Source organism: Atractosteus spatula, chromosome 6 (genome assembly GCF_055471065.1).
Source record: "Atractosteus spatula isolate fAtrSpa1 chromosome 6, fAtrSpa1.hap1, whole genome shotgun sequence".
Classification (NCBI taxonomy): domain Eukaryota; kingdom Metazoa; phylum Chordata; class Actinopteri; order Semionotiformes; family Lepisosteidae; genus Atractosteus; species Atractosteus spatula.
Genome location: NC_142711.1, coordinates 59,221,695 through 59,285,158, shown reverse-complemented (window position 1 = coordinate 59,285,158; position 63,464 = coordinate 59,221,695). Strand labels below are relative to the sequence as shown.

The following is a 63,464-nucleotide window of genomic DNA, read 5'->3' as shown; positions in this document are numbered from 1 at the left end:
GCTGAATTATCTTCTGAGTTTAATTAAAGCATTGATCTTTCTTTCTGACAAGTTTTTTTACTGTCTACCTTTCAATATTCAATAAGCTGCTGAACAGAATATTTCAGTGGAATGGCTGACAAACTGTTGAAATTTGCATGCCTCTGACATTCTTAAGTGTAGTGCATCTAGAGCTGGTTATCAATCAGAGAAACAATGCACAGTGAGTTTTTGATTAATCTTTTGTCAGGGTGGCCAGCTGTTAATTTGGAAAAACTGTTAAATGAGACACAGCTGCTCTGTATGAGCAATTTGTAAGTGAGTGAAATTCAGAAGAAGTAAAAATTCCACATAAAGGAAAGGAGCTGGTGTTATAGGCTCTGTGTGTAATTTGTCACTCCTCGGGACTAATTAAGGGGCTCCTAAGATCAGCTAGGAGGAAAAAGGCTTCAGCCTGAAGGTGGGAGAAGGAAGACAAAGAGCTCCAGAGATGTGTTCCCATTAGTAACAGAATGAGCTGGCTAACAAGGTCGTGGGACTCAGTGAGATAGGAATACTTGAGAAAATACAGTTGAGACTGAAGGGGTCATGTACAGGTGGACTTTTGGTAGATCATTTGCCAGGCTCAATAGGGATAAAGAGGGGTATTGAGGAACAGGGTGGGCCAGCTGAATCAGGGCTGATGGGAGGTGTTAATATCTGAAGGAGTTGGGAATTACTTGTCTCTTTAGAAGTGTATTGTCCTCTCATAGGCTGCTGCTGGGTCAGGGATGCACTTTTTGATTAAAGAGCAGTGTCCCTGGCCAAACAGGATCAGCCAGGAATGTTAGGTATGGCAACCGTGGCTGTTAGTGAAGATCAGTGTCTCAGAGTCACAAATATTTTGTAATTGAATGCTGGCTCTGTTTCAGTTCTTGTGTAGCGGTCTGTCTGCAATTAATCAATAACAAACAATGAAGATTATGTTTTGAGTCATTTCCCCATGACTGGTATGTTGCCAAAAAATGAGTGCCATAGAATTAAAATTTCCTAGATAAACTGTATTTTCAACAATACTGGGAGATGGTAGGCTTTCTTTATCTAAGCTTTCACTATAGTGAAAATACTCCTTTGCATCAAACTAGAAATCCATCTGTGGTGCCTATGCTTGAAAAGGTAAAAGGTGGTTTAGCTTTTTGTAAACAAGATGATGTATGATGTCTGTTTTTAATTACAGTGGTGGTGTTGAACTGTTTTCTGATAGTGTAGGTGTTTGTCCAAAATAATGAGGACATGACTGATTAATGGATACACACCTGTAGATGGGGAGATGGGGACACTGATGCAATACCAGCTTAGTGTGGTTAGCTAGCCTGGAACGCTATGTGTTCAGTGAAGCTAAAGTCAAAGGCTGAGACTTCTTCTGTGGAATATTAAAAAGACTACTGTGATTCCTACCACAAGGACTATAATAGGGCAGATGGACCTGACACACTGCAATTGTGGCTTTAAATAGTTATTAGTGCCTACAGTAAATTACATTACAGATGAAACTATAATAAAAACATTTTCAGAATCATATGTCTTTGTCATTTAGTAGACTTGTTTAGTCTTGTAGTGTGATAGCATGATGTACTACATTTTTTACAGCAGCTCATAAAAGATTGTCTTTTAGGGCATGCAAATGCATTTGGCTCTTGCAACTTGATATAACACATGAAAGCTTTTTGCTATCTCAAAAATTATCACATTGTTTAGTTTTGAATATTAACTCAGTTTTTGAAACTAAAGCAAAATTCATCATGGCATTATACCATCAAATTAAGCATTATATTATATTTCTGTTACCACTCAAAAACATAATAACTAAAGACACTTAATAACTAAAGGAATTGGTTGTGGAAATTAGCTCGAAACAAAATGTTTTTAAAGCATACTTTTTATTATATACAAACTTATTAAAAGAGAAACTCTAGCATCTGCTGCTTATTCAAAAACAAAATGTAAGATCATGAATACATTGAAGGTACAATTTGTTAATATTGGGAAATCTATGCCAGACTTCAGATAAATTGCAACAATTTTTAAATGGTGATATTTCACTTTTCAATGTATACTAATGCCATTTTTAGCTAGAAGGAATAATATTTGAATAGAATTCAGAGAAACCCTGAAACACTCAAGTATACATGACACAACCAATCTTTTGATTTAGTGTCAAAGAATTATGATAAAAAAATCTTAAATGGAACCGTAGATGAATTATAATCTTAACCACCTTGTTTGCAAAAAACGTGTTGGCAGCTGTGTTCTCTGAGAATTGAGAATTTGTTAGATGAACAACAGTGATAAACAAATTACAAAACTTAAATCTGCAAACAAAAACCTAAACAAACTGCAAACAAAAACTTAAGATTACTCAAAGTTAAGCTACAAATTAATCTCCCTGCCTCCTAATACAGGGACTACTGTATGTTACTGTATAATAATTTTGTTTATAAATTGTGGCATCAAATTGTATAATCATTTATAAAATGAAGATCATAGTAAACCTTAAATCGATCTATGAAACACTGTATAAATGAATGAACAGAAAAAATGAGTGATCTGCTTTTTGCGACTTTTTAAAAATATCAGATGTGATGTATTAATTTTTATGGTTTTAGACTTTTAGCATATATATAAACCTGTTACATTTATAGTTGCAGACACATGTACTATTCTGCGAACCCACCACCCCTGACCTACAGTATTCTATATTTGTGTCTTAAACAAACTTAAAGTTTGTTAAGGTCAGTGGAAAACAGAAAGCATCATAATTTATATTTTTTTGAAAAAATATTTTATGTCCTTTTTCCTAGCATGTGTCCATGGGGTTTGGTTGTGGATCTCTGCTTCCATTTTTTCTGTGTGTGATAACCTCCTAATCCTAATAAAAAGCAATTTTCGTTCAGTTTAAAGGGGTGCCTTTGGCAGTAGCCATGTCTAAGAAGTCTGAGCAGATGTGATTTTACACACATAGTGATAAAAGCATGCTTTGGGCCAAACAGATCCTGACCTATCTGTTTACGTCAAAAAAACTGCTTCTTGAGAACCGACATTCATATCATCTCTCACTCATTTGTCACTTTGTTTGTTAAGGTTAATCCTGAATGTCATATTTGTTATTCTAGCCAATTTTATTTTGTCATTCCCCTCAAACTATAAGACCACGTCTGTAAACTTTGACTCTGTCTGTAAACTTAACATTGAAATCCTCAGAAAGTGGTTTTGGCAGAGTTAGCCTCATACATTATAAAATCTTTCAACCCTTCAATTTTATGTTCCTGGACAGCTAAGGAGTGAAAATGCAAGTGAATAATAACACAAATTATGGAAAGATAATTGCTGTTTATATTTTTTATAAAACCCAAAGACAAAAATTATACAGTATTTGCAGCCTTGCAATAGTTGTGTACTTATGTGTTTTTATGATCATGGATGGAGGCTAAAAGATGCCGAAGCAGCAACATAAGGTCTCACTGTAGAAAATAAAAACGAGTATTTTACCCATTTCTCATAGGCTATATTTAGATTTTATCTCAGTAGAATCAGGACAGAGGATGTCATGTATATAGTTATCCGAATGCTTAATAGTGATACAATCAATTCTACATTAGTCTTCGTCCTCAAAAAATAATTGCTTTTAGGTTGAACTTCTTTCAAAATTTTGCTTAATTGTTTCATTAGACAGGCTAAATGTTTTGCAAAATATCCTGCTGAGAATATGTACTCTCAGCATTCCTGTATAATGCTGTGGACAATTTGGAATAATATTTTGCATATTAAGATAAACATTTTAAAAAAGGCAGAAAAGACCAGCAGACGCTTTGAATTAATTTCAGTGACTTTAAAATAATCTTTAGAAGACACTTGCCATTTTGGAATGGTTGATTTCTTTCTTCTGGCTTGCTACTGTATTTTCCTCTTTCTGGGGAAAAGGATCCAGACGGGAATTCCGAAATCCTGCTGCAAACGTGACTCGAGCTCTTTTCTGCACAACGTACGGCCTTTGCAGTCGGTTTTGCTGCGCAAATCGGGACACAAATGTGCTGCCGAAGAAGGCCAGGTGCACAAACATCACCTCACAGCTTTCAGCAATGTGTGTAGAGGTGAGGGCCTCTCTGGGGTGGAGATTACTGTCACGGAATGGCCTTAGGAGGTCTGGATCATCAGTGACTCTGCCGTGTGTAATCAGTAATTGCCAGAATGCTGCTGATGGAACAGCTTTTGTTCGAGTGCTATGGAAAGTGAATTGGTTAAAGGGGACTGTGATGTCTTCACAAAGGGCCCCTGATTTCAGTTCTTTACTGAAAACGACACTGAAATCACTCTTCACATACTGTATATCGATGAAAAGGGATTTTTCTTTTTGGCTGCTGTTCATTCTCCCCCCCCCCCCCTTTTTTGATTCTGAATCATTATTTCAAAAGTGAGATGCTGATGGAAGAAGAGATGGCTTTACACAATAGTACCAATAATAGTGCCTTTTGCTGATGTTTATTGAAAAATAATTTGATGACAAGTTGGCTAAATGTTATGCTTTTGTTCAGTTCTGCTTGGGCCAGGTAGAGCACAGAGAGAGGTTTGTGGATTTGGATATGTAAGGATTTCATTTTAAGAGTTATTTCAGAATAAAGGTTTTGTTGCTTATCTAGGATTAAGAGACAATCTCTCACATTTACTATGTTAATTGCTTTTCATGCTGAAACATTGCTACTTTAATGTAATTATCATATTGTTATACTTTGGTCAAAGGTTTTCAGAGATCAGTAAAGCTTTTGCTCTTAAAATTGCACAAGCTTAAAAGTGTATGTATTGTGGGGACATTTGTTTCAGATTTTGTCTGTTGGTGCACTAAAAACCAAGAACAAGATGCACTTACTCAAAAGGTTTTGTGAGTCTCCTTCCCAGCCATTTGGTTGAAGCTGATACACTGACTTATTCCAAGAAAAAGACGAATGAACTGATCGCTGGATCAATTAACTATTAATTACCAAATTGCCTAGATGGGCTGAACGTCCTGCTTTTGTTTATAACCCTTCACATCTTCTTATATTGAAGCATGCTCACAGACACGACACACATCAAGGAAAAGGTGTTTCAGTAAGACTTCAAGCACTGAACATTTTAACCAAGCCCCACTGTGTAGTGTAGTGTGTGCCTGTATGCTTGACCAGAACTACATCTCCCAGAATTCACAGCAAGCCCTAGGTCCGATTAATTGGAGTGCTCGCTCGCACGCTGGGCGGTGATTCAGACTAGCAGATGATCCCGTAGTGGCTGAAAACTGGATGGGTAGGAGGAACTTCACACAGTTCGTTGAAGAAAAAGGGAGAACTACTTGGACACTGTAGAGAAGCAGTATATGCTAGGTTGTTGAAAATTGTTATAACGAATTAAATGCAAGCATCTTCAGAAACAGACACCCATCGAATGTGGATACAAGCATCTGTGTTAATGAAAATATTTAAAAGGTGAGCTCTTACCTGATTCTGAGCACGACCTCAACGCTTTAATGTTACTTGTATAAGTTATAATCGCAACACAAATCTTAGTTTTCATTTAACGTGAGAAGGCAGTTTTGGGGTGAAAAGACAGCCGTCTTCTACATTTGCATTTTGAGTGGTTTTTCCATCCTGAAATAAATAGTACGATGTATTATCATTCCATGAAATGGATGAAAATATTGCACCCTGCAGTACAGTATTCATATTATCATGAAACCAAAAGAGCGAGCCGTTTTCATCAACATGTATTTACGAAAAATTGTAGCTATGCAGTGTCATGTGCAATATGCGTGTGAAGGTTATAAAATGATTGACAGTTCATATCATAGTCATCATTCGGGTTTTTTTTAAGAATAAAAGAGATATGCAGATTCCGCTGATAAGATCACCTGAATTTTGTTACCAAGTTATTGTTATTATCAGTCTTGCATTTGTAAGTGTACATATGTGGACGAAGAAGCCGGTGTATGATCTTAGGGTAAACATTTAAGGTTCTTGAGCAAATCTAGGAGGGAGGCTTCTTTGTGCTGTATCTTGACAGGCTCCTATAACGTTGCTGTACTGTATGTGATTATATGCAGGCAGAACAAAGCTTGCTCTCACCGCCGCTAGACTCTTCCTGTCTGCAGATACAGATTGAATATTTTCTGTCTCGCAGGCTGCGAAGAAAGGGAACAAACGATGACATAACCTGGTACTGAATGAATACTGTCTGCATTCACTGATCTCGCAGTTTAGTAGTAATTGGTATTTTGTGGAATACTGCAGTGCTGCTAGTGCATGCGTTCGGCTATGTGTAATGCTATGTTCGTCTCTTGGTTTAAATGTATCCCACTGATGGCTGCACAGAATAATTTTAAAAATAAACAGCAGTCCCTAATGTCTTACGCTATTTTATCGTACCGTACAGTAAAAAGTATCATACTGTACGTGCATGTTAAAACTAGTTGCTTTTCTGTCAAATGTGGGTATTGGCTGTTTCAGCACTAACGTTGCTCTAGGGTGATAGATTTTGTGGATGTTGTAATATTGCTTCTTTTTATTCGATAAAAGACGATATTTAATACAATCTTCAGTTTTGCTTGACTTTTTTTTAATTCACCCTCGGTTTTGTAAAAGAATTAATCACCACCGTAATATGTGTGATGTGTGGTCTCTCATTCTCGTTGCATAATCACAAATTATCACAAGCCATCGCAATTGACTAGTTCCCCATTGAATGCTATCTTCATTTGGTAACAGACGGGCTATATTGAAACAAAGGATGTAGTCTGTCCTAATGCAAACCGAGAGATTACAAAGCAAGCCTGAGCTGCGCAATAACTATGGGTTGCTCTGACATATAAAATGACACTTTTCTGGTGAATATGAACAAAGGCAGCTAGTTGATTTGACAGGGTTCTTTCAGTACTTACCAGAACAAGCACAATATTAATAGACCCCTTTCTTTTTGCTCAACCTCGAGGGAGAGACAGCTGGTGGTAAGATTTTGTTAGGTGTTAATCATAAAAGAATTTCAAGGTTAGTTTATTGTGTCAAGCCCTCTACAGCACTACAACTTATGTGTTAGAAAAGGAAATACTGTATCTGTTCTGATTCATGACTGAAATACAGTGTCCCTTCCTGATGAATGTAGCAGTGCCATGTTACATGTTGTGTAAAATAGGAACTATATTATTTTTTCCTTGAATTGAGGTTCTGAGAGAGCTTACAATAATCACTAGTGCTCTTACCACTTTTGGATTTCATTAATTATTGATGATTACTGTATTATATTTAACATTCCCATAAACTGTATACACGTTTAGTCTTGTAATACATTCCCATGAAAAAGTTTCCACATACTGTACATTAGGTATATGATTTACTTACATTTTGTATTTTGATATTCAGAATCCAAGGTCTGTGAAGGTCTTTTTTATGGTTCTCAGTCTAAGGTAAAATATTTCAAGCTGTAGCAAAATGTCCCCCTAGGTTTAAACACAACTAGAAAACTCTACTGAAATAATGCTCTGCACTCCCATAGTGACTGGGAAGGTGAATAATTTATTGGCAGCGCTGTCCTGAGTATGGAGATTCATGTGATAAAGGAGTATAGTCTTCCCATCACTTTCATAGACCACTATTCTCCTATGAAAAATATTTTCCTTTTCTTTCCAGATGAATTGTGTATAAGGTCTGCTTTGGTATATCGGTACAATCTAAACAATGTACTAGCAATCACAGTACTAGTGATCATGGCTGTAGGCCAAATGAAAATTGCCACTCATCCCAGCAGAGATAAAGAAAACAATCATACCTGAGATATATTTACCTGATTGACCCCTGTACAGCAGGTTCCCAATGAAGCTCAATTACAGTATAGAGATGTCTTAGGTGCACAACATCTCCAGCAGTTAGTTTTGAACTAGTTAGAACCTAAGATTAGGTTCATCAAGTGAATTATCTTCATTCTCTTTTTTTCAGTATCAATATTGCGGGCTAAGAAGAAATTCAGAAGTTTTGTAATGCCATGAAGTGCAGAGAACTATCATTGAAGATGCACTGTTTGGTGAAACACGGTGATAAGTCCAGTTAACAGGGTATTACAATTTTGTGTGGTCTTATTTCAAAACAACATATGCAATGAAACACCTCTTCATCGTGAAAATTCACCCATCTGTTTTTAAAGATATTCCAAAAATGCAAGACTGAAACATTTTACATAAGTTGCAGTGGTATAATCTTTTTTCATTTTAGCAAAGTAGAGCTTAAAGTAAATGAAACCCCATTAAAGACATTTTTCAAAAGGGTTTGACTGGTTTAAAAGTCATGTCCTGATAATTTATACTCAAAGCATTATTAGGACGGAGAGACATGATCCAGACAGAAAGTGACAGTGTTACAGCGGACTGCTGTCTTTAGTTTTGTTTTTAACAGGAGAGTGAAATCAAGTGCATTAAGTGGTGCCCAGTGTGACCCTGACAGAATTCCTTTGCGTAATTAGGACAATAGTAAATTAGTAAATTACAATAGTAATAGATCAGGGGTCTAAACAGTTCTATGGTCCTGGAAGGCATTGTGGTTGCAAGACAGGTGAAGTCTCAGGGTATTAAAGGATTTGGGTTCCTTAAAAAGTCTCCTCTTGCACCCAGATTTTGTTAGGACTACTGTATGTTAGACTCATTTATGGAAACATATCATATTTTGGGGATTTTGGATTAAGAGACTGTGGAATCTAACAGCAGTCTACAGACCTTGAAGTGCAATATCTTATATCTTAGTATATATCTTATTATACCTTAGAAAGCAGCAAAGTTTCTTAAACACTGTTTTTTTTTTTCTTAAAGGAGAGTAACAAAGCAATGATATGTGGAAACAGCGTTTTAAATCCTACTTCAGCATTCTTTAAGTCACAGATTGGGATTCCTCCCACCTTCTAAAACATCTTGGTGTGGTTAAATGGCATTATTTATAATTTCAGTTATTCAATGCGTAGCAAAATTATTCAACCCCTATAAGATTCAACTCCATATAGGTCTTTATAATGGTCAACTTTTATGTTACTTGATTAGCTGTAAATCCGTTATTTTGGTTGGTCTTCCTTGTAGTGCATGAAACGACCTGCAAAATAATCCCTACTGATCTCGGATGCAATTCTCTGGGGATGTGGAAGTATTTTATTTGTTTACTCTATTTAACGTTTCTGTCAGTTAAAATCCCATTTTGGGTGGAGAAGAGGTGTGATTCAGATAAGCTTTTGTTATGGTAACCTAGCACAGAGAACAGCAACTGGTCTATAGGGATGGGGTTGTCAAATTCCTCCTCCACCTTTAATGAGGAATAAGCTAGGGAGCTGCTGCAAGGATGAAGATGGGGGTGGAAGCAGGAACAAAGTTCATGGAATGCACAAGCGAGTCAGATAGATGTGTGGCATACATGCACTGTAGGTAGAGGGGAGTAGATATGAGTTGTTGTAGATACTGTAGCCCCAATGCACTAACAACCTTTCTCTGTATAATTGTTTTTCTGTGGCTTAACCAAAAGTTGTATCTTATTACTTGGCTTGAATTTTGCTCAACCATAAACAGATCCTAATGCCTTTTAGCTAGCTTTGCAGTTTCATTAATGAAAGATAGTCTTTTTTTTAAAGTGTTGATGATCAGTATAGGTTACTACTTACATCAGCAGCAATGTCTGAACTGTCATTCTTGTTCTTCATTGGAAAAATGGCTGAATGAACAGAAAACTGCAGAAAATTGCATTCTATCCCAAAGAAAGTCTTCTGTCATGATATTTGCTAGTGTTGATCATAGTGTTTAATGGGACCCCTGTCAAAGCACCCACCTTTTCAGAAATTCATTGTGGTTCCTGCACCCCCTCCCCCTTACCAAAAAAGAACATCACAGATGTCTTCTCATTACTTTTCTTGTCTTTTCCTTCTGCATGTCTGCTTCTTCGTCTCCTTTTACTTCATTTGCATACCGGTTTCTTGTGGGTGCCCAAGTGTTCCTCGAGTCAGATGGCTAATTAGTTCCCATCTGGTCAGAGCAATGTCTGCTTTGCTATTTGGACTGTTTATTTCACAAGCATCATCATCTTCTTAATTCAGACTGACTTTTTACAAGTGGAGTTTTGTATCTTTGGTTAAGCATTTATCATGTTCTGATGCTGTTGCCAAACACCACCTTTTGGAAAATTAATGGAACACCAGCAGCTCAGGAAAAGGCCCATGTTCTTTGTAGTGGTCTGTCTGCAGTGATACTGGGAGAATAGATTTTGTATGAAAATGAATGAATCATTAGAGGCTGTTTTGCTGTGGGGTCTGCTTTTGCTCCTCAGAACTCGTACAAGAAACTCGTTTCACTTAAAATGTAAAATTTTAATTTTAATGTAAAAAACCATTACTTGAACTCTGAGTGTTGTAAGTGGTATGCTTCTTCTGTTAATTAACATTCCAGTTCAAATATCATGAGTATTTAAGTATTGAATGTGAAGAACTGTTATGACTTTTTTTAAATAGACTTGCCTACTACTGTATTTCATATGCAAATTAAAACTGTTTTAAACTTCTTAACTTTAATTTTAAACTTGCTTAGATTCCCTAATCAAATTTTTCTTTTATTTCTTGAGCTACACAATATCTCCTAACATTGGAAATGCTATTTTAGTTTTGTGATACTTCTTTAAATTAAATTAACTTAAGCAGTGATTTTGGTTATTTTTTTCTTTATAAAGACTATGTTTTAGAATTTATCGAGTCATGTTACACATCAAAACAAGGATAGATTTGGATGGATCAGCGCATCATCTCCCTGTTACACAGTTTTCTGTGTTTTCCTTCACTTAGCCTAAGGTCATCTAGACCTGAATCAATTTTTGTGAGTCATGGTCAAGACAAACACATAGTTTCTACTGGTATCTCATTCATCTAACAGAAATATACCATAGGTCTTTAGAGTAATGTTTGCATTTGTTTCACATTTTTTTTACTTAGAATGGAATCTGTTACACTTCCTCTTTTCCATACAAATTCATAATTATCAACCATTTTCTTTCTGTGCACTCAGAGAGGCAAATTTGTGACCCGTCAATTAAAATTGTTTATAAAAAACTTTCTCCCGTAATGCTGTTTTTTTATCTTTACCTGTTTAAATAGCTGGATTTAAACACAGTCCATTCCAAACACATTTGAAAGAAGTTTTAAGAACTTCATCAATATAACATAACTATAACTCCACCAATCTAATATAACAATTTGACAATTTGAATATTTCAGCAGCATATACTTCCAGTGAATAAAAAAGCATGACTTTAAGCACATAATGTCAACTAAGCTAGAATCAAATACTTTATATTTATTTATATATGCATGTTAAGTGGTCAGGACACAAAGAATATCATTCATATATTAAATAACCTGTTGATATTACACACTGAAAGATGGTTGAATTAGTAAAGTTGAAAGGAGTAGCTTCACTTGGGAAAGCTGAGCTGCCAAGATTTCTGGTTTACCCTCATTTTGGATTTTATAACATCTCAAATGGATGTAGATTATATGACATCAATACTCACGTTTCAGTGCGTTTGCTGCACTTGAGCATTTTAAACCCTTTATTGTTTAGCAAATGTTGTATCCTGTTACATGCTGGCAGAGACTTCATCTTATATTGTTTATTGCTGTTGAATTGTTTTGAAAATTTCCCTTTCTCTTCCTCTATATCAGACCAACTTCCTTTTTTCACATGTGAACCAGAAGAATAAGCAGGAGAGAGACAGAGCACATGCTGTGAGTGTACATTCTGACAGGCAACGCAGTCACTGGTTACCTAGGGAATCCAGAATCCCTTTAGTGATTCTGCCCTAACTGGTCCCAGCAGTAGCTGAGCCAGTTCATTGCCTCAACATGGTCTTCCCTACCGAAGGCGAAGAAGGTCACTTATAAACCATGGAAAATGCAGGAGTAATTAAGTTGCTTTGTTTCTGTTTCATATTTTTAAACTCCTTCTGACCGAGGAAGTTCACATTGTGTGTGAAGCTTCATTGTGAGAATTTCCCTGAGTCTTTCTCTCATGAGAACTTAGCAACTAAGCAATGTAGCTGTAGTTTAAAAGGGCAAAAGTAATCTCTTTTATTGAGGTTATGAGGCTGTATCTCAAATGTAGAACATCTGATATTCATTTTGTGGAATACTAGGTTTGTAACGTAGGGAAATAATAATATTAGAACTTTCGCTATAAAATCTTATTCAGTCCACAGTACAATATTGAGAGCAGAGTGCAGAGATCTTTCACGTAATTGCAGAGTAATTAGTGTTGTCCCTTGCAATTTTGATATGCCAGTGTTTTTTTGTCAGAATCTACAGGAATTATACAAAACATTATGACTAATGTTACTGTTGTTTTGTCACTAAATCCATTTTCCAGGGTCGAAAAAGTTTGTGCATTTAATAAAATGTTACCTAAATATACTACATGCATGTTGTTAAGTTGTCCTTTTTGTAAAAACAAAAGGTCTTTCTGCAAACACAAGACTGAAGGTGCCTTATAGAATTTCACAATATTGATTTCAGCAATCTTTTAGCATATTTTAAATTACATTTACTTTGAAGCCGCTTGAATGGTTTAATCTGTTCAAAGAGAGCTTTTATGAAACTGAATTTGGTTTAAAAAAATAATCAAAGCCACTGAAAATGAATCAGTTCTAAAATAAATAATTTAAGATCTGTCATTTCCTTAAAAAGTTACCAGGGATGTTTTTTTTAAAAAAAAAACAGACAACAACTAATGAGAGCTGCCATACAAAACACATTTTGGAGTATACTCGTAGAAAGTAAAGTTGTAATTTGTGGACACTTTTTCAAATAAGGTATTGCAGTGTATCCAGTCAGAATTGGCAACACCCTTGATTTTTATATCACAGTTTTTAATCATTAATGGTTATTTACAAACATGGCCTCACATAAAAGAACTGTGGATGGACAAGAGACATCTGGGACAGTGGCGTCAGTTCAATTTGCTCCTTCTTACTTCTGTGGTTTCAGGACAGTTGTACATGCCAAACATAACCCAATTTTATAGGGCAGATTTGAAGCAGTAATTGACATTCACACCAGAGGCAACACAAACACAATGTGAAAAAAAAGTGCCAGATTCTTAAGAAAGTCTGCATTATAAACAGTGAAAAAATAGTTTAGTCTGCAGGGTATAAAAGTTATTAATTTGTCTGCTTCACATAAAATATCCTTGTAATATTCAGTGCCTATTGTTATTATTATTCTTACCGATGGTAAAACGTTTTGACTTTCTCCTTTTACATTTTTATGTAATAAAAGTAAGGTCTTGCTAGAGTATGAGGCATGGCCAGTTCCTTTGAAACTCCCAAGCTAAGATGATTAATTCTTTCTTTTAACCTATCTGGCTGCTCAGAAAAACCCTGCAGAGCCTAAAGCTGCAGTACACTCAGACCAAACCCTCTCCTAGGGGTCATGGATTCATGTTGTCTCTAGACTAGAGGATTCAGCAAGAAGAGAAATGAACCAATAGATACCACCAAATCTTTAATAATTTCTTCAGATTTCTTCAAAAAGTTGGTTTCTTTATAAGATCAGATCGGGATGATCTTTAATGTCCGGGAGTTCTGTGTGACAGTATATTTGGTTTACTTGTAGTCTCATACATGCATGATAATTCTAAAAATGCAGTGATTAAAAAAAAAACAACAACAGAATGAGGGCAGCACAAAAAAAGAAAAGATACATCAGATTTACTCAGTGATGCTTTTGTGGCCCCAGTGAGGATTCATCATCCAGTGTGAGATTCTAAAAAAATAGATTAGGATATATTTCTGGATGTCTCAAAATAGACCTGGATTATACCCCTTTCAGAGCAAGACCTATATCTGTGTCCATGTGGGTCCCACTACTTGAAAAACTAGTCTGTAAATAGGTTAGTTTCTTAACTCCTTGCCACTGAATGGTGATGTTTGAGGTGCATCCATGTCTCCATGAGTACCACCAGGAAAGTATGCTTTTAATCTGGTGTCTTAATATTGCTCTCAACCCATGTCAAGACCTAAGGTACAATGAGTTAAATGTACTGTTCAGTCCCTCATGCTATCTGCTGGGAACGTACAGTATGTGTCTGCATTGCAGGTGCTCTTCGAGGCATGGCTATCACTGGAGCAATTATCATTGGTGAAGTGACAAGCTACTGAATAGCCATTCCCCTGAACTCTCCCTTAAGCTGTTCGCACTGCTTGCTTTACACATTTAACGATTTTAAATGAGCGGTGGTTAAATAGGTGTTGTGTGTACCTTCTCTGGCAGCATGTATATTTCGGTTATTTGACACCATATTCTTAGAGGCTGCCATGTATTTCCACACGCAGGCAAAAAAAAAAAACAACAATAAGAGCAATGTGCTGATTATTTTCAGATTTGGCAATTAATCTGACCAGTATTACAAAATGCATGTTATGATCACAATAAGTAAAAAACTATCTTGGGCTTCTCTATCTGATCAATGTATTCAGTATTCCTCCTTTGTTCCTAAACTAATAAGAGTGTTACATTTTTTTTCAGGTTTTAATTTTTTATTTTTAATGCTTCATTTAGAGCCATTTTCTTATCTTACCCCTTAAATAAAAAGATTAAGAAAGCCTTGTGAATTTTACGGTTGAAATAGCCTTGCTTTATTCCTAAACAAGCACATGTAGGTTCCCATCACTTTTTTTTACCTTGACAGACATCTGGCCCATTTGTAATTAAAATGCCAGCTTCAGTAATTTATCCTGAGTTATGTTAATTAATTGAATTCTAATCTGCACTTATACGTTTCTAGGTCTGAAACAAATTCTGTTTTTTTACCTTTCTAGAATATTAGTCCAGGGTTGCTGGAGAAACCTTCTTTGTTTTCAGAATTGTAAAATATTTAATCTTTTGCAAAACCAGGTGCTTTAAGGTTAATTCTCCGCATTAGAATTCACTTGTTATTTTTGGTAAACTGGATGGTAGACTTGTTTTTTAAATATTCATAAATGAATCAAAGAAAAATTTGTCCACTTGGTAGGTTTTTCAAAGATTTTTTTTTTGCTTTTTAAGTGATGTACAAAAACTCTCCCTTTCTTTGGGAGAGCCAGCCACCTTGTGTTGTTTAGGAACATTTATGCCTTCTGTTTTTTAGTAAAATGTTGAATTATGTGCAGTGTTATCACTTTATAGCCAAATCTTGTGATATCTCAGAAGCTAAACAAGGTTGGACTGGTCAGTAGTGGACCTCCAAGGACAACCAGAGTGCTGCTGTAATGGGTTAACATTTGGGGACCGTCTCTCCTATGATTAGACATTTCCAAAAACCAGTGCCTCAGAAGGACTGGGGTCTGCGGTAGCTGATGTCATCCTTCAACTGAGATGTTAAGGCCCTGCCTACTTGGTCATTAGAGATTCGAAAGCAGTGCTCATAAAAGCAGGAATGTTAGCCTCAGTATACAAGCTAAATTCTGCTGTGGGACTTACAAATTCTCATCTTTGTGAAGTTCCCTCTTTAATTCAATTGGTGAAGCAAAGTCTCACTTCTTTGCCTGATGTGCTCTGTGGTGGGGCTGTCAGTGCAGATGTTGCCTGAGTGGGTTCTGTACTTCATGTAGTATGTATGTTGTATGTAGAGTTCCTTTTTCCAAAGCACTTGATGCAGGAAGCAGTTTTATTTCTGTCTTTATTGTGGTAACTGTGGTTAATGTGGTAATTGTGGTGTTGATGTCTTATCATTAACGTGAAGTGGGAAGAAAAGTTTTTTTGTGGGGCAAAAGGAATTTATCATTTGGGATTAAAGTCTGGATTGACAGTTAAAAATCTCATTTTCAGAGAGGAAAAATCAAAATATAATCTTCACATGGTGCTTTTAAGACTTTCTTGAATAAAGTTACATTTTATGTTTTACTATAAATCCCAACAAAGATAATGGGACATTCATCTTCACAGTGACATGTCTGTAGGATGGAGGGTCCATGGTTGGTTTGTTTTCCAGTCAGGTAAAGATTTCCTCTGCTTTTTGACACAATGCCTGACTCTGGAAATCTTATTTCCCTTTTAAATGTAAGTAAGGGACTGAATTTAAAAGCCATTTCACTATTTAAGAATTACTTTTCTTAGGTTATTTGGTTGGGCTGAAGTCAAGCGGGGTAATTTGAGGGGAAGAGTTGCTAATGAGGCAATTTTCTTCAAAGAAAGATTTTCCAGGGTGACCCCCCTTGGCTTCTTCCCAGTTCAATGCGTAATTCACTGTAATTTAGTCCTGCTGCCTCCACAGTGCGGGGTGAAGTCAAAGCTTATATATTCAGAGAGTCGTGGTAATTTGGCAGAAGAATGTGTATCTTTAAAACAGATCGGGCAACATGCATTGTAAGACTATTCTGTACAGGAACTCTGAAGGCCAACAAGATATGCGACTTCTGCATTTGTTTTGGAAAATCAGGCAGGCACAATATTTGGTGTCCTGTCCGACAGGCCAGTTCGCTCCCCTGCGAAATTGAATGTCAGTACTGACTCGTACCAATTGATTTTATACTCTGGTTTAACACCGAAGTCATTGAAAATATTTAGCAGATGAGGCTGGGTTGGAGAGGTATTATCTACATATTGCAACGTATATACAGTATTGATGCATAGTGTGATGTATGTATAGTGTTGAGTTTTATTAACAGTAATAATACTGTGATGAAAGTAATGAAAGTGAGGCTAGGAGTTCAAAAGGCAAACAAGACTTGAAAGTGGGCAAAAGATATAGCAGATAAGGAAGAAAGCTTGTTGCCTGTCAACACCACTGCTGAAGGGATACCGTGTCAAATTGTAATCATATTACTAACATCTAATCCAATAAAAAGGTAGTCCAGAACGGACTTTAGAAATTTCCACTCAAACTGATCAAAAGCCTTCACAGCCTGTAATGACAAAACGTTATCGGGGGAGACGGGAGCGTGTATAAAGATGGAGAACATTATAACAGGGCAGATGACCTTTAATATTGCCCATCTGATCTTAATGAGCAAATGTGTGTTCATATAAACTTGACCAGTGTGAAACCATCTTAGCATATAGCTTTGGTGTCTGAGTAAATTAGTGAGATGTGATGATAGCTTTTGGGGTCTTTATCTTATTTCAGTAATGGAAATACAGTGTTAACAGTACTGTTCACATGCTTCTGGAAAAAAAGCCTTTCTCATTAGCTGTATGTATGTCAGAAAAAGTAGACCTAACTGGGGCTAAAAAGTCAGTTAAAATGCAGAAGGGATGTCATCGTTACTGGGAGATTTGCCCTTTGTTATATTTTGAACACAATGCTCAAACAAGGGAAATGCAGTAGGAGCCTCCAATACTGCTACCCTTACAGGAGAAAGTGAGGCAAGTGAACAGACTACAGTGAAGTTGACTACTTCTACACTAATCACATAGGACATCTGCACTGTCTATTTTTGAGCAAAAATATGAAATGTGCAAGGGGCACAGAATGACTTAGTAGTTAAAAAGGAGCTGCAGACACTGGCATGGTGATGTGGTTATGACTTGTAGTACAGTATATCTGTATCGTTTACCACAATAAAAAGAACTTGGTAGGTAAACAAGTAATCGATTTAGGAAAATGACTTATGTTGAGCTGAGCGATAAAGTAGGATAGGGATTAAGCTAAGGGACCTAATATGCCATGTATTTACCACACCCAGATAAGACCTACAGTTCCTCAGGGCTGTAAATACCTGCAACTAGACATTCATCCTCTGTCAGCTTTGATCTGTCATGTATGATTCATGATCAAAATAATATCAAAGTCTGCCAGTTCTAAAAAATTGATTTAGTTTGAGGAGGATAAACTGAAATTAGCATATTTTTGCCTGAAACATCTTCAAACATCTCCATGCTTCATATGAGACTCCTGTATCTAGGGAAAATGTATATTCCGTTTTAGCAAATGTAAACAGATAGAACATTTTTGGGAGAATTTAGAATCTGTACATTCCAGGGCAGAATGTGGGTCAAAATCTAAGAAAATGAATAGCAGAGGAAACAAAGAATCAAAAAAGGTTTTTTTTCACAGGATCTTAGATCCTTTGGCTACAAGATTGGCACACTGGTCACGTGATCTCCATTTTTATTTTTCTTTCTTGTCAGACATTCTCCCAATTATGTAGAAAGCTCGTTAGCGTCAGCATAGAAAATACAATAGGATCCTTTACTATTGCTTTGGCTCCAGATACACAGCAGATTAGCTTATCTTCACACAATTTATGTGCCTGGGTGTTCCTGAACAGATCGTTGCCAGGCCATCAAATCACTCTCAGAGTTACTGGAGAAATAAAAATCTTTAGTGTAACCATTTGTCTTTTATGTTAAAAGAACACTGTAGCAAATTGTCTCTGAAATGGGAGTTTTTTATATAATTGAAAGTAAATGGTCATTATCATTATTCATGTATTCTTTTTGCAGCTTTAACATTTCAAACTATATTGGTGAGCACATCTTACTTTCAATGTTAAAATCCTTTGGGCAAAATATTATCTTAATTTTTATGATAGCCTTTAATGACAGATGCAATATTAAAGGGTTCATATATATACAGGTACCTGTCAATGGTAATATAAAATACCCATACGGTACTTACTTGTAAGGATCACCACATGATGTACAGTAAGTCAGCTTTCCAAATTTTTCAGTTGTAACAATTGTTAACAGTACACGTGCACCTGTCTTTTCCTAGGCTATAGTCATTCTCCCCGTGCATCATGTGATGTGACCTTGATCTGACAGTCCAGCCAGCAGTTGACTGAACATTAAAGAAAGAAAGCACAAAATCTGGATTACAGTCTTATGTAGTTGCTTGTGCAGAGCAGTACTCTGTTAAAATCCCTTGTTTTCTTCTTTGGACATGGACTTTTGTCTAAACAGCGGTATAATTGGCTTGGGTATAGAAAAGTAGTTAAGGGGAAAGGAGTTAATTTAGCTCAGTGAAGTCTAACTGGACCAGTGTAACCTCATGATGATTTTGGAAGACCAACAAAACCTGCTGCACAGTCACCCACCAGGTGAACTTGGGGAGGCCTGATTCTTAGTGATACTGAACAACATCAGTATTGGTGATAATGAAAATGCAACTTCCTACATTCTGCCCAGACTAATAAGTGCAGACTTGACAGTCAATATGTGTGGTTACTATACTTTTATTTTAGATTTACTTTGTATTATCCTTTAATTTAATGACCTCAGTATTATTTTATGCTCCAGAGTCAAAGAGAGCTGTAATGCAATAGACCATAAGACACAGTGGCCTTCCAGGATCAGTACTGGATATCAATGCAGTAGACATTAGCAGAAGAGTTTAAATATTTAATTTATAGTTGCACATACCAGCAAATGGACATACTGTACGTATAGCTCTTCAGATATGTGAAAGCTTTTCTTCACTGTGGCTCTTAGAGAGATACTTATTATTACTTATTTGATTAGTTACTTTGATTTTACAGACGTACAGTATTTTGATTAAAACGTACTAGTAAGCAACACTGTAACCTTGTATGGGTAGAGCACACTATCTGTGCATGGCTGAACTTTAGTTGTACTGTAATTAAATTGGAGTCTTCTCCCTGCCATAACTGCTTTGGAAATATGAGCCACTTGTGCCCAATCAGGTACCTACTACCATGCTTTGTGTTTGGTCCTATCTGCACTAGTATTGTGTGTGTACTTATTGTGGTTGTGCACTGCTTTTAGTGAGTATCTCATTAGATGATGTTTCACGGTTATGTGGTTTTCTACAATAATTTCTGAAATTATAATGTAAGTAACAAAATCTAAATATTTTCAAGGGATTGCTTCATTTATGAAGGGGATCTTCAACAAGTGTCTTGGTGAATTGTAATTTTGTTAGTTACTCCAGAAGATTTTCCCATTTCTGCAGCATTTTAACCTGAATCTGAAATGTTATTAAAAGTCTCCCATGTTTTGAAGGCCAGGACAGTATGTGCAGGAGAATGAGGGAGCACCTTGAAGGCCATTTAATTCATTGTACAATATGTATAATTGAGTAATTAATTACTTTAGTACCTGGACGGGCACTTAATAGTAACAGTTGAATGCTTTCATTTGGTGTACTTGCCTAGTATTCTCTTTAATTTGAACCCCTGAGAAGGGACTGGAGAGGTTTGACATTATTCTGCACAAAGAGGAGGAGGAAAATATACTACTTTATAAAACCATAGATCTTGCTCAAAAGTTTAGTACAATGAAAGATTAGTTAATTTAATCTTATGAACAACGTACAGTAAGAATTGATGGTTATCTCGGCTGGGCTGTTTTGTGGGGGTTAACCGGAGCTTGGATTCAACAGACGTTTCAAAATATTACCAGAGAAATCCACTTATTTTACCTGATCTGAAAAGTAAGCGGTGTTTCGCTGCGTTATTCTTCTGTATCATTACATTTCACTCTTATGTGCTATCTTTTCAGTTTGCATGAAAGCCCAATGGTGAAGCATCTGTAAAATTGAAGGTGCATGCTGCATTTTACTAGGAGATGATTCACAGGATACCTTATGCCAGTTTTAATCAATTGTAATGTGTTTATTTCAAGTTTTAAGGTGGATAAACAGGAACTGTTAGTGAAACTGTGGACCACAGTAAGGGCGGCTGTGATCCTCCACAGATCTCCCTCCAGATAACATTTTGCCATTTCCTGCTTAAATTCATGTGTGGTTTCTTGCATTTTGTGCTTAATTCAGTCAGTTCATTGAAATGGTGCAGCTAAAATTGTAACAGTTTTGTTTCTGTTTTTTAGGCTTAAACCTGCAAGTAAATTGTAAAGTGCAAAGCTACTCTTTTCAAAGCACAATTGTAAGAGACATTTTAAATTATTCCTCCAAGGATGTTGGTAAATGAGATACCAATGCAGAGCATTTCACTGAAGTAGCACAAGGTTTATAGCTCTTACTGTAGTGTAATGTTTAGTCAGTTTTTCAAAGCATTTTCAATGTTTGTGATAATAAATTGCATTTTGGTTTTGAAAGATCTTGCTTCACATGTTTACCTGACCAAGATTCAGAAACATTACATAAAACCATTGTGCGACTACAAGAAAACCACTGTGAGATGCACTGCTAAAAAAAATGGTAGATTTTTAATGTCACAGCTGTGACATATGGTACTGGAAATTAAATATGAAAACAGAGAAAACAATTTATTTTGTGTAAAAATTAAATGACAAAAAATGTGGTTGTTAGCAAGCTTGCTCTTGGCCTATGCAAGTAAGGCTCGTAGGAAAGAAGTAATGTTAAATGCTATGGATGGATCACAGCCCAACTTCATGTTTCACCCACTGCCATAAGCAAGAAACCAAAGACAGTTTGTGAAGCTCTTACTGTTCACAATAGAAGTGGTCCAAGAACGAAAACCTAGACTTCCCAGAAGAGATGTCAAGTTCCTTAGAGTAAATCCTCTGAGTGACAATGAACCATTGGAGATTTTGTAAATCACCTTACTGCAAGTAAAGGTAATCCTAGTTTTTTAAAGAATAGGAAGATGCACATTAGAGCCAGATGGTTTCAATGGAAACCTTTGGTCAGAAGAGACAACAAAACAAAAATGAGGAACAGAAATTAAACGGGGAATGATCAAACATGGAAAAAGTTCGAACTGTTTGGCAAAAATCAACATCAGCTCAAACGTGGGCTGGAGATCATAAGAAAAGTCACTGTGTATAAACCTACAGTATATCATGTGGGTGGATCAGTACTGGTGTGGAGTTGTATTTTAGCTTATGGTGTCTGCCAATGGGCAGATTATTATCCAGTATACTGCTCATTCATAAAAACACTGCATTGTATCTTTACACATGAAAAAGACTCCAAGAACTCAGTCAGTTATTTAAATACCCATTTAAAATATCAGGAGACTACCGGAACACTTACAAAATGTCATGGTCTTCACAAGTTCCTGATATGAATGTCTTCAAAGCCATAGGGGGTTATGTCAGTGCTGAGAAGGTTAAATGGCAAACAACTTGAAAGAATTGTGGAAAGTGTTCAAGGATATTTGGGACAGCATCCCACTGTTCTTCATTAAAAAACTGAATGGAGCCATGAAAACAAGGTGTAATTCTCTATACAAAGCACACAGGACTCGCAGAGAAAAAATTATTGATCTGAAAAATATATTGATTTTTGTCTTTACATGTTAAAGAATTATGCTTTATGTTTGCACATTCAGCTGTGTGCAGCAGTTTGTCAAGGAGAGAGCTGTGAGAACATGCTCTGGCAACTACTTTCATTTCAATTCAGTGAAACTCACCTGTTTTTTTTTCAGCTTCTGAAGGTGAAATCTGTAGAAGGACAGTTAGCAGCTCTAACAAGCTCAGTACATTCACGAGTTGCTCATTGTCTATTTTCTTTGGATCTAGTTGTGCAGCCATTAGTACTTTAGGAGGCCGTAGACAGAAACAAGCAGTGGATGAGGAAGAGGAAATGTCAGCTAAAGATAAATTGAGTGTTCAAAGGAAGAGCTGATAGAGCATATCGTTTCTGTTGCAGACAAGCATGAAGAACAGAACATTGTATATTTGTGACAGAAATGCCAACAGAATCTACAAATGAGAACATTCGAAATTGCAGAGAGGTATATGCAATTAGTAGAAAGATAAATGTATTTGCTTTGTTTTTACTCTCCTTTGGAGAGTACTCTATTTTTATTTGGTGTTCCACAATGGCAAATCATTGCACTTTGTACAGTACATGCTTTTTTATAGTTCACTTTGAATAGTCACACTCTCACAGCAGATAAAGTTAATTGCTTACCAAGTTGTGACTTGAGAGATTGCCCCTTTCTCACAAAGTCATGTTGTACTGTGCTTCAGTGATGCATTTTTGAGGAACGGTGCTTCCGATCTATACTGCTTTAAGTGTTGCCGCACAATCAAAGCCAAAACTATGATTTGCTTTGCTTGGAACATAGCCCTGTGCAAGTTCCTTTGGTTAAGAAATGTTAACTGTACTGTAATGATAAACATTAACCATGAATGTTTGCTGTTGGTAACGGTGCTCAAGAGCTTTTGAAACAGCTTGAAACAATCCTTTCGTTACTGTGATGTCCCAGTAACCAAATGGAGTTATGGACAATGTGGTTTATCCTTTGAATACACTTAGCCCTCTTCCTTCAGGTGCTGTTCTGTATCATTTCCCCTGGGGAGGTACTGTGTGATGATAAACATTAGATGCCTTTGGCTGAAAAAGCAGTAGAGTTAGTGGAATTTGAGATTCAAAGCTCTGTGCATATGATTAGGGCAGCATTGCTGTGCTTTTTTATTTTCTGTACAATTGCTCTCTCACTTACAGAGGTTCAGATGAGAATGCATTTCATATGACAAATAAAGATAAATGAAAACAAGCAACGTGTAAAAAATCATTTCTGTGCATAAGATATCACTTAATCTGTAATAACTATACAGTATGCTGTCCTGTATCTTGAATTAACAATAGATTAACAATGTATAGAGAATGCATTATTAGGATATGCTACACAATTCGAACTAACAGGCTAAAAAATACTTTGAAGACCGTATGTGTGTCTTTTATAGAGAGAAGCATAAACAGCAGTGAAATCCATGGTTCTGGAGAGGGTAAATCCTTATTTTACCACTAACTAATGGATCTGAAAAGTCTGCATTTAAATGAAGGTGTTTGTGGGTGGGTGTCAGTGCAAGCAGAGGTCTGCAGTTGAAACTGAAGTACTCAGAAGGTAGTAAGTAGAAAATCGAGGCAAAAACAAAGCAATTTTTTATAATAACAAGCGCTGCTTTAAGAAGCATTGGACTATCTCGTGAGTATTTCAGAGCTGCTCAACAGTTAATCTTTGTTTTCTTTTCATTTATTTTGTCTTTTTTATTGTGCTGTGTGATCTATTTGTGCTGGGCGTTGACCCATTTTTATTACAGGCTGCTGAGCGGCCCTTCCAAGCCACGAAATGCTCTCTGTGGACAGTTCTTTGTCAGCTGTACCCATAGAAAGTAATTGAAACCCATCTCAGCTGTGACATCTGCCTCTAAGTGCCCATCCACATAAAAGCTGACAAGTTGCAATTTATAATTAGGGCACACGCGAACTATAGCTACTATACCAATAGCACTTAAAACATGGCTAAACTCACAGCTGCTATGTGTAGCGTTACCAGTTGCCCTTGCTTTGTGGAGAGGCCAGTTCTTTAGGGTTCACCACCTACGTTAGTACTAAGGTTAAAGAGGAGGAATTTATTTACCAGTCATATTTACTTAGTCATTAGCCAGTAGCTGTGACTAAGTAATGAAATGCATCCTAAAAAGATTGATGACAGGGAACTGACTTCCCAATTTGCATGTTAAGTGTAGAAACAAAAGAATACAGCTTGAACAATGACAAAAAGAGACAGAAGCAGTGAGTTGACTTTATTCTGTGAGAACAAACTGTCTGTAATGTTTCTAAAACACCATGGCCACTATTGAATGTAAATACCAGTAAAGTCTGACCAGTAGTCTGTGCATTTATATACTGTAGATGTATAGAAATCAGGTCTCATTTTTTTATTTTTGGAAGAGGTTTTAACAAAGATATAATCATAGTAGCACTGATTTGACAGGCTGGAGTTTGCAATTCAGAATTTAGATTTTGGGAACGATATCAGAGCTGGTAAAGCAAACAAAAGCAACGGTACTTTGAAATTTTACAGAGTAGTTTTACTTTTTGTCCCTAGGTGTTGTGCAGAACTAGCATCAATACATTCACACACATACATAGAAGTTTACCTTTCAGGCTTCACTTATTCTTATCCACTAAGCTCATTTGTTAATATCTACTTGTTCTCCAACAGGAGCTCTTAGAAATGTTCATAAGTTTTGTACAGTAACAATAGCCTTGTTAGAGGTATAAAAGATTAATGCCACTGCATGAAGGCTTTTTGCAAGGTAAGTGACCTGCAAATACTGCAGTTTTTGGAGTGGTTCGTATACATATTTTACTCTCTTCAGTCGGCTGAAACCAAGTTGTGGAACAGATGTGGCTCAGGATGAACACTGGGGCAGTCCAAGGCCGAATTTTAATTTGTTATCTTTGTTTTTTACCAAGAAGGCTAACTGCCTGCAAGTATGGCCTGGATATTCAGCAGCATGGGATGACCACTAGCATAGCCTAAAGGGGTGTTTACTTCAACATGAACCTAAGGACACTCAAGACTGGTTTATGATAAAGATAGCAGTATTGGCAGTTGTGTTTGATCTTGTCATCTTCCTCCAGCCATGACAGCTGTTAAACTCAGATGCTCCAGAGTGTGGTTCAGCCGATGGTTCTTGCTCTTTACTCATACACGATTAACTGATGTGAAGGTCAGAAACTGCAGAACAATCTAACTCATCTGCTGTCGTTTCTTAGACCTACTGTTGGGTCCCCTTAAACAAGAGATTCTGTCTTAGCAGCATGTGGGGAACTGGTTGTTAGAACATGGTTGTCACATAAAACCACCAACCTTGGTGTTGTGGTGGGCCAACATTAAGACAGGGGAATGCATGTCAAAAACACCATCGATAATGAAACAGTTCTGCAAGTGGAATGGAGCATTATTTTCCAAGAGGTGACCCAACTGCATTAGAGACAACTTTACTGCTTTTGTAAGGGTTCACTGTGTTTACTGTGGGCTTTGAAAACGTTACCATTGTCCCCGTTTCACCTCTTAATTGTGCTCAGAAGGAACATTTCAGTGATTCCCAATGAACTGTGAACAGTTTGAAAATGTTCCCTCGTGGGGATGATTCTCAGAACTACTCGGTTCCACTGTAGTCCTTGAAACAGTGTACGTAAATTGGTGGGGAAAAGTAGTAATTTTGCACAATACAGAGAGAATAATTTCCTTTTGATGCTCATGATGTCAGTCGTAGAAAATGATAAACTTGCGTGTCACTTAAGTTGACATCCCAATTGTTCAGTGTGCTGATCATTAACATTATTGTCGCTGAAAGTTCTCTCGCTGTTTTGGAAAGGGTTCCACAGGCACATGCATGCATAAGCCAGCACAAATAAGATGTAGTGCCCAATCTTTGTGCTAAATATTTTCTTATGACACGACAATACACATGAGTTTTACAACACAGCTTCTAGTAGTTACTGTACCTACACAAGAAACTGTGACTGGAACTTCTCTTAACATTTACCCCCTCTTAACATTAATGCATTATGCTCAGAGCCATTGCATCTGAGTATGGGTGTCCACTTGTGTAGTTAGCATCACTTGATGAAAGAATACGAGCAATCGACTGATCTTGTCTTTCATGACAGATGAGACTTTGCTCAGCCTATTGAGCCTAGCTGTGTTATAATAACTGTCGAAACATGGACGTCACAGCCTTATCTAACCAACACATTGTCTGCATGTGACACAGTTGGAGAATGTACTGTAGAAAGGGACATTGACTCATGAAAACAGATATTATCAACCAATTTCTGATGTTCCTACACCTAGATATCTCAACAGCGTGAATGGATCCCCATAACATGGTTTGAAGACTAACTGGTTAAAATAAAAGTCAATTTAGATGCTGTTTGGATTAGAAAAATGTTTTCTAGTTATTATGGTATTGTATTAATTTACAAAAGTCTAGTGTAGTCAAATCTTTGTAAAATCCACTTTATTTAAAAAACAATTGGAAAATCCGCAAATTATTAAGCTTAAATCTTCAGTCTGTTATGTGGTAATTTATGAAAACACTTCCCATTGTAGAATTATTTCATAACTGAAATGACCTAATTGCTACAAATAAGACCAGCATTAGCTGTGAGGATCTAACAGTACAGTAACAGGGGCTCTAGGTCAAAACATGTCCTTGCCTCTAGTCCTTTAGATATAAAGTACCTTGTTTAAATAAATATTGTTTTCAACACAAAAATTATGTTTTGTAATCACCTATCATTTTAGTTCTGATACTTTTCTAAAACTTGGGAATGCTGATATTTCTTTTGTTCATGAAATAATGTTTGCTGTTATTCAATAGTAATTATAGATTAATTTTTTTAGATTCTCCTTTTTATAAGTGTGGTGTAGACTTTAATTGTTTTCAGCATATGTGGGGTAGAGATGTCCTTTCAGATTAGCTGATGACTTCAAAAAGTTTCCTTTAGCTACTGTATACTAATGCTTGACTGAAAATGTCCACATAAAACAAGTATTGCTTTTACAGTGTTTTTTTTTTGTCAACACTTATTTTAAAAATATATCTCTGAAAATGATTCTATTGTGCACTTTGAGTAGCATTTTTTTGTTTAGGTGTTACTAAATGTTGCTGAAAACATTGTTGCACATCAGAAAGTTTATGTATCTGTGTATAGATTTTGGGGTGTGAAACACAAGATTGACCACTCCTGAAGTGTACGGTATGCTCTTGATAGGACTGCAATAGGTGGAATTTCTCTAGTATTTTGGGGGTTTTATGACTTGGAAAAGGAGTTTTTACTGTGATAGGTATTATGCGAGGTGACATGTTTCAGCATATTTTTTGTCAGTTGTGTTCTGTAATAAAGAGTATGTGCCTATATTAATTAAAAGCTTATTTGAACGATGTTTTTCTCATAATATTACAGTTTACGAACAGAACCATGAGAACCATGCCATACGTGTTGAAGTCAAGGAAAGTTTAATTCAGCGTTTTATTGTTCTTTTGTCCAATGGGTTAGTTATGCTTTTAATGAACAGTTAATGCCTCTTCTGTGAAATACTTGACTGCACCGTTAGTGGTGGTCCTTTGGGTGTCCTGGTAGTGAGAGCTTCGTAAAATAAATTAGGTTTTCACTTTTAAATTACTTTGTGATACAATGGCACCTCATCAAGTATCTGGGTATTATTTCTTTATTTTAAGACTTTGATATGCTTTTTTTTTGCCAAAAAAGCTTCACCTCCAGAGACTGGGTTGTTTGAACTGTCGAGCATTATTTCTGCAGATTAGTGCGGCTGTTTTCTCACACGCCTCTGCAGAGAATTAAACAGTTGCCTTTCAGATACTGAGAAAATTAAATGGTTACAACCCAAAGTGTGATCTCTCAGGGATAAAGAAATTATTATAAACAATATTGGCAGAGAAGCAATATGGTTCCCTTCTTTAGTTGGGAGCATTGTTCGGCAATCTCACAGATTCCAAATTGTATCACTTAAGTATGCTATTAATGGGCTCCTTGAATATTTTATGGTCTATAATAACCATGAAAGTGGTTATATCAGTGCTATTACGAACTCCCTGCTGAGGGGGATTAATTTTATCATATTTTTTATTTGCTTTGTGAACCTGTTAAAAAATGGGAAAGGCGTCAGGTTGAATTCATTGCTTCTCTTTGGTAACAGTGGGTCTGTCAGCTGTGTGTTGATGGATTCATTTGGGCTGTCAAGACTGAAGTGCTGGAGGCTGCTGAAGTGTGGCGCCCATCACTGTATTGATTAGCTTGTGTTTACTGACAGTCCCAACATCAGTGTAAGGCAGAGTGAAATATCTCTCAGACTCCAGATCTCTGTCTTGCACTGCTTGTTAACATGGAACGCCAATACAAGAGGACCTTAAAAAAGCAGCGAGAAAGGAGCTCAATTACCCTTCAAACTAAAAGGTTGCTGCTGCAGCTGAAGGTTTGTGAATGCCGCCTTCTAGTCTTTGGCAGATTTGTTTTTGATACCTGAGCAGCCAGCTGTGCTTCGTTAGGAGGAAACATGTAGCACAAATAAAAGTAAGGCATGGCGCTGCACTGCAGATTGATTTGGTATTTATATTTATGCATACAGTGCCGTATCCTGCTGACAGATTTAGCTGTAATCTCATTTTTCGTTCAGAGGAATCCAGTGGTCTTTTCTCTCCCCTTCGAAGCATTTCATTTTCCAATAAGACAAAAACGTGCTATCCACAAGAAAGAGTGTGAGCTGCTAATATCTTTTCAGATCTCAGGAAGTTGGGAACCACTTGCTGGGATTCACATGAATGAATTTCTTCTCTACTACAGATAAACAGCTGATAGACGTAGTACGTAGTGTGTAATCTATTGTTCTTAGGTCAAAACAACCTGGCAGGTAATCTCTTGTCCAATCTTGCAGTCCAAAATATAAATATGTGGTATATAAGAAGTTCTTGGAAACATCCTTTATTTAAAATAGTTAACCATACCTTTGTCTGCTTTATTTGACACCCAATAAGAGCATCAGTATAAAAAATGTTATAAATAATATATAAGTATATGCTGTAGTTAAGTATGTATATCGCTAAAATATAATACAGTAAATAAAAATAATGATAATTACAAAATTATTTTTATTAAGCAGAACAGTAATCGGTTGTTTCCCCATGAAAAAACAAGTGAATTGCATCTGATTTCTAAAATATTTAACTTTGTAGTCTTCATGCTGTCAAGAAACTGGATATAGACACAGTGATTGGGAATAATAAGGTCATGTACATTATGAATTGTAGTGAATTGAAAGTATTGATTAAAACATAACACACAGTTGTTTCGTGTAGAACTATTTGCCATTTTGAAAGGGACCTTCTTACAGTTTGTTTGTAACTGAGGACTACAGTAGGTAAGATTACATTTGTTGACTATTGGTTTCAATTTAACTATAGAAATTCCATCTAAAATTATTAAAAGTGTCTGTCTACTATTATAGTAATATTATTTTAGTACATAACTATATAGCTTGAAATAAATGTTCATAAATATTATAACATTAATAATTAAACTCAATTATTAACAAATGTTAAGTTGTTAAGTTAGAAAAAAAGTGTCTGTGCATATCCTGTTAGATTTGGATACAGAGAAAATAAATCTGGATTTGGATTTTATCAAGAAAGGACATTTTGCAAGTAACTTTTATTAACAATAATGTTTATTCTTGAGCCCTTAAATTGTTTGAAATTAAATTCTGAGATGTTTGTTCAATATGCATACAATTCCCTTGTGTGAAGGTCTGTGATGTTGGAGCCCATAATGTTCATCATGATTGCCATCAGTTTTCAGATCTTCTTTGAGTTATTCCTTATGCCTTTTTTAAGGGTACCCCAGGAAAAAGGAGATTATCTTTGCTCCATTTCATAAGTTTCCACTTTGAAACCTTTTAACTGACAGTTAGTGTGAAAAATAACTGCTTACTGCCTATGCGAAGCCAGCTCCACATTCTGACTCTGCAGAGCTGCTCGGTGAATATGATTAAATAAAATGACAGTCTTTTCTTGACATCCCTCTACATATTTTGAATAAATAAATACAAATTCTATTTATTCCTGGAAAGAAGTAAATGAAAGAGTAGTCATACAAATATTATGTAAAAGTTGTGAATTAAGTAACTGAAGAAACTTTGTCACATTTTAACTAATAGTACTTAACTGTAAAGTGAACGAATCAATGAACATAGTGCTTTTCCCCTATGGTTCTCCACAGTTCTACTGTGATTGGCAATTTTGAACACTGCAGTCATTCTTTTGGAAAGCACTGTCTAGCTTATTCCAGTAATGGGATTCACTTCCAGCTCCGAGCGAGGTGGAAGTCTCCACAGATCATTGGAAAAAGCCAAGCTGAGTAATAGAAAAGCTTCAAACATAATAACTGCAAGGCAGAGCTTTAAACTGGCTGCATGAAAGAATTTCTTCTTTATATAAGCAGCCTTTAAAACTTAAATAAATGAAGCATTAACGGACCCTTAGATTGTTTAATTATATCTGTATTGGGGAGTTTGGATGTTAATCTTAACTAATGAAAGAGTGCTGCAGTTTGAATGTTCATTACTGATTTTATCAGAGAGGAAACCAGTTATTTTAGTTATTTTACTATTTAAACATGAGTAAAACCAATGTGTTGTATTTATTTCAATGTATTCGTTTTCCACTATTCTGTTATTTCTTTTAAGGACAAATTAATCCAATATTTTTAACAGAAAACATTGCAGAAACTTACAATGTGTGATGAAGTTTTTTAAATGGTGTTGTTTTGCTGCAAGAGGATAGCAGAGAGATTGTGACCAAAGATACGCTTACACTACATACAGTACACTTTAAAAATCATGCTCCTTTAATATAAGCATTGAGTTAGTTGTATTTTTCTTAATACTTTATTACAACATTTTATGAAACATATTATTATTGACCCAATTTAATACATAAATGTGTATTTATTTCAGGTAATTGATTTGGGTCTTTAGAATAAAGTTACTGTTCATTTTTTCAGTTAATATGGAGGCGTTTATTATCTTTCCTAGTTTCATTTAGTGTTGGACTAATCAATCAATTTATCTACAGAGTAATGTTGATATTTTCCACCTGTTTTTAGTAAGAATTCTTCTAAAATTGGATTATTTTATTTTTAGCTTCCGATAAGATGTTTGTCCTTATTTTTTAATGTGGTCAGCATGATTAGTCAGCTAGTTTGAAAATACTTGCGATTTTTTGTAAATTCTGCTTTTTCTGTAATTTCTGCTTCTGCTTTTCTTATTTTGGAAAAATATCATAGACATTCCCTAGCATACCTGCCATGAATTTCATTTCACACTGTGAAGCGAATGTTGTACTGACACATTCTTTGAAAACAGACTGAATAAATATTTTTCCTGTTCCTCCTGACAGGGAAAAGTACAGACAGTAAGGTATATTTTTTACAAAGATTTTCTGTTTGGTATCACACACATAGCTGATGACATTTTCTAGAACGTCTATGGTGATATGAAGTCTAGCTTTCTGTCATCCAGTTGACAAGTTTTGCTTGTTGCTTTAATACTGTTTCATGGGCTCCAGAAAGACTGACAGTCTTCGCAGGAGTTACCTGACTGGCTGTTTGCTGCCAGTGTAACACAGTTTATTCAGATATGAGCCTGGAAGTTGCAGTAAGGTGATTCTCAATTGGCTGACGTGGTTGCTTGTCTGTGAGCTGTTGGGACACCTGAGAAAGAGCAGACTGGATCCTGGCCTGGGATGCATGTCACTGTCTCTCAGGCTTGCTTACCTACTGTACATCATTTTTACGCTTCATCAGCACTGATTCAAGTGAACTATTTTACCTGTCTTTTACTGCTCCGCCTATTTTTGGTGAATATTTCCATTAGTAATACTGACTTTATTTCCTTGTCTTTGCCTGTCTGTGTACCTATCTGCTATATTTCAGTCCTAAATACAGTTTAATAAGCTGTAGAAACATCAAACAGGGTTTGAAAACCTTTTTTTTCACAGAGTTGTGTAGTACTGTAGAATTGTTTTAAAATCACCATTTCTGTATCAGTATCATTTGTTACCGTAAACTCACTGTCACTATTACGTTTTCCCATTATTTTCAGTTGGAGAGCCAATTCTCCAACATTTTACGTGCCTTTAAAAACAGAAAGACACAACATTTTGCTTGTATATATGCTCTCCAGAAAAAGAAGCCTAGTACGTGACATCTATAGTATGTCGATCTTGAACAACCATTTACTTTTCAGATAGACACCCCAAAACCGGTGAAACGTGTTTCTTTTCTTCTCTTTTCAGCATGGAATAATTCCTTTACTTGTTCCTTATATACAAATATTCCACAATTGTTAAATATTCAATGTTTTCTTAGTTATAAGTATAACATTATAGTTCTATGTACTGTAACTAATACAAACTACATGTAGTAACCCAAAACACGTAGTTAACAGTTAGTATGTTCGCATTGTAATTACATGTTCATTAATAGAAATTGATCTGTAGTTACATAAAATGAACTTTCTATACTGTAGGTAATGTCCTTGCATAATAAAGCGCTTCCGCTGTGAGTTAATAGTAATTCTTTAAAATATCCAGCGCACTCTGGGTTGCGATATAATAAATACAAAAACCTAATATTGCTGTCTGCATCTTGACCTCATGCCTTGCCTGACACACAAGAATGTTGTTATTTTTTGCAATTTGCCAAATTAGCATGGCTGATACCTCTGGCACAGAGTGAGTTCATGCCTCTGCTAAGTGCAAAAACAGCTCGGCTCTTGTGTGAACAGGCCCTTACTGGCAGCTGTATTGCACTTGCTTCCAATTAATATGTAGAATTAAATGGCAGACATTTACACATTGGGCTTATGTTGGGTTCGACATCATTTTATGAAGAATTTTCTACCCCTTTGTATAAAAAGGCATGTACCGTATGTGTTTACCTGTATGGTTTATCTATAGCGGTCATCATAATTATGTGGAGACCTGTGGTGCATTAAACATTTCCAGGTTATATTTTGCTGGCATGCTGCAAGCATTTCTTATACCCACCTACTGTCTGATGACAGTCATAGTTTGATATGTACTAGGCATTCTTTCAAACAATTTCAGCAATTTATCACTGTCTGCTTTTGCACATTCACTCTTAATCATTTTCCAGAGTGTATTTATTTTGCTTGCACTCTTATTTTTCATTCTTATCCCCAGCTCATTCCATAAAATTTCAATTGGATTAAGGTCAGGCAACTGGGGGTGAGCAGCACGTCAGTTTTAAAACCAGTTCTGCTCTGTGAATTATTTTAGTTTTGGTCCGGCGGTGTGCATATTAATGTTAGCAGGTCAAAACACAAGGCCTTCACCCGTGGGTGTGGCATCGCCATAAAGAATGAACTGATATTTTTCGTCCTATGATAAACCAAAGGTTTGTTGCATTGGTAGTGGCACTGGGCTGTGTTTGCATGATGTGCATTGTGAAATAGTAGTCTGAAGGCCTTTTTTCATACCTTAGCTCCAGTCCTTAACCTCAGGCAAATTGATCGATTTAACAAGTGCAGTTTTCTGTTGGGGGTATATTGATAAATTTGGTTTCAGCTCTCACAAGGCCAGATGGGACTAGTAATTGGTATCAGGCTTTTACCAGTTTCTCCATTTCAGAATTGCCCTCATTCAAATGTATTATCTGAAATGTAAACAACTGGACCTCTGCAAAAGGAAAAACTCCCTTGTGGAGAGAATATCTGAAACTTTGGCATTCCTGCCTGTGTCTGTCCATCATCAGTTGATCCTCTAGTAAGAACTGTTCAGTCAGAAATAATGGCAAGCAAAGCTGAGGAGAGACTTTTTAAAAAGTTCTGTGTGCTGGTAATGGTGACCCCCTAAAGCAGGGTGGTTTTGACACACGGTACTGACGGGAGAAAAAAAGTAAAATAAAAATCTAAACAAGCACGCAGATCAATTCAATCATCAGTTAACACAGGGGATTGAGAGCTCAGCTGGAACGAGAGGAGCTGACACAGTGTTCCTCCAGGACCAGGATGGGGATCACTCTCTGGGTGGCTGTGTGGTCCCTGCTGTCCCTTCATGGGACAGCCTGCCGCAGAACATAAGGTTGCTCTTTTTCCCCATTGCTCTTCTGTAGAGACCGTTCTGTGTTTTAGGGCTTCCAGGGCAATACCACTTCTTGGAGACTTCTTTTCCTCTGAAACTCTGACATTTGATGTAGAATGAAAAGTGTCAATTAGTAAAGAAATCACCATTAGCATTGCATTTTCAAAATACCGGTTAGTCTTGATGGGTTTTTTTATAATGTACTGAATGTGTGCTGTGTTCCATTTTCAAAAACATCAAGTTTTCTTTCCCCCGTAGAATGCTCTTGCTTGTGAAATATCTGGTGGAAGTGCAATTATTATATTTTATCTGCTTCTTTCCTTGGAACCACGACAGCTCTCTCATCTTCCATTCCTCACATGTCTATCTCCGCCTGAAACTAGCAATCTGGCTTGTTACAGACTTTCTCTGTATCCTTTTATCTTTGTTGTTAGGTGGAGGATGCGAGAGTTGTTTTTAAAGTATAGACTAAAGGAGCATTCGGGCCCGGACTACCAGACTCAGAGACAGTTTTTACCCCTGCACTATCAAACTATTAAACTCCTCTCTCACCCACGATCTGAATCCTTGCAGTGCCTTCTCTCTTTATCAAAACTCAAACACACATTGAAATCAACCTCTACCACACATGTCAAGAAGTTCACTCCCCATAATTTTCTATCCTTTATTTCATTCTGTTGATGTATGATTTTGCACAACTGATGTTGTTTTGCACATTTCTTGTTGTCTCTGTTTTTCTTATACAATTGTATTGTTGTTGTTTTTTTGTACTACTTACTGTCTGAGAGCTAGCTAAATAGCATTTCGTTATACCATTTACCTGTGTATGAGTATAATGACAATACACTAGAACTTGAACTTAGAGTCACCAAAAAGCACTTTTGAGGCAGGGGGTAATATTTCCGTGAGAGTAAAAAAGTTCAAATCCAAACAGAGTTCTAGATAAATAAGGATTGTGTTTTCATTTTTACATAGATTATAAACATTTTGTCAAATTACATGATTCTTGAATAGTTTTATTTCTTAGTGCCTAAGAAGGTTTGAATTTTAGCTTACCGGTTTAAGGATCTCACCTGCCCATTCCCTAAAGTGTTTCACCAGCTTCATCAGCAGGCCTGAGCAGTTTGTTCCAGGTGCCCAATACTATTTGTCTAAAGAAACATTTCCAAACTTCCTTTTTTCCTCAAGAAGAATCTCCTGGTTTACAATTCCAACCAAAGTTACAGAAGGTGCTGTTCGGATGCAATAAGCTGAGTGAGAATGATGAAATATGAAATGGCTTATTTCAAAAAGCTTCACAGATGTTGCTCTTTATTTCCAAAAAAACTGTTAAGTTAAACAGTGTTTTGTGACTGAATGAACTTAAAGTTAGTTAGGTTCAACATTACCATCAAATTAGTATATAAAAGTGCATTTTCAAATGAAAGCTGTAAAACAACTGTAGTGATCAGTCTTTTGCAAATATTCATTTCATTTTTTGCAATTACTGTATAATTAAAATAAGTATAATTTTTAAATTATAGTTTTTTGTGAGATGTCTGTTTTCCATAACTTTAACATTTAAAGAGGCAAGTTATGTCATGTACCTTTTCCTGTTATTTAACTTCCTACTTGTTTCCTGTAATCTGGTGCTTTGTCATTCTGCGGCACATTTCTATTTTTAGACTCTACCTATTAAAGCAGGCATTTTTCCCACAGTGGAACTTGAAGTGGACAGTCACCGGTACTTCCTATAGTTTTTAACACCTAATACTTCATAGGTGGGCTCCTTAGCATTACTAATTATTTTAAAGTTTAATTCTTCCATTTTCGTGGATGTTGTAGTTTTTTGAGATAGAAAAGAAAGAAGGTAATATACTGTATAGTTCTCAAAAGATATCTTAGATGTCTTAAACCTAAACTTACAGTTAACTTAAGGATAGGTGGTTCCGCACAGTATAGTAGCTTTTCATTCCACTTGTCTTGTCTGGATAAAATCCTAATATTACTGTTTGAAAGAGTAGGGGTGTTGATCCTGATTTACTGTGAGTAATGTTTTACTTCTCCACCTGATCTGCTGTGTACTGAAGCTGATGGAGCACAGTGACTGCAGCGCATCTCCCAGGTGTGTTTTGGACTGTAGGTGGTGAATGAAGTGTTTCTCTTTCTTTCTACAAAGACACCTTTGGAATCCTTTGGGATGAAAAGTGCTATACGAATACAAGAATATGTTTTTTAATCGTTTTCATCATTGAAGGTCCACACTGATTTTCATCACTGACTAACCTAAAGACAAGTTCATGGTTGCCAGTAACACAGAGATTGTATTGTAAAGAGGATGGGCTTGCCATTGCAATGATGGTATAGTTCAAAACACCCAGATCTACTCAGAATTTGTGTTTGGGTTGTATGGATTAATGCTGGGGTATGTAGTCTGTAGCCTTATTTGTTCAAATTTGTTATGTTGAGTGATTGTTAGTTTCTGTTACTTAATGTGTTAATTACTTATTCTCACCTTTGCACTTATGGAGTTTCTTGGAGTGTGCTGGCTTTATGGTATGTTATTTATTATTATATATATTATATACATATAAATAATATGATATATCCTGGAAGATGTACTGTAAGTAAAGAATGATCTTCAAAAAACCTGAAAAGCCCTGAGCAGCTAAGAACCTTCACTTTTTTGTCATCTTTCACAGCACTTCATGCTTTGCATATCCAATCACCCCTGTATTAGAAACAGTTGAAGCTTGGGGATTCTGCCGATTTCTCTCCTTAACTAATGGCCTCAGCTTTCATCATTCTGTGAGCTGAAGTTCAAAGCTGTTAAGCGGAGTGTGGAAAATAAGATTCCGGGGCAGGAGCCTTCAAAAAGAATCTGTAAGACCAATGTTCTCGTGCTTCTGCAGTTGTGGCATCTTGCGGAAAGAACATATTGAAATATTGTGACAAGACCGATGTTATATGCCTTTCCTTGTGTTGTAAAAATTGTGATATCCTTTCCCTCTGGAGAGAAAGTGGGGGAAAGAAAGAAGCCAAGAACAGCATGGGGGATTGAGTTAAAGAGGGATAAAGTCAGTTCAATGCAAATCCCTATCTTAAGGAAAATGCCCTTGGTTCTGTTAGTTCTGCATAAAGTCTGACCTTTGTCTGTGCTTATGAAATGGTGTTTTTTGCCTTTAACATCCCAATGTTAGAAATCTAGGTCACTTATAGAGAGTGTTCTGAAATGGTATGGTTATGTGCGCTGCCTGACACAGACAATTAATACAGTAGCTTGAGGCAGATTTCAACAAAGAGAGGTGGTTGGACATGTTAACAACTATAAGCAGTGCAATTTATTGTCGATTTATTGCTGTGCTGCAAGAGAGTTTCTAAATTTTGATGATTGCTAAGTATTTATGTGTGCTTAGAGCAATAATAACAAGCTTAAGTTTATTTTCCAATTTTAATGGCAGCCTATCTGAAATATTATAGTTTATATTACGAGCTTTTGTGGTTGCTTTCCTGTATAAGATGTAAAGGTAAAGACATTGAAATTTATTTTACTTATTTTACTCTTAGAAGAACCAACATTCAAGGTTTTGATGCTTGACCAAGCAGTCAGCGTGTCGTGCCAGTAAGCTCTAAATAAAGGTTGATAGTATCTACTAATTGTAATGTTATATACTGAAAGCAGAATTAAAAATCTGTTAAGTCCGTTCTGCTTTTTAGCATTAAGAAATGCTCAGAGCTAATAATACCAGACATCAAAAGAATCCTATCACTTACAATTACACCAGATAAACAAAGTTGTCATCAAGAAAATGTCAAAATATTTTATGTAGCAGATGTACTGACATTTTTTAACAGAAATGACACTGTTAATTATGCTGATATTATGCTGTATTGTGGGATTCTGTTCCATTCCTCTTACAGAGTTTTGACATGCAGGTTTCTGTTCACTGGTCTCTGAGCCCTGGATACGTCTCGTCTTCCCAGCTCATCCCACATCATGTGAGGGGTGCTAAAGTCTGGCAGATAGGGCATCTGCTGCATATATTTCACATTCGCACCTTGCAGGAAAGCCTTTGCTACGTCAGCAGCATGAGAACATGTGCTGTCTTGCTTGTCATGTCAGGATGAAACCATACTGTAGGTGGGGCAGCAAGGGATGTGATCACTGTAGGTTGATCAACTCAAGTTGCCATCAGATTTCAAAATTGGATTTCTGTAGCAACTAATCCATCTCCACATCAATTGATCTGTTTTAACAACAGGTTTTGTATCATACAGTACATCTGTCAGGGTAGTAAACCTTGGTTCAGTGCTAATTATGATTTGCTTTCGCTGCTCTATGTCCATCTAAGATAACTTAGTCCAAATTTCAACTTAAAGATGGCATGAAGATGTTGCGCTCTGGATAAGTGTAGAATATTGGCTTGTTTCTGAATTTTACTTTCTTAATTTTCACCAAGCTGGACATTCAGTAGGTTAAATTAACTCTTTCACTAATGAGTGTGATAAAAGTGCTTATACAACAATACTACTCAAGTGGTCCATGGTCTTTAATGAATGATCAATTGACCAAAATGATGTCAAATATTTAATGAGTATCCGGAATCTGTATGTGTGCTCAGTATATTACAAGATGCATCATTTGAGGTGGAAACCAGGTTGATATTGGGTGGCCAGTAGGTTGCACTATTCTTTCTGGTCCAAAACTTCCAAATGAATACCCCGTATGATAAAAGGGTACGCAGTGCTGTTGGCAGCGCCATCTTCCGTACGCAACATTAAAACAAAATCCTGATTACTCGGTCATTAAGGATCTCATGGCACTGTTTGTAATAGAAAGGATGTTTACCCCACTGTCCTTTTCTAGATTCTATTACATTCTATTCTTGGCTATATTCTACTCGTGACTTGCCTACCTCTGTCTGACCTACCTCATTTTCCCCCTTAATTCAGTCGGCGAGATAGTCTTACTTCTCCACCTGATGTGCTGTGTAGAGGGGCTGCTGGTGAGAAGTGGCTGCCATGACTCACTCGGGTAGGTGCTTTTGTTCAGCGGTGGAAGAAGTGGATCCCTTTAAGTGAAGCACTTTGTGAATCTTTGTCATGAGAAATACCAGGAATCATTATTGCAGTATCATTATAGCAGCAAGTGGTCAGGATGAATTGGAATGTCAACATGAATTAGCCTTGGCCTCTGGCTTTACAACTGTAGATAACAGCATCATCAAATTAGACTTCTAATTTGCCTTTGCTTATGTGAAGTAAAATTTACTGTATATACTCAGCATCCTGTAGGTATATATATTATATATATAGTATAGTATATTATGAATATATATTTATATTAAAGTCTTGGGAATTGTTTCTTCAAAACTCAGCCATCCCAATAATGCTGTAATTAATCAGGTGTTTAATGAAACCATGCTTCTCAGCTGTGAACCTGATGTGTTTTGAACAATATGATTGTAGTAAAGCACAGCGCTTGGTAAACAATCACTTCAATAACTATAATTCAAATAAATTCAGAGTTTGCATCTGTTTTGGAATTGCCTGCTTTCCGGCATTTTGGCATTACTGACCTACAGGTATCTTTCTCAGAGGGGTGGATTGAGTGGTTTTGAGTGGGTGGGATTACTCATACCCAACAGATGTGAAACAGGTTATTTTATTTTTTACTTTTTCTGAGCGACAAACTGCCTTAAAAAAACAGGATTACAGCATGACATAAGAAGGCTGTGGGTGTGATGTGTGTGGCTAGCTAGAGTATACCTACTGCAGCGTAAAATCTGAGCCCCGCAATTATCTGTCTGCGCTAATATTGTCAGGTCCTGTAAAGTGGACTAAGGAACCTGTACTTGAAACTGAGAGTCGAGATTAAGTATGTAGAGATTACCGATCTAAAAAAAAAATACAGATAACATATTACTTTTGCATTTGTGCATTTCAGCGGGGATTGTAAATCAGTTTGGTTACTCGTTTGTCTCTCAGTAATTTAGAATTAACCGTGCTGTACAAAATCGGTTCACTCCCTGTTTGTCCTTCCACGTAGTGGAAATGATAATACAGCGTGCTCGGTGCCCAAGCAGGGACGACAAGCCCCGGGCCGTGCAGACATACTGTCGCCACTCCGCGTGTAGGAAGAGGCGCGGCGCTTCGTTCCGTGACGTCACCGTAGGCCTGACGGCTTCTCGGCAGGACTCTCGAATCTGATTGGCTACGGAATTATGGTTATTATAATGGGACACAGCCTCACCTGGTCCCTAAATTCCAACATTTTAAGGCCGGGGAGGCTCGGGTGTGTGGCGAACTAGATATTGCCAAGCATTAGTAGCCTAAGGATATTCGTTCCCGCTATACCCCCTTTGGTTTCAAGCGGCAGGGGCAGTGGAGATGATAAGTCTGCTCTGGTAGCACCTTTCCAAGGAGCCGAAGGGCTCGTCCCTCTCCGCCTTGGCGGCGGCAGGCCAGTTGTGCGCAGCCGCTAGGCGAGCCCTCAGTGCGGGGGGCTGGTGACCCCGCTGTGCTGGACACGCAGGAATGCCTGTCTCGGCAAGCAAGGGAGTGCCTTTGCCGGGTAAGCCCCTGGGGACAGTCCGGTTTGCTCACTTTGTGTTTGAGTACAAACTGAGCAGACGGTTGTGTCGTCTCATATGTACTGATCGCAGGTAGGTCTGCTCCACCTTTTTAAATCTTTGACGCGTCCTGAACAGTTTTATGTTTGAATTTGGAAATATACGGCTAATATAATATTTGCTATATTTTATCGTGACCTTAATGGTTTCGTCAAGTTAGGGTGACCCGGTGCAAATGCATTTCATGCAAAAGCTTTCCTTACTTTCATGTAACTTGTTTTCCGAATAACTTTAACTCTTGCCCTGGGTATTAAGATACTGTCTGGATTCTTACCGCACCACGAGTTCTCCAAACTGCGAGAGATGTGTTTGTACTTTCACTGCGGTTTTAAGCATTTTTTTTTCAACATGCAGCTCCGTTTTATTGTTCCATTTTAGTGTAATGATGGCGAAGATTTGTAAATGTAATTTTAGTCTACTGTATAATGCAATGTGTAGTCTAAAGTAATACGCTTAAGTGTGCGATAGATTTTCCGGACCAGCATCTCTGCATGTTTCTTTTTTGATTGTTAGAATAAAACCAGGTTGTAGGATTTGTGCGATTCCTTATATAATTCATCCAAGTAATTTGTGCGGACTTGCAGGTCCCATTAAATTACTTTCAGTGTTTTACGAATGTTTATTTTCACGTTAATTGGGTGTTTGGGTTCTTGGTTGTACTGTGTACTAAACAAGGTGTCTCAACACATTCTGCCGATTGGAGAGCAAGTAGTTTACAAATTGCACTGTAGTTTGGCTGTTGTGATGAGGATAAGTGTCTTTGGATGAGTGATATCGTGCCCCCTAGAGCTACTTCTGAGGTAGTGTTGAAGTTCATCATGGTCTCTCCTAGTTGATACTGTACATGTGTGTTGATACATGATGGTAAAGTTGCTTGTTAATGCTCATCACGTCTTTAAACGGAAATGTTTGAAATGTAGTGCACGAAAGGTTTGTACTGTAGAAGTGCTTCAGTGATCTTTGAATGTCAAAGAAACCATAAACGGTCATGATTTTTTAACATTTTTATTGATTCCTTTGAGAAACTCGAAATCCCACCTTCACAGGTGAAACAGTGACAGATTTTATTCTCTTATTTTAGGGATTGCTCCAATTTTACAGTGAAGTGGTGAAAGCTAGTCCCGTCGGTCAGTTTTGTGATGGCCGTTGGATAGTCTAAACATCTGAAATACAAAGGGGGAGAAATGTAGGCTTACCGTTTTAAATAAAGTAATGTTAATGACAAAAGAAAACCAGTTCCGAAAGGCATTGTTTCACCAGTATTAGCCCAGCATACAGTGTGGAAAATTACCACTGGGTGAGGGTTAATGACCTGAAAATGTCAATAATTAATTCCAACACAATGTTCTTAGATGTTGCTAAATTGTGAGAATACTAACAAAAATGCTAACAAAACTTTAATGTAACTTGTCTTTTTTGTATTATCTTGAACCTCGCTTTCCCCATCAGCTGCGGTTTTTCCAATTTTCCTTCTGCCTCTGAAATCAATTGTGGCTTTTATGTGTTGTTTAAATCGGACCCACGTGATGGTGGATCAGCCCCGGATGAGGGCTCTCTTCCTGTCGGAGTGCTCGATTAACGCCCTGTCCGTCGCTCTTCCAGATCCGGAGAGACGCCGCGCGGAGGGTGCCGGGAAGAAGGCGTGACGGAGTAGCCCGGGGGAGAGATCTGCGCCCGAGCAGCTCTGGAGAGTGGAACTGAAACCCTGAAGCCAAGGCGCCCTCTTGAGTTCTGTCAGACCTGGCCTTGCAGGCTTTGCTGGCCCAAACAAACCTGCTGTGCAGACCGACAGAGGAAGAAATGGAATCCCTTTCCCAGGACTCGATCTTGGAATGCCAGATCTGCTTTAATTATTACAGTCCCCGGCGGAGGCCAAAACTGCTCGACTGCCGGCACACCTGCTGCTCAGTGTGCCTTACGCAGATGAGGACCAGTCAAAAGGAGATCAGGTGCCCCTGGTGTCGGGGCGTTACGAAGCTGCCGGCGGGCTTCTCGGTATCCCAGCTCCCCGACGACCCGGAGATCATCACCGTGATTGCCATCCCTCACGCCTCGGAACACACTCCCGTCTTCATCCGGCTCCCTAGCAACGGCTGCTACATGCTGCCCCTGCCGGTCGCTAAGGAGCGGGCGCTGCTACCCGGAGACTTCGGCTGCCGGCTCTTGCCAGCAGGCGGCCAGCAGAAGGGGGTCACCGTGGTGACGGTGCCCGAGCAGCAGCCCCTGCAGGGCGGGCCCGGCCCGGAGGGCGAGGAAGGCGAGGCCGAGAGGCGGGGGGCGGTGAAGAGCTCCACCTGGTCTGGAGTGTGCACTGTGATACTGGTGGCCTGCGTTTTGCTGTTCCTCCTGGGCATCGTCCTGCACAACATGTCTTGTATCTCGAAACGGTTCACGGTCATCTCCTGTGGCTGAAAGCGCGGCGCCGAAAGCGGGAAGGGGGTTTCAGCGCGAGCGTGTGGCGGCCAGGGAGAAGGCTGAGAAGCCAAAACCATGACCGAAGTTTTTGTTGGTGCAGCCCATTGCTGGTGCGTTTCGAGCACTGGGCTGCAGACAATAGCACAGGACACGCACACCTTCCTCAATTCCTTCCCTCCCTCTCCCATTATCCTTTCTCTTGAGAAGGTAGTTAGGAATAGGTTTCAGAGGGAATCAGTGATTTAAATTTCCATATTGTTTAGGGCTCACAGTGGTGGGAAACATTGTGCATCATCGTGTTACTGAAATGCCTACTTCCTGTAAACAGTAGTGTAAAACAAAAACTGAGTCCTAAGTGTCAGAAATGAAATCATGTCTCCTGTGCTTAGTTGGAGATGCAATATAAAAAATCTAAATGCAGTTTTCCTTGTATTTGGTGCTGCAGTATCTAAATATTTAGAAACCACTTTTAGCCACGTGTTGTGCGGTAGAGACTATTAATTGCCAATCTACTGTATGTCCATTTTTGTTTCTATTTCTAAGAACAAAATGTAAGTAAGTGGTATTGTTGAAGCTTGCATTATAATACAGTACACACTGAGTGGTCATGTCAATAAAAGGGAATATTATGCTGTTTAATGTCACCATCTAGGAGCAAGCACAGATCCTTAGTGGCATCAAAAAACAATAAATGTCACATAAAGCCATAATCTTCATATTTCTTCAACCACGTTGAATGGAAATTTGCCTGTGCATAGTTTAGACAGTCATGTCCCGGAAGTAGTCAAAGCTTAATTGTTCTCAAATGAGGAATCCAGCATTTTTCACCAGTTTCTGTCTTATCCATGTGCTGTACACATGTATTCCTCTTCTCAAAAGAGGAACGAACAGGCACTCATTTTGTGAGCTTTTCTTACATGCGACTTTTTCCAACATCATTTGCTTTGAGTTCAATGATGCCAAATTGGAGATTAAGACGTTTAGGTCATACTAACTGGTTTGTTGAAGATGTGGAGGTTAAGCTGCCCAAATCATGAGGCTCTTCTTTTTAGTCCCCTGATAATAAATTATTTTACAATATTAAAGCAATTAAATGTAATAAAAACAGGGTGTTTTACATGTATATGTACAGAATGATTGTATTTTTTTTCAATTTACTGTGTTTTATCAGTAAATGAGCTTCTTTGGAAAAAGCTCCTGATATGCTGCATGATTTGAGTAGATTGTGTTTCACAAAGATGTGTGTTGGCGGGTCAGAGTCAGATAGGTGTAATGTGTGTTAATATATGTGAACCTGGGTTTGCAGAATAAAAGAAAAGTCACATTTTTCAGAAAGATGATTTCCCTCCACTAGGGCTACTGACAAAAGGAAATGATGTCAAATTATTTGTGTTGGGATGGAGGTAGTTTTTTAGTGTTTTTTTTATCTTTGATAGATGTGGGAATTTAGTTGACTGCCTTAATTTAAAGTATCAAGTACCACATTCCCATTGCTGGATATTCCTGTGATGGCATTTTGTGTCTTAGTGGCTTCTTCTACATTTTTTTTGGCAAAAGTCACAAAGGTGATTATTAAGGTTACGATTTCCTGTGATAGGTCTGTTGTACCTTGTAATACAGAGAACTTAATGTCTAAGTGATAAAAGATTGCTACTGTTGACATATATAAGCCTGGATTTCAGTTTATTGCTCAAAATAATGTTTGGTGTTTATCATAGAAGAAGTCACACAGGTACTTCTAGGATGTACGCACAAGTATGAAAACATGCTTACTGACAGCATCTCAAAGCTGTCCAAGTGCTGACAGCTTTGATTTTATTTTTTTGTCACGCTGTTTTCATCGACGTGTCAAAAGTATTTTCAAATGTTTTCCTAGCTTGAGTGTTGGAAGAGTTTTGAGATAAAGAATTCTGCACACTCTTCAAAGCACGAGTCAGAATCATTGTTATGAAGATTCTTTAAGTTTTAAAATGCATTGTGGGAGGCTCTGGCTGGACCTTTACTCCTGTTTACTATAGTCCCATGTTTTTTTTTAATAGGAAGAGGAAAAAGAAATTGTAGAAAAACGTTTCTCAGTAAATGATTTTAAAATTATAAAGGACTAAATTGAAATAAGAACACTTATTCTACTCCCTCTTTTTGTTTTTGATCTTGTTCTGTATCCCTGATGAGTATAATATCTTGTATGATTAATTGGTTTTGTAATTTTTCTTTTTGAAAATACTTTTGTACGATAGTTTTCATCCTTGTCTTAATAAGGGGTTGTGGAACAACGAAAAAGAGCTTCTACTGTACCACTGCCGCAGATAGCTTTACATCGGTATGATAGGCACCTCTACGAGGGTGGCAATACATTTTGTATCTTCTGCTGCGATATCTGTGCCAGCAATTTGTTAGTGCTGAAGTCTCTCTATGTAAAAGTGTCTGTAGTCGTGACTGCTTATGTCTCTTAACTGATACGAGCAGAAGTTTAAAGAACATTAAAGAACATCTGAAATGTAATTTCATGGCCTCATTGACATTTTTTTGGGGTAACTGCTTAATTCAAACACAAAAAGGTGATCGTGTGATTGTGAATAAAAGCTTTCATGGGCCTATGAAGATCAAGCGGAATTGAGGGGAAGCATTGTTTTCTCTTGCTTGGTTTCTGCAATCATAAAATAAAAAGGGTCAAATTGTGCTTCCCAAATAACAAACTCGCTGTACCTAATTGGGATTTTGAAGAAAATAATAATGCACACTCCATGATGAATTTTCAAGCTTATCAATACATATAACAATAGGTTATTCACATGATAGATGACAGCTCTAGAATATAGAGATGCTGTATTACTGTAGTGATGGTAAATCGCAAATATTGGCTTCTTAAACACTTGTAAAAGTGCTTATTGTAATGAAGTTGGTCTCATGAAGGTATATCAACCACATTGCTCTATTCAATGAAAATTATTGTATATGAAAAGGTTAACACTGCTGTCGGTCTCCATACATTTCGTATTGATATAGAAAATAGGCTTGATGAACAATGATAGAATGATGCCGCAATAAATATGAATAAGAGCGGGCTAGGAAACATTGAGATTTTCATTTAACACAGGAAATACAATCTCTGGAGCGTTTGTTTGCAATTCTGATAACATTTGCATCCCATTTGAAGGTGTTAAAGATGGTTATTCCTAGAATCTTGAAAGATACCACAATACCCATTACGACTTTGTCAGTTTCCAAGGGGATGGGTTTTGGAGGTTTGTTCTGAAAGAAAATGAAAAAAAAAAGCTTTTAACTACCTAAGAGATTAGATGGGCTAAATGGACTTCTCTCGTTTGTAACCTTTACAGTATGTTCTTGTGCAAAAATAATTTTGTGCTATCCTACATCAAATCTTTTGGTTTTAAAATATTCCATTTGATTACATCCTAAAATACCTGATCAGTTCTTGAGTGAAACTTTTTTTGTGCTTATTTCTCAGGATGCCTGTGTTAACTGGTCTTTATGTATTTGCTCATCAATTGAACATGTAGATCTGGAAAAAAAAATATTCCTGTCTTTTGATCACTCTGTCATGCTTACAGCTACACAGTTCATTCCTTCAGCGACACATTCATTTACAACCTTGAGAATGTGAGTATGACATTAACGCAGAAATCTACAGTGTGATTAAATGTGAGGTGACAGCCCATTATCTCGACACCCGTCCAACAAGACAAAACAGGCAGCAACTGATGTATGGTGTTAATATCAGGGAACACATGACACGATTCCTAGTGCTACTTTGCCATGGTCACAGAGCAATATAATTAATGCCATCATGCTAACGTCTAAAAAATGATAGATGCCAATTACTTTGCCAGCCTTTGTTCGAACTAGGATTTTTCACTGAAGTAGAAATGTAGCTCAGTTGTGCGAGAGAGATTATATGTTTTCCGATTTGATTTCAGGTGGCTGAAACTACAATGTATTTTGAACTGCTGAGCAAAGACAGGTTTCCTGATTTTAAATAGGAAGTAGTAGTGGGACGTATAAGAATTGTGAGTGTAGAAGGGCTGAATAAAAAGTTACCCTATTACACTAAAGGAAAATAGCTGGGGCTGCGGCTTTTCTACATTGCTCTAAAATTTAGTTTCAGGTTTGATTTGTGCTTCTTTCTGTCATATGCCTCCGTGCTTACACACGTGAAATGTTTTTGCTTTTATTAAGCAATCACGATCGATTAACTTGTGTAGTTTTTTAGCTTTAAAGACAGGCAGATAGATGAAAAATACCAACTGGCAAGGAGGTAAGCCTCCCATTAATTATTACTTGGATGAGATCATTCTTCACCAGGACAGATCTTGTACTTTTCCAATTATTTATTAGGTCTTGTCTATTTTTTATGACTCTTTCATACAAACTGCCACTGCCAGCATTGTGATACAGTTTTTCTGAGCCCTAAAACTGATTGTTAGAGATTAACTGTGACTCATGAATGAACTGGATATGTAACTCTTGCAGTGTACTTCTGCATATAAACAGGTTATGAGTTTCTTTCATAAATTAAATGCCCCATCCTTGTCTTTTGTCCACTTTACACCTTCTTTTTTTTGTCTCGATACAGGATCTTGCTGTTAAGTGGCCTTCATGATTGTATTAGTATTGCAGGTTTTATTGGTTATAATCCCTCACTTTGTTTAAGGGAATTAGTGAGTTTTTAAATTTGGAACCTTAAGAATACTGAATTCAGTTTGTAACAGAGGAGCCTGCAATTCAAACACACAAAAAAATGATGCAATTTAAATTTTAATATAAGGACAAGTCTGTTATACCTAACAAAGCATTGGCATGAATCAGGAGATTCATTAACTATTTCTCTGTCCAGTGAGTCAAAGATGCCCTTTCCCTAACTTTTCCCTTTCCCTAAATTTTGGGGCCATGAGGCATGGGCAAAGTGTAATTCAAATGCTATTTGTTGATTGAAACTGACAGTGATTAATAATGATTAATAATGTATTATTATGTAATACATTATCAAAGTGATTAATAATGTATCAGAGTACTTAGGGGAAATAATTTCAACTTTATAAATTGAAATGTTACATAATGATAACAATATAAAGCATACTGCTATCAAATGCGTTTTAGAAACCAGTGTGAAAGCTAGTAGTGGTCAAATTTACAAACATACAGTAACACACAACACCACAGGCTGAAACAAGTTGCCTGCAATTTTGCTTTAGTCAAATATCAGCATGAATGTTGCAACAGATTGACATTTCATTAATTCCCTTTCCCCTTAGATAAATGACTAATGAATTGTCAGATTGTTTTCAGTGGTAAAATATTGCCGTATAGCTATCATGTTGATAGACAATTAATACTTTAATTTAGAATGTTTCAATGAAAAACAGAGCTGTGTTTTGAGAGCACAGTTTTTTTTCTTTAGATTATATAACTCCGGGGCATAATAATAAAAAAATCACTATTTCTGAAAAGGGATGGTTTAGCAGCAGTGAACTTCTGTGCCAAGCAAGGATTCATTCAATGCAGTCGATAATTTATTGCTTTTATCATTGAGGGCTTAGGTATATGGAGGTACTTTGTCAGGAACTGTCAAAACCCACTCTGTTTCAGCAGTTACTGCACAAGGGAAGGCTATGTACAATATGTTAGTACTTGAAGAAGATAAGAAAGTAATAAAGGCTTAACATTGATGGACATGGTGACGTTTTGGAGAAGGGGGGCAGAGTTTTCTTTAATCTTGTAAAAAGAAGTAATGAATAAAAATGGTGCTTAAATTAATAATAATACCTTATACTTATATAGTGTTATTCTGGACACTCCACTCAAAGTCCTTTATAGGTAATAGGTATCCCCTCCACCACCAATGTGCAACCCCACCTGGATGATGCAATGGCAGCCATAGTGCACCAGTGTGCTTACCACAATTCCTATTGTCCAATGACACAAAACAATCAGTAGAGCTTTTTGGTTACACTGGGCTTGCTGGACTTTCTTCAGTAACATACTATACTGTATTAAGGACCCTGTTGTGCCTCTGCGCAGATATTACTGTAATCTCCATAAAGATTTATACCATTGATTTGTTTTTGCTTTCATGCTAGTTCACATTTACATAAATGCTTTTTTATATTGCCCAGTATGTGTTTGGATGTCATCTTTCTTTAATAATACCAGGAAGAAGTAGGGTAGGCACCATGGGATGGAGGTGAGAGTGCTTGGTGGTTTCACCATAAAAAAGAAACAGAAATAAACTGAACTACTTTCTGGACTCAGCAATTGAAGTCCGCAATCTCCTGCTCAGTTATAATGACACTGGTATGAACATATCCCATAATTACACAGCATTGTTTATTTCAACATCTTTAAATGTTAATTTATAGTAGTAAAAGGGGTAAGGATATGGGATGTTATTGTTAAACTTTGAAAAAAAAAGATGAAGTAGCACACTGTACTTTTCAGGTTAACACCAGTGTTTTCTCCATCATCAATCATTCTCTGCATGTATCTATACAACCCTGTTCAGGAACACCAACTGCTGTGGAGCTATAAATGCAGAAAGGCACAATTTGGATATCTGATAAGGGCTATTAGCCTCCAAGCCTCAAAATGCATAATAAATACATTGCAAAAATAATGTTGCTTGCCTTTGATGGTAATTTTCTGCTTTCTAATTTATACAATTGACTAACTTGGACATTAAATACTGTAGATTATTTTTATTCTTGTCTTAGTATTTTTCTTTATTGCTAAACATTTTAATGTAATCTTCATTTTTATTACATATTCAGTACAGTATGCATTTATATGGTCCTACATTCCTTATCATTGTGAAATGAAAAGAACTAATTAATATTCATTTCCATAATTTACAGTATATTGACTGGTGTGTATATACTGTACATTAACAAAAGAAAATTAATATCACAAAATAAATTCTGGTGAATATCACCTCAGCTACTCCGCAACCTCTTGTTTCTGCTTATTCTACCAACACTGTTTCTGCTTATTACAAGCAGTTTACAAGTTATTACAGCAATTAATCCTTTGACAACAATCATGTTGTCAAGAACTTTCTCTGAAATCCTGAAACACCATGTTAATAAAAATACATAATCATACCTAATGAAACTTCTGTGAATCTATTTATATTATTACAGATGTATATTTAATTTTACTGTATCTTTAATTAAAAAGTGTTGATGTAATATCTTACTGCAGTGAGATTTTATACCTGCTCCATGTTCCTTGTGCTCTGAATTATTTTAAAGAGCTGGAGATATCCAGGCCTCTAATTAAAGACTGACAATTTAAATACAAGTGTTTAACAAGAAAAAAAAAAGACCTCCAGGTTTTTATTTATTTTCTTCTTCTAGTTCTTAGAAGTGATAGAAAATGTACAGTATTCATTCCTTTCATCGGTTTCAAATGCTCCTTTTATAATGCAGGTGCAGAAAATTAGAGCTTAATTAGAGGATGGAGAAAGGCCTACAGTGACATTTGACTTTGTGGAACAAAATAGTTTCAGGGCTGGTTGCTAGGGTACCAGGATAAAACTCAATTTAGGTCTTCAGAGTTAGCCTCTCATAAGCACCCCAATCAGTTCAGTTTTGAAGTCTCCATAGTTTTGTGCTTTTATAATATTCATAGATTAATTACCTGGCAGTCGAAGCCCAGCTCTGAGTAATCTATAATTGAATTCAAATCTTACTCTTCATATTATCTTAATGAGAGAAATTGATATTCAGTTTTTTAGAAGAACAATAGTATCCCCATTTTATTCAAAAGCTTTATGTGTGACAGTCATGCATAACAAAATTGGCAATACATAGAAAAAAATGTTACACTATAAATGACAGATGCAGGAAAACATAATGAGACTGAAGCTCTTCAATATTTTATTTCCATTTCCTCTGGTTTTTCAAAACATCCATGGCCTGTTGGTAATGCAGGTTTAAAAGACAGCAGTGTTTTCGTGATTCAGGACTGGTATTATTGGTTTACAAAATAACTGCAAAAATAATATTATTCGTGTAAATGATTACTCACTTGTTCCTTCTTTCTAAAATAGAGTACAGCCAAGATTAATACATACTTTGTATTTCAGGATTAGATAGTGGTCACATTCTTTAATTAAGAACACCCTGGGTGGTTAACATTTTTTTCAGAATTAAAAGGTTCAGGATAAAACAGGTGGAAAATGTAGATTAAGGACTTAGAAAATGAGAGAGCTAGAAAAAAAAACTCATATCAGAGGTTTAAATGACTGGCTGGTAGTTTTATCAAGGTGTTAGCTAGACCAGTCAATGTTTGTTTAAGATAATTGGATTCCTGATCTGTGTTGATCATATTCAGGTGTTAATGAAACAGATCTGAATCATGCAAATCTATCCAGGAAAGGTGTGGCCTTTCCTATGTAAATTAATATTTTTCTGGTGTATTAATACATTTACATTGCCAGGATTAAGCAACTTCAGATATTGTGAAGGTGATGTCATTTCACCAAATATAATTTGTCAGATGAGTTGAAAACTTGGGCCCACACCCAGACCAACCTGGAAGGTGATAGCAGCACCAATATGAACTGACTAAATGGCTGTGGCATCTAGATTCCTGAAAGAACTATAACTCCTGGACTTGCTCTGTATTGAAAAGGAGTTATTAGTGTAGAAGGTATAATTGTGTTTGCGATTTCAGTGCAACTGTGCAAAACTGTCTATTCGCAATTTTATGTGAGGAAACTTTTGGTGTCATGCACATATTTCGTGTATTATTAAAAGTCTTTTACCAATAACGCATTTCATATGGATCTGAAGAAAAGGAAAAGAACAGACGTGAATAACAAAAGAGTATGTGATAATAACTTATGAATGTAATTCTGTGTGGAATGTGGCATTGTCTAATTAAAGCATCATTCTGGTGTATGTTGATTTTTTATAACAATTCTTTCTAGATTTTTTAAAACAAAAAATACATAACATACAAGACAGAAAACACAAGCAATGGTAACTTACACATTAAACAAAAAGGCTAAAACGAAAAAAGGGGGTTTTAATCTAGGGATTGTCCTTCAATTGATATAATCTAGTTGATAAATTAATCGATTAACCTTTCTCTTTAGAATATAAATTAATACTGTATTTCTTGCTTGCGCTTTGCTCATTTACTGTTAACTTCTACGCCTTAAGAAAGACGAAAAGAAGCATTTTCGTAGAGTTTTGAACATATCCCCTGGTTATTGGAACAACATCATAAAATGCTGCCTTCTCGTAGTGGTTTATGTTAATTGACAATGTGCTATTTCACCTTCGTCCATTTTCTACGAGTCTTGCGTGGAGAAATGAGTATCAGAGAAATGAGAAAAGTAAAACAAATAACAAAACAAAAAGACGACCTATATAATGGTCATATATAGTAACGTAAGAAAGGGATTTTGTCTGTTTTATTACTTTTGTAATAACTATTGTTAACATCTTTGTAGCAAACAAGATTGCTTCACTCCCTGTTGACTGATGTCACCTGTAGCTTTCAGGGAAACATTTATTCCACATTGTACTAAGCTTAAGAGCACCCAACAACGACTTTAGGCCTTTTAATTTAATTTATTTTCCCCATATGAACTCAACTGCTTGTACCGTAAGTGTTAGAACCAGACAGGTGAGGAAGATAAAAAATAACGGTGCCGAATAAAAGAATAAGTTCTCTGCCAACTTTCCTAAACAGCGCTTCAGTCGCGACGGAACTGCGCAGATCTGTGCCGAAACAGCCCCCTGACGTCATACCGCAGCGCGACAAGAAACCCTATTATTAACGGAGGCAGCATGAACTGCTGCAAACTCACCAAAGCAGCGTTTACAGTAAGTGCTCAGCATGAGACAGACAATTAACTCCGCTGTGACACAGACTTCTGAACTGCACCACCATCCAGTTTCTTTCCTAATGCTGGGTATTTTTGCTACGGTCATGCGCAAACTGCATTAGACGTAAGAATAATATCTTATTATTATTATTATATTAACACTAACGCACTCGTGTATGTATAAATAAAAACTTATCTTTAAAAGTCATTTGCAGTATTTTGACAAACATTGAATTTATAAACAGTGGTAGGCTGCTGTTTCTATATAAAATGTGTTATTTTCAATAATGGACAAATGTTTTTTTCTTTCACTTAATGAGTTTTTATCGCTAAAACCCGTCATGAGGATTGATTTGCTCGCTTTAACTCTTAAGTTTTAGTTTTTGTCCTTTTCCTTGTCTGAGAATCCCGCTGCTTAACACAATTGTGCTTTCATTCAGATCTGAAAGTGATTTTGACCACACAATTACAAAAGTAGTAATAGAAATGTCAATACTAATTTTCAGTCACCATCAACAATATATGGCGCTAAACACATCACCTTTTAATTCTTGAGATGTGTTCATTAAGTCACAAATGGTAAGACTCTATAATATGGCTTTCAGATCAAATTTTTTACAATCTGTAATACATCAGCAGACAATAGAATGTCAGATACTTGATGCACATTTGAGTGATAAAAGCTTATTATGCATCTATAAATTGTTAAATTGTTTTTTCCCATTTTCACATTGAATCTCTGTAAAGACTGACACACTATCATTTTTCTGTCTGTACTTAATAATACAAAATCAAGACAAAGGCATTAGTCACCAGCAAAGAGAGGATTAAGCCCTTAGTGCTGGAACTGCTTGTGGTGAAAAAGTAGTGACCTGTTTATGATAACAATAATTGCTTACACTTATATAGTGCTTTTCTGGACACTCCACTCAAAGTGCTTTATAGGTAATGGGGACTCCCCTCCACCCCCACCAGTGTGCAGCATCCACCTAGATGATGCGACAGCAGCCATAGTGCACCAGAACGCTCACCACACATCAGCTATTTAGTGTGGAGGAAAACAGAGTAATGAAGCCAGTTCAGACATGGGGCTTATTAGGAGGTCGTGACTGGTAAAGGCCAATGGGAAATTTGGGCTGGACACCAGGGTTACACCCTTACTCTTTTCAAGAAATGCCTGGGGATTTTTAATGACCACAGAGAGTCAGAACCTTGGTTTTACGTCTCATCTGGAGGATGGTGCCTTTTTACAGTATAGTGTCCCTGTCACTATACAGGGGCATTAGGACCCACATACAGTAGACCGCAGACTCAATTCTCAACTGGGAAAAGTAAAAAAAATGTCACACTTTGTTCTAAATTTTAAATAACCTGATCTGACATTTCAGTATAAGACAGGGCCTTCCACAGAGAAAGCAGAAACATAGAGATAAACATCCACCAATTAACTGTTTTAACATGTTTCTGCTCAGGAGTCACTGCATATTGTTGAAGTCCTTTGTACTTCAAGAATTATTTACTAGACACTGTAGTAGTTTTAAATGAAAATGCTTTTTATAACTGAGAACAGGGAGCACTTTTCTACCCAGAAGGTTGTGGGAGTATGGAATGGAACTATCCAGTTATTGTTATGGTAGCCAGCTCGGTCAGTCTCTCGTGTAGAGGTCAGTTACACCCTATGCGTGATGGTTTTTCCGGAGAAGACAGGAGACGGACTTCGGGGAAAGCCACGCTAGGTTTATTTGTGAGGACAGTGAGCGGTGACAGTTCGTGATCCGGTTCACAGGGGAAAAACCAGAGGCAACCGAGTCCAGGCAGATCCCAGGTGGGTAGTCAGGGAACAGTCTGTAATCCAAAGCCAGGTAATCCATCCGAGATAAGGACATGATAACATTCCCGGCAGAGGAAAACAAAACGAGGAACACACAGACACGAAACTGGAATGTGACTGGAATCGCCGGGTCCCGGGCTCAGAGGTCAGGACATCTGGGAATAAGGCCTATGCCCTCAGGCTCCTCCATGGCCTGGTGGTAGACAGGTCTTCAGACTCCATCTTCCAAAGCTGAGCCCCGGACACCTGAGGTTCAGGGTTTATATAGATGAATACAGAGAAGACACACCAGGAAGTAATTAAATCTAGAACTAGCCAATTAGAGTGCCCTCTAGAGGAGGGATGTCAACCGTACCAGTTGTGTTGCTGAAACTGATACCCTGGCTTTTCTCAAGAAACAGCTGGTTGAGATCCTTGGTGATCCTTGGTAATACATTAATTAATTACTACAAAAACGGGCCAAATAACCTCCTCTCATTGGTTACCTTTCATATGATATCCCTGCATGCATGCCTTACTGAAATGGTATCACACACAAATTACTTTTCAGAACTGCTGCAGTTATGCCAGTGCCTAAGAATCTTAATGCTAAGTCTTGGGATAGTCAGAATCATTTTCAGCCCATATCTAGAGTAGTTTGCCTCTTATTGTGAAAACATGCTGTTGCAAGGCAACTAACAAGTCATGATATATAAAATAACTATTTTATGTAAATAAATCTTTCAGACCTTTTCAAGTCTGGCTGTAGACAGTTAAAGGGCATTGAAAGTACTCTTGATGAAGTTGCTAATGACTTCCTCATGACAGATTTCAGCTTTGTATATCAGTTATAATTAACGCCTGGGTTAAATATTGGGCCATCTGTTGTTTCGTATTTGTATCTTCATCTTGGTCAAAAGAGACATGTTCTGAATTATTTCCTTGCAGAATATACTGAAGTTTACTGTACAGTAAGTCCAGACTAAATCTGATTCTAAGATAGCTGTTTCTGTACTCTCTTATTGCATTTCTGATATAAAAATGGGGATTCAGTGTTTTCTTGAATCATAGTTTTTTGTGTCCATGTAAACAACTTTGAGCTTCCCTAGAACCAGTTTAAACATATCAACACAGAGCTGCAAGAATATTCCCATTTGAAGTTCATTGGTCAACGTAATTTGTAAGGCACCTCAAGTCAAACTTATCACTATTCTAAAACTGATGGATCTCCATGGTACTACAATTAGAAAAAACTAAGGAATGCTAAGACCTGATGATACAATGAAATAGGTGGATATAGGAGGTAAATTGAAAAGTAAAAAAAAGTTCTGCTGTAGCACAGAGCAGTTTCTGTTATATCCACACGCAAGATTTATTTTTTGGAAGCAGCATTTTTGCTTTACAGCATCACTCATCTGGTCTATTAACTACAGTAATATGTCTTAATTTATCTTTATTGTTAATTTCTGTTTAACTAGCTAAGTAATAGAGGTGAAATGGTACTGCCATCCCCATAGAGTAATGAAAAAGCACATTTTGGAAACTTTTTCAAGTTCCAGGAGGGTTGGACACTTGCTTACCTTCAATGCTGTAGCTGCATGCCACACTTTTAAGACTGTTATTAATCTTAATGACCCAAAGAGAAACTGTAGACTTTACAAGCAATTATTTATCCCATCTGGAATTAGTTTAGTACCTTTTCCATGTTCCTTTTTAGCCGATGTAAGAACGGTGCTGTGTGTTATCTATCTTTTGTTTTATATGTGTTCACTGCTATCTGCAAGATACCCTGAAAAACAACTCAGTTGTAGCAGTTTAAGTCAAGAGAATGCAAACAAAGGCAATTCAGCAAGTATGCCTGTTTACCACAGGAATGATACTCTGTCTGGAGTATGTTCTGTTTTACAGACCTTGTGTAAATACTTTCTCTCCTGTCATTTTTCCCGATGGCTTCGTGAAACAGGACATATAAGGGAGAACACTCCACACAGAAAAGTGGATCCAGTACCATGCCCATAAGAACTACACGAATAGCTGTCATTGAAATATAATTTTATTGAAGTTTGCTTTGTTATTTAGTTTCTAAAAAAATATAAATGGCATAAAGTCCTGCTGTTTTAGCTTAATGATTCAGTAACATTTCAAACCATAAACAATTAACTAAAAGTTTGCATGGAGAATTTACGTGTAGGTGTAACAGTGGTGAGCATAGGCCTACTATGGTATATATAGTAAGTTAGTCACCAGCTGTACCAATTTCATTAGCATGGTGACTATATGACTATTGCTGTATTAACTGGCTAATAAGACTGTTATAGCATGATAATTGCCGTGTGTGGTATACTGTCTTTTTCTTCCTTCAGTTACTGTATTTGTTTCATGAGCATGGCAACGAACAACTTTAAAAATGTGACTGTGAGGACACGCAGAGAAAAGCTGACTCTGGAAACAAGATTTCATTGTACAAGCCTTTGCAGACCTCAGAGTGAGAATATGTTTCGTTTTTGTTATTCTTTTCCCAGAATACAGTTTTCCTGACTCATTTCATTTTACGAATGGATTTCAGTTGAATAGCATTCAGAGACTAAGAGAAAGATCTTTTTTTCTGGCTTGTTGGGGCCATTTAGTAGCTGGCTTGCTGAGCATGGTTACTATGTAAATCATGCATGCCCACCACTTTGCAAAGTGTGATATGGGAAGGTCAGTGTTCCTTTTAGATTTTTTTATTTTGGAATTGTTTTGTCTTTATCTGTATCTTGACGTCATCAGTGTGGACATAGTGAATTATTTCTTTAAAGCTGAATGTCTTTGTAGGGGTATTTGCATTCATGTAAATAATACTTTTGTATAACCTTTTTCTGTAATCATTTTACTAAGAAAAATAACCCTTGCTGGTTTTAATGCTGCATCTTTCCCCTGTCATTCATAGTATGGTGTTTCTCCATTTGAATAGTTTTCTGCTTTTAGGAACTCCACACTATAAAATTAAGAGATTCTAGTCCTCTACAATACTAGGTTGTGTACTTAAAGTAATATTCCTCTTATTATTTAAATGTTATTGTGCATGTCCCACGTTTATATATCATAATACTTGCCTTCTGATATTTAAGGTGAATATATCTCAGCAACTGACAATGTCTTTGATTTAACCCTTTCACACTCTTACACTCATTTTTCATTATGCTTCTCTTTGTACCTACTGTATGATCCAGTCATATCACTCCCTGGGAAACATTTTGCACACAGGCTACATTTCTTGGTGTCACACCTGTTTTGCTTCTGATGATGAACCTTTCGTGCTGAGACATATTTCCGATATGACCTTTAAACTGAATTGACGTGATTCAGAAATTTGGCATTATTTCAGATTTCGTAGTATTTAGGTTTCTCACATTATCTGATTTCTACCTTTGGTGCAAAACCAAAGAGCTTGATAAAAAATACAACAGTTTTCATTGCAACAAAGGGCTTAATGTAATGTTAAGTTCAAGCCATAAGGAATGAGTTAGGAAGAGATGATTTGGCATTTACTCCAAGAAGCAATACTATGATTCAAGTTCAAGCTTTATTTTGTGTACTGTCTGGAATTCCTCAGGTAGAGGTGCATACCTGGATTAGTCAACCAGTGGTCTCTCAAAAAACAGCAATTCTTGCTCTGTTCAGGTGGTGGACAGGAGCTTGCAGTGGGTTAAAATATAAATGCCTCAGTAGGTGGGCTGGTCAGATGTCCATTTTCATTCTTCCCATGCATTTTCAGGCTACGTTGTTGTGAGCCGGAACATAAATAACCTGGAATTCCAGAACGGGTGGGCATTAAAATAAAAATACAAAAATGGCATCTAAAAATAGAGATGAATTGTATTCCCAAGGTTTCAGAGAAAAAAAGTATCGGAAGCAAAATAGAATGAAAAGTAGATTAATAGTAGAAACTAGCAATGTGTAATAGTCTTTGAAAAACTGAAAAATGTTATCTCAGATCTGATTTTCTTGTCTGTTCCAGAACAAAATAATGTTCTAACCTTTAAGATGGGAAGAACAGACTTTATTTCACTTAACACAAGGAAGTACTGTTGTACAGATGACAGACTGATTGATTTTTGTCACCTTTATTACTTGTATTGATTTTTTTCCCTGTGGCTTAATTGAACAAAATGTCAAATTGAGAAAAAATGTACTAAATCAACACTTTAAAAAACATTTAGCACTAGAGGACAACCAGAAAGAATGACAAAAAATGAATAAATACTATTCACTTTGTACCATTTGAGAATACAAACTACATAGATACAGTAGCATCTTTTTCAATTATACTGTTAAAAAATCTTGAAGTAAACCTTCTGTTAGATGATAGATGCCCTTTTCTGGGATTCCATGTGGTAGTTAAATAAAATATTACTTTCAGCATGTAGTTTCTTCTTCAAAGTTCCTAGAGGCTTTGCTGGAGTGCCTCCATACATCTTTTCCATACAACCTCTCATACCATGGATCATTAGTCATTTATTTGGTTAATGTTCTTATCCTGAACACCTTACATTTGTATCCATTGTACAAAGGAGCGTTGTACCAAAGACATTTGAATTAATTAACTTGCTCACACTGCAGCCTCTGGGTTATGAATATAGAGTTCTACCAGCAAACCACACAACTGCTAAACCAGTGAAAAAAACAGCAATGAGACTGGATATTGTCTCTATCAGTGAGCAAGGTTTAAATTTGTTAATCTCTCAGTTCAAGCCTCAGGCATTAAGATTGTCCAAGAGCAGGTTTAGGTCCACAACTAAACAGTCCACTGTGTTTTCGGAGTCCACAACTAGACAAACAGGTGCATAATACACCTCACAGTGGACCACAGGACTCTAAATCTGTACTTATGAATGTCTCTCTGGCTCAGGGTCTTAGTTCTAAATTGAGGAGATGTTGCTCTGTCATCTTTGGGTGTCTGCGTTCTCAGTTTATCAGCTTACTCTATCCAATTATCTATGAATCACACTGTGCAAGACAACCTTTTTTAAGACTCCCAACAGATTTGTACAATCTTTGGGCCAGTTTCCAAGCTGTTTCTTTTTTATAATGTGAACTAATGATGCAGGTGCAAGTCTAGGAAAGGAAGCTTGAGGGAATGCTGTCTGCAGCTCTTATAAATGACCCCAGAGAAGGATGGAGATAAATCTCTCCAACACAAAAAACTGACTGAAAAATGAAAAATACTTTCCTGTTTTCACACAGGAACACCAATAATGTGTGAAAATGTGCAACACGTCCTGTCATTTTCATTTTTTTTCAACACATTTTTTTTTAAATGAGCATTTTAAGTTATACAATTTTAACACTGCGTAAACACTGTGTAACATTTTTGCAGCTGAACACAAATGCAGCATCGCCTGATGACTACATCTGCATTTTTGTGCCTTTTTTAATAAGAAATCTAGTTTTGCAGTATAATTAGAGGGGACTATGAGAGGGAACTCTGACAGAGAAATTCCAGGATAATGGGTGTTAAGCCTACTGTATATACAGTATGTAAATGATCTGACTGTAAATGCTTTATCGCAAAGTGAATATTGCAAGTGAATGAGACTGACTGTAGGTTGACCCCTACTGATTTCCATCATATAAGGAAATGTAAGGAAATAGCGTGGTCATCTGTATGCAGAATCTGTATATCTGTGTCTTTAACAGAAGTCTGGGAGTAAAGTTAGATAGTCCTACCATAAGCAAAAATTAGCAGATACTTAAGTGAAGAATGCTGGTGTCATGGTCCAGTGGGAGTCCAAAAGGGAAAAACAGGGCGCAATCCAAAGTCCAGGTAGCCGGGAGATCAATCCCAGACGAAGACAGGGAAAAGGGATCCAGGAACATGGAAAATTAAACCATAACGGAGAAAGGCGCCCCGAGCCCCGGACTCAGGTGGTCAGGATGCCTGGGGAAAAGGCCTTGCCCTCAGACTGCTCCTGAGCCCGGTGGATAGGTGGGCTTTCAGACATCCGTCTTCCAATACTGAGCCCAGATCTTAGGAGGCACATAGCTTATATAGTGACGGGTTAAACAGGAGACAGGTGCATGTAATAAAGAAACCAATAATAAAAGGTCGGAGCGCCCTCTAAGGGAGGGATGACGACTGTGACGGCTGGGTTTATTGGAGAAAAGCAGTTTTGTAACATTAGACTCTAAAGTTCTACATCAGCTAAAAGCTGCTCTTCCAGATAGCTCAATATAACAAAAGCTCCTGCTTTTAAAGCAGGAATCTGTGTTTTTGTATCTTTGGTATGGTATAGCTAGTATCACCTGCATCTGTATCTATGTAGACAGTAGGTCTATATCACAAGAGATGCACCTGGTTATATTACTTAACATAAGCCAATAAATCAAGCTCCCATGATGCTTGTCCTGAAAACACAGTGAGAACAGTGATAAACACTAAGGTGCACGCAGCTAAATATATTTCCCTCAAATGTTATCTCAGTGTCACAAATTGAGCTATAGCAAATGGAAGCTTGATACAGCAGTAAATGAAAACCTATTGTGATTAAATATACTCTAGATTATAGAAGCATTCTTTTACAGCCCTACGATATAGCACAGTCTCTTCCCTTTATAAGTTTCACTAAATTCTGTAATTCTGCAAAATAGAGAAACTACATACTGTATACTAAATTGGCACTGGCCAGTTAGATGTTTGCCATGAGTCATGTGCTAAGAAGAGCTCGGTGTCTTTTTCATAGAGATCTGATTGCTTGGCTGAGGTTAGGTTTGTAGTCGGCTATCAAACAAGGAAAGCATGTGGAAGAAAGACAGTTAAAAAGAGAAGAAAGTACTGGAGTAATTGCAGTCACTTCCATGACCTTAGAGCAGGGGTTCCCTATCCTGGCCTTGGTTACACTTATATTCTGGTTTATTGATCCAGCTGAGTTCTTATTCTCAGGCTAATTAATTTAAATTTTCTATTTAAGTATTCTTGAAGAATTGCTTTGAGCTCCTAAATGTTGAATGAGATTTGTAATTGGTGTGATACCTGTGCAAAATAGTGAGTTTCGGGACTGTCCTTATTCAGGCATGCTAACTGCAAAGTAACCAGCAGGAAAAATGCTGACCCGCTGTGAGAGTTGGCTGATGGGTTGTCTGTTTCATTCCCATCTGTTCCCATCAAGAGGTGTTTAATCAGAAATTAGAGAAAAAAATCTGATTTTGCAAGTTGAGGAGAGTGCATAAAGTTCTGTGGGCAGAAATTGTTGGAAAAAATACACTTTAACTAGGGTTTTTTTTAAACCCAGGAGTGAGTGCAGAAAAAGTCTCAATCTGCAAGCTGCTCAGCTATAGGCACCAGTTAGCACTGGTGATTAAGGACTCAGCTGGAGCAAAACACAGGGGTCCTCCAGGACCAGTTTTGAAAACCACTGACCAAGAGACCGACACAGCAAATTTTCTTGAATTTATGTTCCTTCACATGCGGGTTGCTACCTCTTTTCTAGCATGGTAACTGCGATCTTACTGTTTATCTAAAGGCACACTGTTGAAGATTCATAGAGGATACTGATATCTTCTGGTTCCATTGTTAAAAACTAATAGCATATATTACAGAGTTTCTTTCATTAACAGTCTTCAAAGCTCTATACAAGTCAGTATCAGAAAGAACAAGATAAAACAAATGCACGGGCTGTGCAATGCATGACATGTCACAAGAAGCATGTAAGATGTGAAAGAAGTATTAACAGATGATAATTTATACATTAAAAATGCATACTGCAGTAAAGCTATGCAGTGTTTTCAGGTGGGTTGCTGCTAGAATGGTGTACGAAACTGCCAAAAATGCTCACTGGCAGTCTTTTCATTATACCAAGGACAGTGTGTAAGGCTTAAACTGCGATCATCCACTTTGAAGACAGACGTAACTAAAGCAGTCAAAGCTCAGTGAACAACACGACAGACATCAACCCGTTACTCATCTGTCGAGGAAATCTCTGGACTTCCCTCACTGAAGCAAAATTAGTACAACACTGTGTACCCGCTGAGGCACAATGGTCAACAAAGCACATTGGAGACACAGTCAGGAGTTAGAACATTTTTGTGATTGTTGGGAGGCGGTGTTTCAGTGAGGTTAGCAATGATCATGCTTCTCAGAATGCCTGCCTTCCTCCGAAGGTTTGGAACAATGGAAATTGTTTTCCTGTTTGTACGTGGCTGTCCTTGGGATAGTAGGCAAGAAAACCTGAAAGAAGACAAGAGAAGGAAAAAAAGGGAAAGAGAACAGACTCTGTTACTTTTCATCATCATCATTACTCATCCCCATTCATTCGATGCAAAGCTGGGACTTGGGAGAGATCCCTTTGCTAGCCAGCCTGGAAATCAGGTTCTGTCTAATAAACGGAGACAATAAAGGGATATCCGGTATCATCATCAGATATATTTAGTATTGTTGTCAAGAGAGTGGAAGAAAAGGCTGTAG

At 37.1% G+C, this 63,464-nt stretch overlaps 1 protein-coding gene across 2 annotated transcripts; it reads left to right on the top strand.

Moving 5' to 3' along the window:
* Positions 1 to 5,291: 5,291 nt before the first annotated feature.
* rnf152 (ring finger protein 152) lies at positions 5,292 to 45,860 on the top strand. Of its 2 annotated transcripts, none has more exons than XM_088918922.1 (2): positions 5,292 to 5,474; positions 42,546 to 45,860. In XM_088918922.1, the coding sequence occupies exon 2, from the start codon at positions 42,744 to 42,746 to the stop codon at positions 43,353 to 43,355; it is 612 nt and encodes a 203-aa protein (XP_088775048.1). In that variant the 5' UTR covers positions 5,292 to 5,474; positions 42,546 to 42,743; the 3' UTR covers positions 43,356 to 45,860. The 2 variants fall into 2 exon arrangements, with proteins under 2 accessions (XP_088775048.1, XP_088775049.1); XM_088918923.1 differs by lacking the exon at positions 5,292 to 5,474 and adding an exon at positions 8,010 to 8,089.
* Positions 45,861 to 63,464: the final 17,604 nt, after the last annotated feature.

What these genes read in the sequence shown, in the direction of transcription:
- rnf152 (XM_088918922.1), top strand. Translation starts at nt 42,744, where the DNA reads ATGGAATCCCTTTCCCAGGACTCGATCTTGGAATGCCAGATCTGCTTT.